Source organism: Scleropages formosus, chromosome 16 (genome assembly GCF_900964775.1).
Source record: "Scleropages formosus chromosome 16, fSclFor1.1, whole genome shotgun sequence".
Lineage (NCBI taxonomy): Eukaryota > Metazoa > Chordata > Actinopteri > Osteoglossiformes > Osteoglossidae > Scleropages > Scleropages formosus.
In genome coordinates, this window is record NC_041821.1 from 22,098,116 (window position 1) to 22,170,204 (window position 72,089).

Consider the following 72,089-nt stretch of genomic DNA (forward strand, 5'->3'; position numbering starts at 1 on the left):
GCATATCATTTTTGCATATGAACGTGCTGGGTAGGCGTACAGCCCAGCAAAGCAGACAACAGCAGCCTTGCAGCGGTCCATGTGATCGCAAGCATCACTGCCTTACAATCAGGCCCAAATAGAGGCGCTCATATGCCTCTATGCTGAGGGCTCCCTGCATAATCGTTCCAGAACTCACTGGTTAGTCACAGGACTTCAGCATTCCACAGGCTTTAAAAAGATTATAAACAAAAATTAACTTTCTCAAAACGCATTGGTGGTGTTTGGAAATTAGGCATTAGAGCACTTGTTTGCAGTGTATATCCTCCTTTTCATTGTAACTGTACTGTGCTAACGGTCACGAAGGCGGCTGCTCAACACACACACTCAGACAGCTCAGATTATTCTAATTCCCGCTTGCGCTGCATGAAACACACGTCAGCCCAGCTTGAGAAACGTAACTGTACACACTGAAAGCATTCTCCCACGGCAAGGTTTTCTCAACGTCTGCGACATACCAGCTTTCCCCATGTTTTTACATGATCGAGCAGTTAGCACCACATTAGACAACACTTCCGCGCCCCAATACCCGGTGGCGATATAACTGGTGTGTAAGAGAGTTGGAAACCTCCTTATTTCAGCAGAATTATTCACTACTCGGTCACTGCTGTGGTTTTAGCCGTTTTATTTAGGGGTTTGCAATCCAATGTAATTTGCCCTCTCAACAACATCTTCCCTCTGCAGGAAGGTGACCTTTTCCCTCATTTAGTTTAACCCAGTCAGGCTTCATTTACATGTCAAAATGTTATTAGGTACAGTTTTACCAGTTTTTATAAAGGATAGAGAAACACCACCGCACTGTACAACAGCAGATCAGCCGCAAACGCTTTAAGAAGTGATGGTGTAAATAATGAATTAAGTAAATTTTTGCCGCATTAGTTGCTTGTAGAGCCTAATAAAAGTAGACGGCCGAGCGCTTGAGGCGAAACGCTGCTAATCCGTCGTGCTGCTCGCATGGGTTCGAATACCATTGTTGCTACTGAGTGTTAAATTCAGACCTTGTGTTTCTAAAGTGCTTCAGCTGTATTGTGTTACCTTTGTCATGGCAACCAGTGTAGCGGTACAGTCTGACACAACATCTAGGGGAGCAGAGAGAGTATGGGTTTGTGCTGCTTCCTTTGGAACTGGAGGTTGTGGGTGTGAATCCCACTTTCTGTTGTAGTACCAGTATGCAAGGGTGAATTGCTCCGCCAGAAATTACCCAGGTGTATGAAAGGGTAAATCGTTGTGCGTAGATTAACAGTCTAAGACAAAAGCTTCAGCTAAATGAAAAATAAAAATATGCGAGCGAAGATGTATATGAAGCACACGTTATTCCAGCTGACTTTTCTCTCGTCTTTTCCGCTCATATTTATTCCGTCATTGAGATACTGGAACAGGTTCCGCTGAGAGAACATAGATGAAGAGCGAAATTTCATACAAGATCCGTCACAGAGTTTCCCTCCTGTTTGGAACAGAACTACCAAAGTGAAACAATAGCTTATTTTCAAAGGTATCAGCAGTGGTTGGAGAGTGAAGTCTGATTCTAGGATTTAAATATAAAATACGCGCAATAGTAATTATGTGTAAAGCTTGGTGAATGAAATTGACTTGTAAGAATTTGCAATAACAGTAGCACTTAAAATACTTGAGGTATGAAATCATTTGATGCATTTGGTGTCCCTTCAAACCATAATTAAAGTCTTCAGATTTCGCAACAGTGAAAAGTAGTTAAAAAAGTTTAGAATAGTTTATGCTGCAAAAAGTAAAAAAAAAAAAAAAAAAATCATCTACTGGGAAATTCAGCTGGCCAAACGTGAAATCCCTTCGTATCCTGCCTTTACCAACACACAAGGCAAATAGGTCTTTTTTTGTTTAAAGGATGATTTGCTGCAAAGAGACTGTATTGATCAGAGAAGCCACACAGAGACTAATGAGAACTTTAATGAGCTCCTTGTCTGAGGAAAGAACAGTGCCTGTTCATCACTTAACTGTTCAGGTAATCAGTAAATATGGCCTGAATGATAGAGAACGTCAGCCGAGTGAGTCAGTCTAATACTGAATCAGGTAGGTCAATAAATTTCACTTACTTACTTTATTTACTCACTTTATTTTACTTTTTAAATTAATTATATTATTTATTTAATTAATACACACACACACACATTTTCAGAACCGCTTGTCCCTTACGGGGTCACGGGGAACCAGAGCCCACCCGGCAACACAGGGCGTAAGGCCGGAGGGGGAAGGGGACACACCCAGGACGGGACGCCAGTCCGCCGCAAGGCACCCCAAGCGGGACTTGAACCCCAGACCCACCGGAGAGCAGGACTGTGGTCCAACCCACTGCGCCACCGCACCCCTATTTAATTAATAATATAACTTAAAAATTCTAAAATAAAAACATGATCTACTATACAATATCAGTACATTACACTGTACTATTTAACTATACAGTAAACAAAAATTGAAATAAAAATAAAATAATAACAGAATAAGAGAACAGAACATTTAAAAAAAAGTGCAATAAACACACATATCTGAATACAGTACTGTGCAAAGGTTTTGCAGGTGTGAAAAACTGCTGTAAAGTAAAAATGCTTTCAAAAATAGAAATGTTAATAGTTTATTTTTTTATCAATTAGCAAAATGTAAAGTGAATGAACAGAGGAAAAATCTACATCAAATCTATATTTGATGGTTTCACCCTTTGCCTTCAAATCAGCATCAGTTCTTCTTGGTACACTTGCACAAAGTTTGGGATTTTGTAGGCATATAGTCAGGCGTATGATTGATCAATTATACCAAACAGGAGCTAATGATCATCAATTTAATATGTAAATTGAAACACATTCAGTAACTGAAACAGCTGTGTAGGAGGGTTAAAACTGAATGAAGAACAGCCAATCCCTGCTACTGAGGTGAAGTTGCTGAAGATGGTTAAAATATCAGAAATCATACACCATGGCAAGACTGAGCACAGCAACAAGACACACGGTGGTTATACTGCATCAGCAAGGTCTCTCCCGGGCAGGAATTTTAAGGCAGACAGAGGTTTCCAGATGTGCTGTCCAAGCTCTTTTAAGAAGGAGAAAGAAATGTGCAACGCTGAGGACCGTAGACGCAATGGTTGGCCAAGGAAACCTACTGCAGCTGATGAAAGACATATCATGTTACTTTCTTTCGCAATCCAAAGATGTCCAGCAGTGCAATCATCTTAGAATTGGCAGAAACCAGTGGGACCCAGGTAGACCCAACTAGTGTCCCAAGAAGTATGGTCAGAAGTGGTCTTCATGGAAGAATTGCAGCCAAAAAGCCATACCTCCGAGATGGAAACAAGGCCAAGGGACTCAACTATGCACGAAAACACAGGAATGGTGGGGGGCAGAGAAAGTGTGGCAGGTGATCTGGCCTGATGAGTCAAAATTTGAAATATATGGCTGCAGCAGAAGACAGTTTGTTCACAGAAGGCCTGAGAATGGTGCAAGAATGAGTGTCTGCAGGCAACAGTGAAGCATGGTGGAGGTAGCTTGCAAGTTTGGGGCTGCATTTCTGCAAATGGTGTTGGGAATTTGGTTGGAATTAATGGTCTCTTCAATGCTGAGAAGTACAGGCAGATAATTATCCATCATGCAATACTATCAGGGAGGCATCTGATTGACCCCAAATTTACTCTGCTGTAGGACGACGACTCCAATCTTACAACCAAAGTCATTTAAGAACTATCTTCAGCATAAAGAACAAGGAGTTCTGGAAGTGATGTATGGCCTCCACAGAGCTCTGATCTCAACATCGAGTCTGTCTGGGATTGCATGAAGAGACAGAAGCATTTGAGGATGCCTAAATCCACAGAAGAACCGCGGTTAGTTCTCGAAAATGTTTGGAACAACCTTCCTGCTGAGTTCATACAAAAACTGTGTGCCAGTGTACCTGGAAGAACTGATGCTGTTTTGAAGGCTAAGGGTGAACTATAGATTTTTATTTTTGTTGATTCATTTTGCATTTTTATTAATTGGTTAAAAATAAACTAGCACTTCTATTTTGAAAGCATTCTTACTTTACAGAATTTTTTTCCATAGTAGCATATATCTATATACAGAGGTATGTAAATGGGGGGTGGTGCAGCAGGCTTGGGCTGTGCCTGCTTTCTTGTGGATTTAGGGTTCAAGTCCCACTTGGGGTGCCTTGGAACAGACTGGAGTCCCGTCCAGGGTGTCTCCCTTAGGCTCTGGCTTGCTGCTACCCCACTTGGGGCAAGTGGTTTGTGTGTGTGTGTGTGTACTGTATATTCTATTAAAGCAATGTTTTACAAATGAGAAAAATAAATGTAATACAAAGGTCAAAAGGTCAGCATTGTGGCAAGACACCTTTGGCAACAATTCCATCTTTGTTGTAAGCTTCTACAAACTAAGTACACCGTAACGATGCAGTTTTTTGCCTATTCTACGTGGCACAGTTGCCCAAGTAGCCAGAAGCGTTTAAGACTTTCAGCTGGATTTGAGGCAGGACTTTGCCTGGGGTCTTTGAGGACATTCACTTTGTTCTCACTAAGCCTCACTATTGACTTCATCCTGTGGGTTGAGGGCCTGCTGAAAAGTGAGCTTTTCAGTCCCAGTTTCAGGTGTTCAGCAGACTGAAGCAGGCCTTGCTGAGACGTTTGGCAGCTGCTTCCCTCACAAGTTTCCAGTTCCATGCAGAGCCTTCACACCATAAGCCAGGGCTCCGGCTTCATCTAGTCGCATTTTCCATCGTCCATTTTAGCACATCCATGCAATGGGGAGCTGGGTTGTAGTGTAGACCAAAAGATTGCAGGTTCAAATCTCCCCTCTGGCTATAACACCCTGGAGCAAGGTACTCACCCGTTCGTATAAATGAGTAGGTAGTTGTAAGTAGCCTAACATTGTAAGGTGTTTTGGAGAAATGCATCAGCTAAATGAATAAATGTAAATGTAGGCTTCCTCCTCGCTGGGTAGGAAGGAAGACTAGATCCGACATAGTAAATCTGGGGGAAACCAGCACCTTATTCCAAGAGTCCGGACTCATCGTGTTACCGTGCCCTTCCCACACAAGATAGTCCATCCTTTCGCGCTGTTACATGTTCCACGTTAGCACTGCAAAGAGGCTGTGATATTTTATGTTATACCTTGTGCAATTTTTCTTGTGTCAATAATTAAAATGTAATTAGATTGTAATTTTTTAATTAAATGATTTAAAATTATAATTTTAAATTAATTTAATATATTAAAATGTCATCTCTGAAACCAAGGAGTACGTCCAACCCTCAGGGAGAAGAATTTTGTATATCTGCATTATAGGCTTTTAAAATATTTGCTGTCATACTCTGAAGGGAAAAAAAATCTAACAAGGCCTACTGTGCACAACATTTCCAGACATTTAAAACACCTTCAACTCCATCCACAAATCTACGTGAAACTTTTCCATGGTCATGGTAAAAGACAATTAAAGACAATTAAAGTGCAAAAGGTTGTACATTACTCATTTATTTATTTATTTATTTTTTTTTACAGAGGCATAACACCTTGTCAGGTGTTGGAAGAACCAAAAATTTTAGCAATATTGAAGCAGTGCAGTTGTACACAAACTCCAGGGAGACAATCGGTACCCCCTTTTGCTATACACACACACACAATGTCTACAATTGCTTGTCCCGAGCAGGGTCACAGGGAACCGGAGCCTAACCCGGCAACACATAAGGGTGCAAGGCTGGAGGGGGAGGGGACGCAACCCGGACGGGACGCCAGTCCACCACAAGGCACCCCAAGCAGGACTCGAGTCCCAGACCCACTACATAGCGGGCCCTGGCCAAAACCGCTGCGCCCCTAGTATTTTATACATGTCATTCTGTAAAACAGGTCATGCAGCACATTACAAACTTCATATTACATTTATTCATTTAGCTGATGCTTCTCTCCAAGTATTACGGTTAGAATTATTACAATTATTCACCTGGGTAACTTCACTAGAGCACTTTTGGGGTGGGTACCTTGCTCAGGGGTGCTGCAGGCAGAGGGGAATCAAACCTACAACCTTTGAGTCCAAGGGCAGTAACTCCAACTACTACACTACTAGGTGCCCCCCCTCCCCCGTGCTAAACATAGTAAAGTCATACTGCCCCTCTTGCAGAAAATCACTTGTGGAAAGAAGGCCTTTAGACTAAAGGATTTTCTTGATCTTTAAATGGTACATAATTACAACTTACATTTACATTTATTCATTTTGCAGACGCTTTTCATCCAAAGCGACGTACATCTCAGCAAAAGTACAATTTATGCATTACATTAAGAGAAAGAGACATAGCTGCAGACATGTGACTCAAGCAAACCTAGTTTACCTACCACTACACTTGCTGCACCGAGGGTCCTCATTCAGGTAGGTGCATAAAACACAGGATAGACAAATCCGATACCTTCCTACCAATTTTTTTTTTTTTTAAACATTATAAGATACACAAGCAAGCAAATACAATGCCGGAGTAGTGGCTGATTTATAGTGATGCTCATGAGGTTACATGAACATTTGATTTACACCGTACGAGATCTTGGGAGAAATCGAAATGGGTCCGGAAAAGGTGAGTTTTCAACTTTTACATAAAAGTGTGGTCTGGCATTGTTGCAGGACAAAAGTAAACGTTTAAACGGCGTTATGAATTCGGACGCGTGGAATTCGTGTGTGTTTGTGGGTCACTGCAGGACGCAGGAGAACAAGGCTGCGCCGCTGCCCTCCGCTAATTGATTTGCGCCTCTTCCTCCGCGGATCACGCTGTCCGTCGTCACGCGACCGTCCGTTTCACACGCTGTTAGCGCGCGCGCACAGCAGCGGCAACAGCGCTGGAGCGAAGCTCGCGCTCGCGGCCCCCAAAAGCGCGGGATGTGTCAATCAAAGGGCGCCACGCCTACATCCCCACGTGCAGCTCGGTATAAAAAGAGAAAATAAAGAAACAGCCCGCTTTTTCAACGCGAGACATCTGCTTTATGCAGTGCAGTATTTATAAATGGCAGAGGAGCTGTTAGTTCTGCCCAATGGGAAACCTTCACGGGTAAGTCCTTAGTATCGCCATGTCCCTATTCCTTGGAAGTTTGTTCATTCGGATATTTTGTGTTTGTTCGTATTGAAAAGTGATTTCTCACCCGTTTAACAAATAAGAAGAAGCGAGAATGATTGACGGGCTGATCATTTATCATGCTATAAGTTGCTTCGGTACAAACTGTGTTCTTATTCTCAACGCTTCAGTTGGTTGCCAAGAGACTGTACATTTCTTTATTAATAATCATGTGCAGTCGCAAAGAGGAGTCTGAGGGTCTCAATGGTGCTGCCAAATGAAATTATTCTCTCTTACATGATCAGTTCGTCTATGGTCACCTTGTTACAATGTCCGTAATTGTGCGCAGTTGTAGCGGAACGGTCTCGTGCGCCAACGAGTGCGTCACGTGCGCCTACAGAGCGCTGTCAAATTCTCAGCGCATCGCCGCTCATAAGAGCAAAGCAGTTCCCGTTGGCTTTTCCTCCCTTTGTGTTTTTCCTGTTTAAAAGTGTACCTCTGATCAGTTCCTACCCTACTCTCACCAGGAATGATTCTACTGCACAAAGTTTATATTACATGTAATGTCATACTTCATGTTGGTCTCTTGCAGCTGTTCTTATTGTTTGTTTTTTTAAATAATGTTTTAATATTTTTTGTTTGCTTGTTAAATAATTGGTGTTCAGCATTACTCCAGTTGAGGGACTTTTTGGTTCATGACTGATTTCTTGCACTACAATCCCTGTACTTAGCTGGCTCTGTAGCACACACTACAGTACCCATTCATACAGCTTGCTATTTTTAGTGTATTACTTCAGGATAAGTACCTTGATCAAGGGCACTACAGCAGGAATGGGATTTGAACTTGGAACCTTCAGATCAGAGGGTGACCGTATTAACCACTGCACTGCCTACTAGACCCTGTGCTACTACATTTGTCAGTTTACCACTTGAGATATTACAATGCCACCATTCTTTGTCAAGTGAATAAAATCTCTTTGAAAATGTGGCATGCCACATTTCAACAATACTCTGTTGCTGATCTTTTTGTTGTCATTTTACTAACATACATGCAGCAGTATAATAAGACCAGAAACAAGGATATCAATTTTTGTTGTGATATTTTTCATTTGCAGAACTAAATGATGTACAATGTGGAACTTCCCTGTGTATTCATGAAGTTTAAAGTGCCTTTTTTTTTTCATTGACCCACTCCTGTCTTAATGGGCTTGAACATTTTCTTCCATACAGTACTGTACTGGACATCTGAAGTTATGAAAGAACTTCATACCCTTTCCAGCCTGCCCCCCTGTACTGCATCTGTCAAGTAGGCTGGAATGTTTTGTTAGAACACTGGCCAAGTCAGGGTATTAGGAGCCTGCTCCAATGCCTGAAATTTGTTCAAAAGATTCACAGAAATTAACATACTGTAGTTTTTTTCCCTGTAAAATATTTATGCAGCAACAATACAGTGTTAGAAACACAAAAGCTATTACAAATTAATTTTACAAATCGGGAAGCAAGTATGCTGCGTCTTAAGTACGTTCTTTTCATGTTATGTCACACTGGGTTTTGGACAATGTGTTCTGTTTTCTTCATGTAAATTAATATCCCAAGAAGATGAAAAGTGTGCATCAGACTTCTAAATTCGCGACCCATGTGTTAGTTATCATAGTTTAAAAAATAGAATAAAGTAGAAACTGTATGGTAAATTGTAATTCTAGACCACAGCAATAAAATGAATCTTATATTACTGTCCAAGATTTATAATTTAATAAGTATTGAATTTTGAAGAGGAGCTTGTCGATTGAAGGACATATTGGGCATAATGACCAGTTTCTGAACTTGAAGGGCTATTCTGGACTACGAAATCACAAGACTTGTTAACCTAGGAGTTGGTCAGGTCACAACATTAACTAGGAAGTGACAAACATCATACATCAGGTTGACCCTGTGGTTTGGAAGGCAATTCTGATGCATCTTTGCTTCAAGATTTCCTGGTCCTCCATGCCCTCAGCTCTCAGTGACATTTGAGTATAGTGTGGGCCATGTCTGATTCCTGTATTGTCCAATAATCTTCTTGTATTCGTGGCTCTGAACTGGCTGCAGTGTCTTTGGCATTCCTCAAGATTGCAATTTGATGGATGGATATTCTATCCATTTAGCCATTAAAAAGAGACAAAGCATGATTTCTTATGTAGGAAACAAGAATCCTGAGTGCTGTGTCTTTTTATGGTCTTTTTTATGGTCTTTTTTTTTTTTCTAACAGCACAATATTTTGGTTACACTTTGACAGTGAAACAAATTACTGTAGGGGTTTATATTTGATTTTTTTATTAAATATGACATTCAGAGGAATCTTAAAAATAACATACCAGTTTTATTTTTTAAAATAACCTAATGGTATTTATTTGACTGGAAAAAATGCCTATTATATATCCCCAAGTTGGTGTCGAAATACTAACCATTAGCCACTCACTCACTGTCCTTTACCGCTTGCCTGTTAGGGTCACGGCAGTGCGGACCTTATCCCGGAAACACAGGACACAAGGCTAAGCAGAGTTCACCCTGGATGGGATGCCAATCCATTGCACTACTGCTGTTGATGCCGCCGAGTCTAACCTGACCCATAACGACTACCCGCGTGATTTTCAAGGCAAGGGAGAAACAGAAGGGGGTTGCAAGCATTGCACTGCTAAGTGTTAATATTCATCAGAGTAAAGCCTTGTACTTTGTGGTGTCCTTTCATCAAAAAAGCTTACTTAGGCTGTGTCATTTATGATTTGGTTGTGATACTAGTGTGGTAGCAGGCCATATTTCTAGCAAAGTGAGGATGACCAATGGATGCGTATAAGGTAAGTAATGACCTCGTCATGCTCATTTTATTCATGTCTATAAAGCAAGGCATTAATGTTGAGGAAAAAGCACAATGCCTGAAGTTGAAGGAACAGGAAAAGGGGGAATGATAAATCAGTGATGGACCTCTTTAGTTTTTTCTCTATATGTAAAACTCTGGTTAACATTATTAAACATGTTTTTTATATAGCGTATGGAAAGTTTCATTCCGGTGAGAGGAGAGAGGGTGTTATGTATGGTAGCTGGTGAAAAACAAGGACAAGCTGCCTTCCCTAGTGGTACACGTTGCCAGGTGGCCAACAGAGCACATACTGGTCCCATTTCCCTTGGGTGGTCCTGGTCCGCGTTCCCTTATTGTTCACAGCAGCACTTATGGTCAGCCAGGAGCCTAGGACTACATGTGCAATCAAGTGAAGAAAATTATCATCCAATTGTGGAGAGGACAAAACGATGTGAATTTATAGAAAAGCCTAAGTGGATTAAAATGTTGAAGTGAGGGCGAGTATATGTTTTTGTCAAGTATGGTCACATTTTCATTTTTCATATCTTGTGAGCTCTATCTAAAAAAAACTGTGGTTTTCTTTGACTGGTGGGTCATTTAGCAGTTGAAAGAAATGTCTAAGCCAAAGACAATGTTTATGAAAACAAACATTTTCACTTTACCCCAATAGTAGCACACCAAAATGTGCTATTAGACAAGATTTTTACGTTAGTTTTTGCAAAATTGTGTTGTTCACCCTGGTTATTTTTGATCCAAAAACTGCTCGTTGACAAACCGCACAGTTTGAGATCTGTTGTTAACAGAGCATAGAAGACAAGGTCACACAAGGTTATAACTGAGGAAGCTTTTATTTCTAAAAGTTTTATTTTTATTGCTAATTTCATTGTGCTTGTCTAGTTAAATTAGAATACATCGTAATGCATAGTGCTGATATCCTGCAAATCCTCCAGCTCCTCTGTTATGTTAATAAAAATAATAATCACGTGATGACATTTAGCACACAAGTTTGTCCAGAGCAACATGCAATGATTACTATTCGATATCTTTATTTTAGGTACTCCCTGTAATCATTCAGCCGTTAATACACCACAGGAGTGTAACACACAAACACACCTTGGGCAATTTTAGAATCACCAGTTCACATGGAATGCTTGTCTCTGGATTGTGGAAGGAAACCAGAGTAAACCCATGTAAACACAAGAACACAGAATCACCACACAGACTTAGTGGCCAGTGAACCCACATTCAGCCACACAGCCCAGGTTCTATGAGACAGCAGCACTATTTGCTGTGTCTCTCCTTAGGAAATGAAAAATAAGTAAAAGATATTCCAAAATGACTAGTGAGGAGATGGGTCTTCAGAAGATGGTTGTCCACAAAGGCAGTTCCACACACCTGGCAGACACTATGTCACATCCCCCCACATGGCAGCTCTTCATGTAAAATTTCTGCAAACACCAAGGGGGTATCTGCTGTATGGACAGCTGTGGGGCAAAAGTGGCCATAGGGCAGGACTAAGGCCAGAGACAGTAGAACTTTAAGCAAAAGGGGTTTTGTTATGGGGGGTGTGGTGGGTCCAGGGTTTGAGTCATGCTCGGGGTGCCCTGTGATGGACTGGCATCCCATCTGGGGTGTTTCCCCTCCACCTTCAGTGTTGCGCCCTGTATTTCCGCGGTAGGTTCTGGCTTGCCGTGACCCCGCTGACGTCGGTTGGTCAGTTGGGTCTTATTATAAACCAAAACAAACAGAACCAGGCCCTTCTGGGCAACAGGCAACAACTAGACTAGGACAGAACCAAAACCCAAATTTTCTTCACCAGCCCACACTCTTGGCCTGTTTTCCCCAGACCCCATCCTCTACGACCCAAGTCCTCAGGCCAGCTGCCCTTACAGTCTCTACAATTAGTCCTTAAGAGCTAGCAGCTGGCTGTCGACATTCAATTAGGGTGGAGATCATTCCCTGGGTGCTGTCCATCCTGGTGCCCCTACTTCCTGTCCTGGGTTGGACTGCCCACTGGCTGACAGCTGTTTTGAGTGGGGTCTGAATGCAGTCAATCCACATGTATTTGTCCTGGAGGGGTTTGCCCCTCTGCCTCATGCTCATCCACTAATTTCTTCAATTAGTTCTAAATATCAGTCATATCTTTATCTGCTACAAATTCTGATCATTGTGAATCTCATCAATGCTGAGTTCTTGATTTGAAAGCTGGAGATTACACAAGATTTCGCCAGGCCTGCAGAATTTAGCCTCAGATTTACCGTCAGTGGTAAGGTGTTACACAGCTTCTGAGCTGCTGTAAGTTGTTGCACAGTTATTTTTACCTGTACTTATCTAGTGTGTCCATCATCCCTTATTGCTATGACTTCTCAAAGACTATGAATCATGAAGCTGAATTGTACTCCTGGCCATAGATGTGTGCTAACATCCCACCATTATTAGCCTCATTCAGCCTGTCAGTCTACCTGAGTACTAAGTGCTTTCAGTGCTAGTTTAACTTATTCCTTTTTCTCTGCAATCACACTTCAAATATGAATTTACACACTTTAAATACTGTCTTGGGCTGAGAGTCTTATTCTTGACCTTGACTTTATTTTAGTCATGTAGGCAGTGGACAGTGTTGCAGTGGGTAGTACTGCTGCCTAGCAGTTTCTGATGTGTTTGGGTGTCGGTTCAAATGTGGTTCCATCTGTGTGTTGGCGTGTTTGTGTGGGTTTCCTCCCTCGATCTAATGGCAGGTGTTTCAAGCTGTATGGTGACTCTGATTTGCCCGTAGTCATGTCACAATCCAGTGATGACTGCTGTCCCATCCACAGTGTGCTTCCTGGATACACTAAATATTGTGTAAGAACTATGCCTGAATCGGTACCGTTCTATTTGTGATGAGGACCCATTTATGTCCTTCTCAGTGTTGACACTGGATGATCTTCAGTACGGTTTCACTTAAACCTCTGCATCTAAGAAGAGTATGTTCCTGTACATTCATGTAAAACGCCTTTAATATTCTTCTTTGTTTGTGAGAACTGTCGCTCATTATTTCTAATACCCGTGGGGATTTCAGTACCTGAAGCTAAACTGAATGTCATCTAACAGAGTTGGCCACGAAATCCATTGTTCTTTTTGTTGGCATATCTAAAACTTTCTTCGTCTGGCTTCATTAAACATTTATTCAACGGGTCTTGGAAACCCACCGCGCTCTCTGAATCATTTCCGAGAGTGGAGGGAGGAAGCAAGAAGTACAGGATTGATACGGCTTGCGCAGAACGAACATCGATTTTTTTCAAGCCTTATTTTTGTCCTTCTTTAAGGTCCATTTACAAGCAGATGGTTTTCTAAGCCTAAAATGAAGGAAGACCAAACATGCTGCAGATTCAATCACAGCACGCTAGCTTTACTATAATTAGAGTTCTGATATATAACATATACTTTTCCAAGCATCAAAAACATAAATGCAAATGTTAAATGTATATGCTTGCTGAATATGAGTCCAGTATGTCTTTCTTTATCACAGATGTAAAGTATTACAGTTTTAAAATCATTAATCAAGCTATCAGTGTTTATGATTCATATCCATCAGTAATTTCCTCCCCTGTATCTCCATTAGTTTTTATGAGGACACTCATCTGAGCATTTGCACCCTATGCTAGTGATGATTTGCTCCTAACAATTCATTCTTTTCAGTGTGGGAACAAGATTTTTTGCATCTCGTTGATCTCGATGCAAGGTGTACAGTGAGGTCATAACGAATTCTAAAAGTAAAGCTCTGAGCACAGCCTGTGTGTAAGTGTAAAGGTGGGGGTATGTAAGGTGCCATGTTGTTTTGATACTGTTATTCTTCTCCTTTATTTCAAATTGATAATGCTAAAGCAAAAATAGGACAAATGTGTCATCTGCAGACTCTAAACATTTTTAGAGTCTGTTCTAAGCCATACACTCGGCAAAAATAGAAATATTTTCAAAACTAGAATTTTTGAAGTGCTACGGCTATGCATATTTCTGCTTCAGCCGGCAATATGAATTTTTGCGATGCAATATAATCATCATTTGGATGTTTGACAACCTTAAGGTTATTTCACCACATCCTGCTATGAAGTTTTATATTGCCATGATTTATAAAAAAAATGAAGATAATGGATTTGTGGAATTAGTAAGGTTTTTTTTAACTAAAACATAACTGGTTTTTAGAGGGGGGCGTGGCGAATTCGGCGGGTCTGGGGTTTGGGTCCTGCTTGGGGTGCCTTGCAATGGACTGGCATCCTGTCCTGGGTGTGTCCCCTCCCCTTCCAGCCTTGCACCCTGTGTTGCCAGGTTAGACTCTGGCTTGCCATGACCCCCCTCGAGACAAGCAGTTTCAGACTGTGTGTGTGTGTGTGTGTGTGTGTGTGTGTGTGTGTGTGTGTGAGAGATAATGGTTTTTTATTAGTAGTAAAAAGTTTTATGTTACTAAGTTTGTCTTTTAAAATATACAGTAACTGATCATTTAAATAACTTAGTCTCTCTACAGTTTGAACTACTCATTATTAGTTCCTAATTAGTTATCAGTTCAGTTAATCATTCATAACAATTCTGATTATCCATAGTGTTATTAAGGTGATTGATTTTAGTAATTAGATTTGCTATACTCATTATGAGAAAGTGTCAAATATTTCAAGGTCAGATAAAATGTATGAAACTTTCATCTATGGCACAAACTTTGGTAAAAAGTGTTTTTAACCGATTGCGAGGGATGTCTTGAAGATTTCTGCACTGGTTCCATGTGCAGGGCATACAGTCTTGGCATGGCAACTTTTAGATCTTCGTGGTCATCGAGACCGTTTTCTTCAAGGCTGAAACAGGGCCTTGCATTCATTCTTTTCCCCATGGGACCCTGTTCCAACCAGAAACACCAGGACAACCCTGTGGGTTCATTTACTCTAGATCATAGGTTTTGGATCATAACTAACACTGAATAATGTCTCCGTTCTTGCTACAGCACCTTACTTCATCCCTGCTGGCGGTGGCCTTCCTCTCCTCATTTGGCAGCTCCATGCTCTACGGCTATAATCTAGCTGTCGTCAACTCACCAGCAAATGTGAGTGTGTGACTGATTCATTGCTTCTCTTTACCAAAGTCGTTTTCTGTGTTTAGATGGACAATGGAACGAAATGGTATCTCATAATCATGTGAGTTACTCTTAAGTTAAAAAAAAAACAGGCTTCAGTTCTAACTCGAACTGTATTGATTTTTTTGAGGCAGTGGCCGTTTCTCATGATCGAAGCATCTTTTGCTTCTGGGATTTACTGATAGAGACAATTGATTTCTGGTTATCAGAGACACTCTGATATATGTTGTGTTAATGTAACTTCTTTTATACTGTATCTCTGTCTAGTAAGTATTTAATATAGCCCTTTTTACATTTACTCATTTACCCGAGAGTTTTCTTTGAAGAGATTAACAATGTTGAACTACTTACAATGATGTGCGCATTTACAGAGCTGGGTAATTTGTACTGGAGCAATTTTAGGTTGAGTACCGTGCTTAAGGGCATTAGAATAATGGGTGGGATTCAAAGCTCGAACCATCGGACCTCAAGGCAGCAGCCCAAACCAGTATGGTACGAGCAACCCCCCCCCCCCCCCCCCCCACTTTAGTGACTTGTACAATTACACCTTTGAACAAGGGAAGTTCTCCAAGTAATTTTCTTCAAAATAAAGTGTTGGCAAAAAATCTTCCCGATCAAAAACTGGACAGTTTACTCTGTGCTCAGAGCAGGAGGCCAGCAGTATGTAGAAACTGTTGATCTACCTTCCAAAGAAGAGGAGGATCACCCTTGGGTGGCATTTGGATTTTATCCAGTTTTTTTGCTGGAGCCTAAAGTGATCCATTATAGATGTACTGGGATATCATCTTTATTTCCATCACTGCTACATTGCTTGAGAATGCTGTAGACACAGCAATGGAATCAAAACTCAGAGGGAAGGCTCAGAGAAGCTCCAAGAAACGCTTGGCTAACCCTACTGATGTGAAGCATCATAAAGTCAGGATAGGGGCCTTCACTTGTCCAACTGCTGTGGTTATTTAGATGTTTAAAGCATCTGTTAGACCTGACCAGTTTCATTTGTTATGGTGGATCTTATTCATTCATGTGGTGAGCTGAAGGATAAACTCTCTGAACCTACCAGAACTGCGAAATTCCAGTTATTGTGGTAATTTTAATAATTTGGAGAATGTCCTGATTTCCCTTCTTGCCAATAAAACAAACAAAAGTGTTAGAAGATGTGCTCCGCAGCTGAGGATAACAGAGAAGGCTTTGTGTTCAACTCTTTAGCTGAACCATGAGAACCTGGATGGAAAACTTATTACCAATGACACGTTGAGCTCTCCTAAAGTGATTAGGAAACACAAATGTACAAAAAGGATGAAGCAGGGGGATCTAATTTGCTGTTGACCTGAAAATGCCAGAGGAAGAGTAAAAGTCACATGAGCACTGACTTGCAAATCCACTGCCTTGCTCGCTTTTTACTTTTTTTTAGTCCAAACTGAGGAAACGACACAAACTTTAAGAATGGAAAATAGTAATGCATTGAACCCTAAATTCCTTTTCCACTGTTCAAAAGTATTTACATTGTTCTGGAACTAATCAAGACAACTCTTTTCAGCTAAGAAATAAAAAATCTTGGTGTTAGGAATGCTTTAAAAAACAAGGAAGAATATGAGCAAAGTCCTCAATCCATTATAACGTCCTGTTCTTGTCTAACCTTAAACTGCCAAACTATAATTAAACTAGTCAGACGTCTTTGGCAACTGAAGTCTTTGGCTGAAGTTGTGAGAAACAACAATTCACACGCAGCCGACTTCAGAGTTTCATCCCGGAACAGACAGAGACAGTGAAACCCACAACATTACGGGACTATTGTGTGTCTGCCAGTGGGATCTTCACCTCAGAAATGGGGTCATTTGATAAACAAGCAATATTTTTAATCTCTCTAACCTTCAGTTATTCAGTGATTTAAAATTTTTTTGTGATTTCTCACGATTATAATGAGTAATTTATTTTTCAATCCTGTGAGCGCATGCATGAACATAAACAGCACACTTTATAGATGTTTATATATTGTTTTAGGTCTCATAGCTTCACGGCCTAACTTGTTCTTCCTTTACCTTTCACACTGTATTTTTGAAAGCAGTTTTGTCTTATGTCCTGATGGCCTTACAGTTGTATCGACTTTCTCCCATTTCAGTACATCAAGGCCTTCTACAACCGCACGTTTGTGAGCCGAAATGGCGGCGGTGCGAGCGAAGAAACGCTCACGCTCATGTACTCTCTCACGGTGTCCGTGTTCGCCATCGGAGGACTGCTGGGCTCCTTGATGGTTGGAATGCTGGTCACTAAATTTGGAAGGTGACGGAACCTTTTTTTCTGATGGTTTTGCCATGAACTTTTCGGGCTTGATCACATTTAATGTGTGTGGGTAATGTACACATGTTTTAATTATAAACTCATTCGACTTCAAATTATGGGCGGGGTGGCGGGTTTGACCAGGTCCTGCTCTCTGGTAGGTCTGGTGTTCGAGTACTGCTTGGGTTGCCTTGTGATGGACTAGTGTCCTGTCCTGGGTTTGGCCCCTCTCTCTCCAGTCCCACGCCCTGTGTTGCCAGGCTAGGTTCTGGCTCCCCGCGACCCTGCGTGGGACAAGTAGTTTCAGATGGGGTGTGTGTGTGTGTGTATGTGTGGACTTCAAATTGCACTTTGCCCAGGACTGCTCCAAATAACAGTACTAAATCTGAGGTGTCTTCAGTTGTTCATTTGTAAGGCTCTTAACATCTACTACAGGTGTCCTAACTAAGTTAGAAACTTTCTACAGAAAGAACAGATACATGCTTTCCACACATGAGTACTGGAAAAAAGGCTAAACAAATTAAAATGTAATTTTCTGGCAGTCGAAATAAATAAAATCAAAATTTGCGTATTTCCGGTGTACAAGTTTGTTTCACCTCAGTGTGGAGTTGGTTAAAAAAAAAAAAAAAATGACCGTAGCTCTTATACAGTGTCATAAAGATAATGATTTACTTTACTGTTTGAAAGAATAATTAGAACTCAGCAAAATGTTATTACATGTGAACTGTGTAATGCTGAACAAATCAAATGTGATAGTAAACTTTACATCCCTTCCAGATTTATTGTCGGACCAAATGGTTCATCGAGTTTTGGTAGTTATACATATTGATTTAGTCATGGAAAGTCAATCCCCAAGACTTCTACATTAATGCCCTTCTCTTTCTAACCATAAACCACCTCAGATTAATAGGCTGTGACTCTTTTATGACCGTAAACAGCGTTTGTCTTTGCAGGAAAGGGACTTTGGTGAACTCAACAGTTCTGGTCTTCGTTGCCGGAACGCTGATGGGCTTCAGCAGAACATGTGGCTCTCCGGAAATGGTGATCATTGGTCGATTCATCACTGGGATACACTCAGGTACTGTCCCATGAAGCTCAAGTAGCCTGATCTGGAAAGGCCCATGACTCACTCTCAACTATTCTGTTTCATATTTGAAAATCCATTATCATTCTCTCTGAAGCAGTGAGACAGTGTAGAAATAGATACACCAAGTGGACTCTGGGGGAAGCTCCAAAAGAAATTATTGTCATTGAAGGTGTCTCATTGTCCCTTATCACCATCTAGATATTGCTTAAATTAGTCTGAACCCTGTTGCGTATGTTATTTGTTTGTTTGTTTGTGACATAAGTCTTATAATGTAATTTATAATAACATGTCAGAAGCACAACTTGGATACCTTTCTTATTCATGGAGCACATCGCATTATTTTAGTTGCTCAGAAGACATTTTATGAAAGGCAGGTTGTCTTTTACACTTCGTACATTTGGACAGCGTTATTTGTTGTCACTCTTGAAGCCACACAGAGAAGGTGATTTTGCACCACAGTACAACAAGAACATTCTTTGTCATCCTTGATCCAGCATCTGTTTAGCCTCAAACACAACTCACTCATGTAATAACAGGACACTGGGAGGAAGGCCTGCATGACAGTACAACAACCTGTGTGTAGGTCACCTTCAGGTACACTGTCTTGGACCTTTCTGTCCCTTCTCCCACAGGAATTTCTCTCAGTGTGGTGCCCATGTACCTTGGTGAGATTGCTCCAAAGAACCTGCGTGGCTTCCTAGGGCTCATGCCCAGCATCTTTATCTGTATAGGAGTCTTCATCGCTCAGATCCTGGGCCTCCATGAAATGCTGGGAAAGGTATGGAAACGTCTACTGTTGCTAGATTCCTAGTGACCAAATATCTGGATATTTGAGTGGAGAGGTGACAGTGGCTGCCTTCCAGGGCAGCAGGTGATGTAGCGGTTAGAGCCGCTACCTTCCACTTGAAAGACCCAGTCCTGAATTCCTCCTCGTGAACAAAGTCATTTCTGGAATTGACACAGTAAAGTTACCCTGCTGTATGACTGTCAGTACCTTAGTACTATAGTAAGTTGCTTTAGAGAAAAGCATCAGCCAAATAACTTAAGGTAAACAGTTGAGGTTAATGGCTCAACTAACAGGCAAGAATAGGGGGAGAAGCGAGCTGGAGTAGATGACAGGTAAGGCTATCAGGCTTGGCTAACTGGCAGATCAATGGGGAGATGTTGAGTGTTGGGTTGAATAGACAGGCCTAACGGGAGACCGCGTGACCCTGTGCTTATGTGTGGTTTGGCTCTTTAGGAGGAGCACTGGCCCCTTTTCCTCTCCCTAGCGGTGGTGCCCACCTTCATCCAGCTGATGCTGCTACCCTGGTTCCCGGAGAGCCCACGCTATCTGCTCATAGAGAAGCACAATACTCACGCCACCATCACAGGTGAGGAAAAAAAAGACTCATCCCATTAAAACGACTGTAAGCAAAGGGACTTCTCTTCCTAGCCATGACTTGGAATTTCAGCTTTACTAGCGAAATAAGGATAGAAGACTTTAAGAACAGAAGCTACTAGAAGCAATTTGGTTTGTATGTAAAGAAAATAAGGACAAGGATGAGCAAAGCTCTCTCTTTGTATTTTTTCACTGTAACACTTCTGTTTGTCAGTAGGTGTCTATTCATGGCCATAATGATAAAACACCTTATACAGACAAATATAGCATGTACTGTAGTATTTTCTTTCTTGGGCAACATGCACCTGGTATATTATGCTATGATTTGAACTCTTTAGAACAGTAGGCAGTTAAAGCAGCATGTAAGGTCAAGTTGCAGTTTACTGTGCCATAAAACAATACTGATTCAAGCCACAGGAGTTAAATAATGAAAAATTCCCTTTTAATGTAATCACATGTATATTCTGTAGGTGGCGTGTGCTGTGAAGTGCAGAACATGGCCCGTAGTTGAGTTGATTGCGTTGATTGCAGGTGTAAGGGGTCCTCTTTCACTTCCCCTCCTGCAGCTCTAAGGTGGTACCGAGCCAAGTGCAACATCCAGTCAGAGGTCGAGGAGATGCAGGAAGAGCAGCGCTCGCTGTCCACGGTAGACACGGTGACCGTAAGGGGACTGCTGACGGACACGAGTGTGCGCTGGCAGGTCCTGTCCGTCGTGGTGGTCAACATCGGCATGCAACTCTCCGGTATCGATGCGGTGAGCGGATGGTTGCACGTAGGGTTGAGCAGTTGGAATAAAGATGTCTGTGTTGCTTCTGCATTGTGTCCAAATGACATTTACATTTTTTTCATTTAGGAGATGCTTTTCTCTAATGCAACTTACAACATTAAACTACTTACAATTATTTACCAGTTATACACCTGGGTAATTTTACTGGAACAATTTGGAGTAAGTACGTTGCTCAAGACTACTACAGCTGGAGGTGGGATTCGAGCCTGCAACCTTCAGGTCCAGAGGCAGTAGTGGAACCAGCTGACCCTTACGTGATATGGATAGCTGTTACTTTTGATCCGGAACCAATTTTACTGGAAAAGAATAACTTAACTTTTTAGGTCTTGATCAGATTTAATGTGAAAGGGTAATGTACATGTGTCTTAATTATAAACTCATTATTTCCATATTGCACTTTGCCCTCTTTTCTCCAGCCTTCTTGATTCCTTTTTCAATGAGGTCACTACTCAGCCTGTGTATTTCGTGCTGGTTTCACTCGTGCAACAGTTCAAGACTGTAAGAAGAGAAATAAAAGAGATAAACTATCATGAAATGGTCCTTTGTTCACTCGAGAAATTCAGCATCCGGGAGTCTTGAAACGAGAAAGCTTTGTCGCAGATTTCCTTGTAAAGTAAATTAAATAACAGTGATGGAGGTTTTTATAAAAGAAGGCAACATTACCCAGTGTAATTTCCCTTGGGATATGATTTTGTAATTTTCGCCACAAATTACTTGAGGGATATCGCATTCTTTGCAGAATGTCTTGCTGATTTGAAGACGGAGATGCTTGTGATTTTGACGTAATCTTTGAAGTCCTTTGGTTGGATTGGGAGGGTATTGGAGCTGTGTTCACTGATTTTCACTGATTTTTCACTGATTTTTAGTGAGCACAGCCCCAATACCCTCCCAGTCCAAGTCATGAATCGGACTTTGGAAGAATCACGTCCGCCTCTTTATAGCTGGTCTGTACCATACCTGTCCTCATCTGTTTGTGAACTTATGAGTCCCATAGGATGATAAAAATGTCAATTCATTATAATGAAGAATCCATCCATCCATCCATCCAATTTCAATAACTGCTTGTTCAGGGTCAGGGTTGTGGTGATCCAGAGCCTACATTTACATTTATTTAGCAGATGTTTTTCTCCAAAGTGACTTTCAGTGAACTCTGTGTAGTCTTATAAGCCCACATACGTTATTCACCAAGGTGATTTACACAGTTAGATACACTACAAGTGGTACCCGATTTACGATGGAGTTACGTTCCACGAAACCCATCGTTAGTCGAAAATATTGTAAGTCGAAAATGCATTTAAAACACCTAATACACACCTCTGCATGGCAGACTGGGAGATGCTAATGCCCAGCATCGCAAGAGAGTATCGCTCTGCATATCGCTTGCCCGGGAAAAAATCAAAATTCAAAATTCAACGTACAGTTTCTACTGACTGTCTATCGCCAGCTCACCATCGTTAAGCTAAAAAAATTGTAAGTTGAACCATCGTAAATCAGGGACCACCTGTACTTACAATGGGTCACTCATCCATACATTAGTGGAACACACTCCCTCTGTCACTCACACTATGGGTGAGGTGAACAGCATGTCTTTGGACTGTGGAAGGAAACCAGAGCACCTGGAGGAAACACATGCAGACATGGGGAGAACAAGCAAACTACACAAAGAGTGAGTGGGGACTTAACCCACGTCCTCTCAAACCACCCATCCATTCCATCCTATCCTGGAAGCATTTGGCACAAGGTTAAGGAGGGGGGGCACACCCTGGATGGGATGCCAGTCTATTGCAGGTAAAGAGGACATGAATTAAATAAACCTTTTTTTTTTTTTTTTTTTTTTTAGATCTGGTTCTACACCAACACCATCTTTGAAAATGCTGGAATCCCCATCCCTCAGATTCAGTACACCACAGTGGGGACTGGAGCCATTGAGGTTATTGCAGGTCTTGTTGGGGTAAGTGCCTCAAGCCCTCACATGAATGTTTACAGGAACTGCTCTGCTGCATTTTTAAACATGTGATCAGTCCTAAAGCAGTTTGCATAAAAAATCTCTCCACAGCTGGACAAGCTTTACATTTGGGCCTGGAAATAAGCATGTGCTGCGATACCTAGAACGTCCAGAGAGACTCAGACCGTGTGGAATCGGGAAGGACAGTATCACTGCAACAGTCACCCCATCACTATACCACTGAAGTATTGTGTTATGTCTCATTTAGATGGAGCTGCACACCCTATGGGCTCAACTGGAGACCATATTTTGAGGTCCACTTCCAGAATACACGATTAAACACACTCAGATTTTGTAGAATACTGGGGAGAGACTGAGAGGCAGTGCATTTTTTAAAAATTCTTTACAGCAATACTGGGTTTCCCCGCTCCTCTGTCAACTTAAGTTTGCTCCGCTTTTTGTCTTCCCTGATACCATTTTGAGGCGGAGCCCGTCTGATCTATAAGACACCCAGCACCGCTTCCAATATACCGAGTACGGCGGAAAACTATTAGGGAGAATTATGTTTCTCGTTTCACCTTCCCCTCTCCCAGAACGCATCTCTCAGACATAATGGAGGACGGGCAGCCGTCTTCCCCCTGCCGCACGCGCGGGGACGGCGCTTCTCGGCCAGGATTTAGTGTTGCACTAGAAGCGGATGGAGGCGAGAGCCCGCTGTTAGTCATAAGAGCTCATTGCTGTCAATGTCAATTGGCCCTCAGTGGGGAGGTAAATGGCACCCAAAGGAAGTCTGGAGATTATGAGGTTATGAAATTACAGTGATTGTCTGGAGGTTATAAAATTACAGCGATACATTCTGCTGTCATGCCTTTTTTTTCTCCCTCTTCTTTTAAGTCATCACATTTCATTTTTATAATTTCAAAGCCACAGCAAAGACGGAAGACGGCCTTCGTTAAGGCTCTGCTTTTTCGGGGGGTTTCCAAGGATGCCGGAGGGTGCCGGCGATCTCGGACCGGTGCCTTGCGCCAACCCCTCCTTCGCGTGCTCTGACAGCAGTGCTCTCGATTTCCATCCTCAGTGCTTCACCATTGAGCGGGTCGGCAGGCGGCCGCTGATGATTGGCGGCTTCAGCTTCATGGGGGTTTGCTGCGCGGGGATCACACTCTCTCTGATTTTACAGGTGTGTCCCCTCCACCAGCCGCTCGCGCGCATTCGTTCTTTAGGCGAAACCCACATAACGCGACTTACTTTGTACTCATTTGCTGTCGCCATTTTTCCGAACACCGTCACCGGAATGATTTTTGATGATTGTTTTCAGATGTGAAATAACAGTTCACTGTGCGTGAATAATTTCATTGTGTGGATTGATGCTTATTTTATTGTGCTTTCAATCACTTTTCAATTGCAACACAATTACTGAGAAAAAAATGTAAATGTATCCCATTGTTTTTTCATTAATATGCCACGATTCTGTTTACTAACTGCAGGCCCACGTGTCCTTCATGAGATACGTCAGCGTGGCCTGTGTTGTCGGCATCATTGCTGGGTTCTGTATAGGGCCAGGTAGGTTTGTGTTCATTGCGACCATCACGCTTCATCGTGTCTCGTCCGAAAACGTGAACGGGCAACACTTCGTTAACTGATATACGTTTAACGGTAAACACTTTGAAGCAGAGCAGATCTATTGGTCAAGACTGCAATCTCAGTACCCCGCTGAAGATTTCAACAAGAAGTAGGAAAAGCTCCAAAGTAACCACACCAGACTGCGTCCTCTGCGAGTAACCGCGTCCTTTTTCCACAACACTGACTTTTGTTCACAGCAGGGATCTCAGGGTACAACCTTTTTCCTTTGGATTTCAAGGTAAGGGGTGGCAGTAATCAATTACCATCAATTATGTTCAGTAGATGGGAGAATGCCTTTCTCCTGCTGTGCTGCTCTGAAACAAGGGAAGGGCGACCTCTGCAGGCAGACTCTGTTATGTCACCCAGAACATACTTGACAGGAGCAGTGTGCAAGTACTGCATTTTACCTTGTTGAATCAGAGTGCTGAAACGCATCATGTGAGTTGTAACAACATCTTGACAAACTGTGCTTTGCGTGAAAGAGTGCACCTGTCAAAATGCAGTCGTACCTGGGTGCGGCGGAGTCTTGCTTTACGGGCCACAGCTTTAAATCAAATCTATTACATTTCAGATCGTCTTAAGTTTCCGGGCAACAGAAATAAACCAAGGGGAGAAGTTTTTCCACACGCTGTGGTTCTTTAAGTGCTTATTGACACGAAAAGTATTTAAAGGCTATTTCCTGCGGTATGTGGCGAGAAGTAGCGCATCGCACAGCGGTGGAGACGCACGTCCCCGAGGGAATGATGAACGAGCGCCTTAGCCGTGTACACAATTGTTGCACCACCCAGCCCCTCTAACAGATCTATAATTCATTCTCAGCCGAGGATTTCTGTTGTTGTAATTATGTCTTTAATTAGGATTTTTATGGCTCATTGTTCATAAATAATGATGAATATGGCTTTTTAAGACAAAATCCTGCATGAACAATGAATTACAGGCCAGGTTCCTTATCGGTTTGACTGCGTTACACCTCCTCCTGCAATTACCATGTGCAAATAATGAAACCGTCGCTGGGCTTGCTTGTGAATTCATTAGATTTGAAAAAAGACCCAGCAAACGCTTATTTCTCACTTGTAACCAAAAGGGATTATGGAGATGTGGAGGCCTCCCATAGTTTTTACATATTAACATACCAAGATTTATAACACCATTTGTTCTTTCCTGGGCTCTACTGTACCGTGCCTTAATGCTGCACGTTTTTTTCGGGGGGGGTGTTTTCTTAATGTCTTTTTACATTATGCTGGATGTGCAATTTTGCGAAATATGTAACATATCTTGGATTATGAATGTCCTTTGAGCATTAGAATTGTATGAATAAAAACTTATGTGCAGTGTAGGTGTTAGGAAATCTGATGTCACCACTGGCATTGTTCGTTTAATTCGCAGATCCCACCACTGTTTTATCACTGACTCTTATTGCATTTGGAAGTTTTCTGAAGTAAAGGGTTTATTTACTTGCATATGGAATTCTGCGTGGCATGTTAAGCATGAAACACATTTCGAATTTATAACTGTCATTTTTTTAAGCAAGTGAGCATGGCTCAAGGGTTCAGTGGAAGCCCTCCTAAGGCTTAAAGGGGAGCAGCCTTCAGGTTTCAGGTAGACATCCTTAGCTGACATGATACCTGCTGATTTGAGAAGCTCGCGTGAAGCACTGAGCTGTAGGTGGAACTGGAGCCTCGAAGGCCACCGTACACAATAGGTACCTCTGAGTTACACTTGTACCCATCAAGTGGATGTCCAAGGAACCCAAGACTGAGGGAAGAAGTGTTCTGTCTCTGTGCAGCCGGAGTGCCTTTCCTCATGACAGCTGAGCTGTTCAAGCAGTCCCACCGGCCTGCGGCGTACACCGTGGGCGGATCGCTCAACTGGATGTCCAACTTCACCGTGGGCTTCGTTTTCCCCTTCCTACAGGTGAGGGACCTCCTCAGGAGAAATTTGGAGCTCGATACCCTACCGTCACCTGTCCGTGGTAGCCGTGGCAAAGTTGGTCGAGCAAATTATCGAGCCGTGCTCTAACTGCTTGTTTATGCGCACGAGCTTCCAGTGTTGAAGTCTTCCGAAGGTCATATTTGGAAGTTGTGACATGTTGCGGGGCATTAGCTAATTTCACCAAGTGTGGTATTTTTATCATTCGATTATAGTGCTATAGGGAATACCACAAGTAATGTTACTAAACGTCAGTGTCAGAATTGTGATGTGGGAATTTGGATGAACGCCGCATGTGGTTTTTTGGTACTTCTGTAGAACAGTGTCATCACATATATGGCTCTCTTTTGAAAGCGTGTAAGTAACTATAGGGAGGTGCAGTGGTGCAACGGGCTTGGCCTGTGCCCGCTCTCTAGTGGATCTGGGGTTTGACTCCCTCTTGGGGTGCCTTGTGATGGACTGGTGTCCCATCCTGGGTGTGTCCCCTCCCCCTCCAGCCTTACACCCCGTGTTGCCAGGTTAGGCTCTGGCTCGCTGTGGCCCCAGTCGGTACAAACGGTTTCAGTCAATATGTGTGTAACTCTCAGTTTTTGATGACATTTTTCCAAACAAATAAGATTGTTGTGACAATCAGTTGTAAGAAGCTCTCCAGCAACAGCTGACAATATTTTCTTCTTCTTTTCCTGCTTCACAGCCATTCACTGGCAAATGCTTTCTTTATAAAAGTTGATTTACAGTGTGTACAGTACATGTAGCAGGGGATGCGGTGGCGCAGTGGGTTGGTCCAGGTCCTGCTCTTCGGTGGGTCTGGGGTTCGTGTCCCGCTTGGGGTGCCTTGCGACGGACTGGCGTCCCGTCCTGGGTGTGTCCCCTCCCCCTCCGGCCTTTACGCCCTGTGTGCCGGGTTAGGCTCCGGTTCCCCATGCCCCGTATGGAGCGAGCGGTTCGGACAGATGGACAGTACATGTGAATGTACAAGGAGAGCCGGTAGCATAGTGGTTAGAGCCACTGCTCTTGGATCTGCAGGTTGCTGGTTTGATACCCCCCCCGCGGCTGTTGAACCCTTGAGCAAGGTACTTACCCTAAAAAATAAATCCAGTAAAAATACCCAGCTGTATAAAAGGGTAAATAACTGTAAATAGATTAACGCTGTATGTCACTTTGGAGAAAAGCATCAGCTAAATGAATAAATGTCATGAATAGATCTATATACACTTGCATGAGTGTACTGAGAGAAGCTTATGAGCCCAGCAGCTTTAATAATGAGCACTTGATTTTGGGTTTCCTGTTCCAGATGTCAGCGGGAGCCTTCTGCTACCTGGTGTTTTGTGGGGTCTGCATCACTGTGGCCTCCTATGTGTTCTTCATCATCCCAGAGACCAAGAACAAGACCTTCATGGAGATTAGCCAGATGTTTGCCCCTAGGAATGCCGCGCTGAAAAGCCAGCCCCTCGGCAGCCTCGACCAGCTCAAGCTGAAGGCAATGAATGGCTACGGGACCCTGGAGAGCGGAGGGGACAACAGCATGGAGGCCATGTAGGGGCTGAGGAAGGAGACGTAAGAGAGAGCGGGCAAACGTACGGGATGGTGGGATGGGCTACTGCCACGTAATAAACCCTACTGCACACCATGGCATTGCAAAGACTTGCACAGACCACACATGCATCATGGTCAGTGTGGTCTGGTGTCCACTAAGTGTTTCTTGGTCGCCTGCCATTTCCAACGGGACAGCAAATGCTGTGCTCTGAAAAAACAAACAGTTGTATGGGATGGAGTGCCATCCAGCCATTTTCTTACCAGCTTACATTCTGAGTTTTTAACCTCTCTTCCCAACAGTGCCTTAAGAAACCAGAATCACACAATGTACAGTATGTATATATATTATATATATATATATATATATATGTATGCTGTTTCATATGTTACAGTGAAAGGTATTAGCGTGTCTATTAGCATTTCCCATTTTGTATGTTTTATACTGTATGCATTACTTCCTTACAGACTGGACTCTGTAGCAGGAACAAATGTTTAATTTGATGAAAGTTACAGGAGTGGAGCAACATCATGGAAACAGAAAAACAACATGCTTATAAAGTAACTTGTAAGAGCTGGGCTGACCCTTTGCAATTCGACAGTGTTGGTCCTTCTTGGTTTGCTGTGATACAAGTCGTGCTGGGATATATGAAAAAATGGAAAAAGCATGTTTGAGGGATGAAGGAGCTGTTGGTCCTTATTGCTCCAGGTTGTGGGTTTTTGTATATTGGTCTCGGATCCATGTGATTTTTTAGTTGACAGGGCTGTCATTTGGTAGTGAAAAAGCATCTAACCACTGTCCAATTTTCCGAATTAAAGTTATGGATTTGTATTCAAAAAGCTCCAATCAACTCATTGGGCTGCTTAAAGTTACAAAGCAAGTATTTTTTCATACCTGTGATTGTACGTTTCATTATCTTTCACACCAAAAAGCTACGAAAAAATAGAAAATTGGAAAGTGGGGAAATGATTTTTTAAGACACTGCATATGACTGTCCTAGGTTTCTTCTTTGTAACTAGTATTTATTAATCTAATCCCCGGTTAGCTACTGATACTTCATTCCTGAAACCCAACTGAAAATGAGAAACTGCAATAATTATTATTCTGTTGTTTTTTTTTGAGGAAAAAATCCAATTCATTCCAGCCCCATAAGAAATTCACCCTAAAATCACCCCAAAGATTCCTAGCATGATTTAAAAAAAAAAAAAAAAAAGAAAAAAGTATGCACTTTTCCTTTTTCACAGTTTAATACCAGGAGAAAAAAAAAAAATTCTTATTCCATCGCCAACATTTTTGAATTCCATGTTGGTTTTTTAATTATGGGCACGTCATCAAAGCTTTCTTGAGTTGCATGTACGTCCGGGAAGCTCGTTCGAACCACACGTGTGTCCGGGAAGCTCTTTTGAATCACGCGTGTGGTTGTGGTAGCAAACATGGGCCTCCTTGTAAAACGCTTTCCTCATCTGCATCTGAGAATTTTTTTAAGTCTATATTTGGAAATTTGGAGTTTTCATTTCATTATATTTTAGATCTAACTTCTTTTTTGTTCTTCATAAGTAAATAGAGATTATTTAAAGATTAATTATTTTATAGTTGCTATTTTTACTTCTTCATCCGCTCGTTCTTGTTAGCAGTGATGGTGTCAGGACCCCCTACAGAGCACAAATTCTGGGTCTGTAGGACTACAGCAGGCTATTCGCAGACATTTCATTCACGAATGGCCTCGTGTGTAAAATAAATTTAAAAAAAATTGTGTTTTCATAAACTGAACCTGTCATGGGATTGCATGGACTGGCTTGCGTAAGATGAAGGCTGAGAGTGTTAGTACGTGGTCCCCGCAATTCATAGGATCTCTCAGTCTGTCTGAAATAGCCAGAGCCACTTGGCACAATTTTCGGATGTGTCTCAGCGCCAGACCAAATGTCGCGGCTCAGACCAGATGTGGCAGCCCGTATAAATGACAATCCGGACCAATTAACAATAAGTGGTATTAATTATCTGGGGCCGGATACATGTAAACCCGGATTTCGGGGCACTGAATAACGGGGGAGGAGTGCATTTCAAGTCTAAATCCCTTCATCCTTATTTTTGTTCACCCCTGTATGTGAACGGAACTTCTCTTCTGTGGCTTAGTTGTTGAAAGTACTATTTTTAACCATTTTCAACTGTAACTTGAAACACAATATTAATTGTATTAATTATGCCTGTACAGTTTGTTGCTGTACTGGATATGGTGCTCCCTACCAAATTTTCCTTATGGTTAGTTAAGGAAAAAAAAAACCTCTAGGATGGAAAGCTACCTTCGTGGAGTTTGAGGTTGTGTTTCAGGTTAGCCGTCTGTGCTTATTAGCAGCACACAAGTTCGCTAAAATGTAGTGTTTCGTGAAATTAGTTCAACATGTTGAGCTGTTAGTACAGCTGTTGAGAAAAAGGGGCTTTAGGGGCCTTCTCTTTGTCTTACGCAGGTCTCTTTTCTCAGGTGAGAGAATTGGCAGCAAACTGGTGCCTTGATCACAGCTACTTTTATGGAACATACTTTGTATTATACGTACTATGATTAGTAATTAAGTTACAACATACTTGGCTCTTTTACCATTTGAACTGATTAACTTCTTGCAGCTGCATGGTTTTGCAGCGTACCGTTTCAGTCAGTGCCTAACGGAATGTGGTGAATTTGGGAAATCATTTTCCTTAAGGCCTAGAGTTCTTCACGAATCATAGCAGATTGTTAAGGTTGCTTACTGCCAAATCCTACTGTTCTTTTCTTTTTTTTTTTTTTTTACCAGAATTAACCTTGAATATTCAGTATCTGAGTTGCTTTCTTAGCTGTACAGGTGATTTCCGACTTACGATGGTTCGACTTGCGATTTTTTTCGACTTTACGATGGTGAGCTGGCGATAGACATTCATTATAAACCGTACTTCAAATTTTGAATTTAGATTTTTTTCCCGGGCAAGTGATATGCGGTGCGATACTTTCTCGCGATGCTGGGCAGCGACAGCGATCCGCATCTCCCGGTCTGTCACGCAGATGTGTGTATTACGTGTAGTAAATGCATTTTCGACTTAACGATATTTTCAACTAGCGATGGGTTTCGCGGAACATAACCCCATCGTAAGTCGGGGACCGCCTGTATTATACTAATCATGCTATAACCCAAATCAGGAGACTGTGTATGTCTGTCCAAGACACAAACGTTAAAGGGTGTATTTAATTGTTGTTTTATATTCATGCATAGTGTATGTCACAAAAAAAAACCTAAAATATCTTATTTTACTGGATACATACAGTTCATGCAATGCTACAGTTATCTATAAAACTATTAATGAATAATAAAACATTTAAAAGTTTGATATCAGTTGTCTCCTTTGGATGAGTGAACGTTGCCATGCAGTCAAAAGCTGCTGTACATTGTTTTCACCATAATCCCAGCTCGTCTTACTCTGGTACAGTCAAGCTACAGGGTGCACATGGTGGTGCTGCTGCCTCACAATCCCTGGATGGTGCATGAGAATGTGAGTTTGATTCCTGCTCAGCTGCAGATCCCTCCTTTATATGTTTTCCCAGTGTCCGGATGGGTGCTGGAGTTTCCCCACATAAAGTTCAGAATAACAGCAACAGTAATATCAATACTTTCTATCCATAATTCCTGGTGTTTGTGGAGTCATGCTTAGGCAAAGTTCCCTCTGGCAAGTACTTCATGATAACATGAGAGAACCTGGTTGCTGTTCACATGAGCACTGAAGCAATCAGGAGGTCCTTACAGTAAACAAGAATGCTTTTGTGAAGCAGTAAAGAAGGGATTACAGCTCATTATTCAGCCCTTTCCATGGAGACACGTCAACATTGCAGCGATGTTGGGAGTGGTGGTACAGATGAAAATTTGTTCAGCCCAACGCAGCGAGGCCAGCTTTCCTTAGTAAGAAGGGAAAATTCCATAACCCAGCCTCCTTGAAGACCATGATTCATGTGGGGCTCTAGCAGAGACACACCAAAGTAGAACGGCCTCATGGGATCGGTTTCAGATTGTTCCCCTCTGCCTGGCTGCTACAACATCCACCAAGAGAAGGGGAACACATCCTGCCGTGACCATATCCAATGCCATCTGCATGTTGGCTCTCAAAAGACCGCTGTTGTATTAGTTCTGGTGGCTCTGCATGACCATGGCAAAACAAGAAGACTTAACCACTGACAAGGCCGTTAGCATCTCCTCGTTCACACTCCGCATTCGACTTTCCAGGGTAAGTCCTCTTTATTCCTCGTTTTGCTGTCAGATTCAGCTTGTGTTATCTCACACAAAAGCAGTTTTGGCAAAGTGGTTCCTTATTCTTCAGCAAACATGTCCTATACCATGCAGCATGGAGACACAGCAGGAGCAGAAAGGCTCTTCTTGTGCTAAATCTAACGGGGTTCTCACTGTTCAACCGTCCAAGTTCACTCCAGCAGACCTGAACGAGGCTAAGAAATCCAAGGTGGTCAGACACACGTATGTCGGATACACAAGCTGGTAATTTTTACTTCATGACTGGGGACAGAGCAGTCGTTTTTGACTGAAGTGGACTGGGAAAGGAATCATCGGTTCAGGTCTGAAAAGTCAAATGTTGCAAGGTTTTGGTTACACCTATTTTAAGAGGCACATGGTTTTGACCACCCAGACACATAGAGCAGTACTGAAAGAAAAGAAAAACTTCTCATAAATCAAATTGCATAACTAGGATTTAGTGAGTAGCCCATTAAAGAGGTAATCATGACATACCCAGAAATTGGCTGATGTTTTTACCACCTGTAAAAGAGTGTAAAGCTGTTACAACTTTCACCAACAGTGATGACTGATGAGCTAAATATCAGGGATCAATTCGCCACGCTGCTTCATAGGTACAATGTTCAAAAGCATTTTAGATCTCTGAACAACACAAAGACACTTCTTATTCACGCAGCCAATATCCTGTTATGAAAGAAACTGATTTTGCTCACGTTTCCATTCAGTGCAACAAAGCTCCATAAAGAACCACACACTGTAGAGGAACAAAGAAGCCTGAGTCTCTTTTAAAGTTTGAGCGAATCTTCAAAGTGCACGGACCATATATATATTTTTAATACAGCTTTTCAAGCTCAAGTCTTTTCCTCGCTGTCACATTTCATTGATCCTTCTCTCCATCATTGACACAGTCTTAATGTATTATTAATTATGTTCTCTCTGCAGATGATAACAGATCGTGAGCACAGATTCGACGCTGGCATTCATCCTAGTCTTCAACTCAGAGGGGTGTATTTTAGGGCTGGGGGTCAGGGATGCTCTCCATCCCTGGGCTGGAGGAAACGAGGGTCACTGACAACACAGCGCTGGGCACAAAGGCACGTGCGAGCGAAATTTTCCGACACAGTGGATGGTAATCTAACTGTGTTGTTCTTTGCCCCCCAGGCAGCTTGCTCCATCTGTGCCTGTCTCCCCCTCCACACAACACACGCACACACACTCCTCAATCCTCCTCCCCAACCGGGTTGAGAATAGATAAACATTGTCAACGGCCTGCCTCTCTTGACTCGAGAAGAGGGATTGCCGAGCAAATCATATCAGCCCCTTTGTTTTTGTCACCGCCAAACACGGAACTGAAGGTCACAGTGTTTGTATTATTTAAGACAAGTGTAAAATGCGGGAGGCTCACAGAGACCGTGTCATAAACACATCCTTGCTGCAGAGATTTTTGGACGCGAGGCAAAAGGTTTGCTTCCGGCAGTAGAACGCAGCGGAGATTAAAATGCCAGTAACGAGGTACCGGGTACGACCGGAAAAGGTCAGTCAAAATCCGGGCAGCAGGTGGCATAGTGGTTAAAGCTGCTGCCTTTGGACTGAAAGGACCCGGGTTGGACTCCTACCACATGCTCTAGAACCCTAGCCCTGAACTGATAGTTAAAAGTGCCCAGCTGTGTAAATGGGTCATTTATTCTAAGTACCTTAATGTTGTGTCTGCTGGATAAATAAATGTAAAATTGTTCCTTTCATAGTCTTGGGCGGGTGCAAAAGTGGGCTGTGTATTCTGGCAGGAGGAATACCTTGCAGCGCATCAGCCTTACCTCTGCACGCTTTCGCCGTGCGAAGCGCGAGTGTGCGGCGAGCACTAATCTGTCGAGCCCATGCTAATTGGGAGTCCGTGCTGATGGGAGCAGATTTTTCACGAGGAATTGCTGCTCATTGGGGAGTTGCTGTCATTCAGCGGGTCAGGGACGGCCAGCCTTTCCCACCTCATCAGCGGTCGTCTCTTCCCTCCCGCAGGTCCACCGCGACGCCGATACACACATGACTTTCATATGATCGCACGGTTTATATGGATTTTTGTCACCTCCGACCTTTGCTGTTTCGAGGACACCGGAAAGGACGGTTCTCCCGTCCCGGGAGGCAAGCGGCTGCGTTTCGTGACTCGTAGAGGAGACGGTCCAGCGTTTTCTGTTTAAGTCTCTCGTGAACGCACGGGCGCAGACGCACGCTTCCGGTTGCGCGGTTACCTTGAAATGGACAGCGGCTCTTGGCTGGTGACAGCGCTAATACAAGAAGCGTTTCGTTCCCAAAGGCATTCCGGAATGACTTCATCGTAATTAGCTGATGCTATTACCGCTTGTTCATATTCAAAGCTACATCATACTTTCCAAGCCTAACGAATGCAATTTCCAAGCAATATTTATGCAGAGAACCGTGAGATGCTATCAATAAATTATGCATAATGGTTACACAGCCTTACAAATGGCCTTGTTGAGTCGATGTAGCATTAATATATTTGAAAAATCTTATTTGAGGTTTTATCAACTTTTGCTTTGCTCTCTCTGCTGTTAATCAGGTTTTGCCTGGCATGATGCATGGAGGACAATATATATTTTCCCTGTGCTCAAGGGTACACTTAGTCCAATGGAAAGGAAAGAAAAAAAAGCGAAACAAAGTGCATTACGCCCCCTCCGAGCAAACATACCGACAGACACAACGCTCTCGCACAAAACAGACCCGCCGTACGCACACTAACATTTTAATTAATGACAACAGATTTTCCCCTCATAAGTGCTTTAATGTGCACTTATTGCTGTACCAGTCCCCTTGGTCGCGGAAATATTATGTTGACGGATGTGCTCTGTCGCGGGCACTCCCTGGATGGAGCCAGCTGTCAGCCCGAGATGATAACATTAACACGGAGGGAAAGTGATGACAAATGCCCGTTATCAGCGAACGAGGCTGGTGACAAATCGAATCTCGCCTCCCAAGCAGCCCCATTACACTGTAATAAAAAATGATGGATGGCTTTTTCTGGCTGGACCTCTGTTAATGCGATTTCGACTGGTCTCTCTAGCTTCCAATTAAGGCGGGAGAGAGAGAGAGAGGCAGAGAAAGAGGGAGCGAGAGAGGGAGGGAGGGAGCGAGGGAGGGAGGGAGGACGCAGGATGCTGGGAAACAGCCACGGAGCTGTGCTAATTGTGTCTGGAGAGCCGAGGGCACTTTGCGTCTTCTGTCTCCCCGAGTCTTTGTGTGGGTCTGGTGAAGTGGCTGTCTGGAACGGGGCCTGCTCGCCCCGCTTTTAGGTGACTTAAGGACCGATGCCGGACGTGCAGATTGCGCCGACGGTGATGAGCGCACATGCACAGATGGAGGATGCAAAACATCCGACAGAAATACCCCAGCATCCCTGGAATGCCACCCTCTGACGGGCACATAAAGAGAGGGGAGGATTTGCGCGCTGAAGGAAAAATGCACGGTCGCGCGTGCCGAGACGCATCCTGCGAAGAAACGATACGTTTAAGCCGACATCCGTCGGTGATGCAGGGCTTGTCTATTTTTTGCGCTAGTCTGAATTCGGCTGCCAGCTTGTTCTCCTCCAGTCCCTTGACCCTCATCACAGAATTGTCATATACTAACCCCATTCACTGGCCCTCTCTTCCACCCCCGAAGGGCTCAGAAGGCAGAATCCCAGAGATGGTTGGAATCACGCTTCAGGAACCGGCGTCGGTCCGGCTCGATGCGTTCCGGAAAGGCGGGCCCCCGGGTGGGCTTGTGTGGTCGCGTGCTTTGGAGATGAGCTGCGAGAGATTAAGGGATCGTACCTTGCGGATGAGGGCTACCATCCCCAGAGGGGGTGGCTTATGTCATTGTGACATCATCTTCAAATCTAGCTGTTGCAAAGGTGATGACTGACCTATATATCTTTGTCCATTACATCCATACAAGTACAAAAAAAAACTGGAACAAGAGGTCGGAACATAAAAATCAGTAAATGTTTGCGGCAAAAAATATATCTGCACGTGCAGCAAAATATGAAGTATAGATATATAAAATACAGCTTTAACTGTTTACATTAACATATTATAGTCATATACCTATAAAAATATTTTTTTCCGGAGGTATCGCCAGTAAATGGGGCACTTCTACGTGCTGAAACTGTAAGCCGTAGTCGGCGTTCTGCGAAACAAAAGGAAAAAGTTGGTTACAAATACGCTGCACGTTTTCACTGCGGAAAGGACTCGGGAACTCACTTGTCAAGACGAGGCACCAGTTAGCAGGAAAAAAGAAATGCGTTAGCCACGCAGCGTAGCATATATCCTGCCTTTGTCCCCCCGGTTTCGTGACGCACCTTGTGAGGGAATGAGGGAAAAAAAGGAATTGACCCCCTGAAGAAGATGGGGGGGGAGAAAAGGCCGTCCACATAGCCGGAGTGATAACAGCTGCAAGGTCATGAACCGCATCATTAAGTTGTCAAGTGGATTGAAGTCTAAAAAATGGGCCGGCTTTATTGCAAAACATCAAATGATATAGGGATTACAGTTCATGGATCTCCGGCAATCGATTCACGGACAAGGTAATTATCTGAGAGGCGGAGTGCAAGTGCCACCCAGCGTCCCCAGCAGCGCGAGGTGGAGGGACCGTCGACAACAGCAGACGGTACGAACAAAACGGCCGCGCTTTTGCGACATGACAGAACGAACCCGCGTCTTTAAGCATGTATTTAGTCACGCGGTTACATGGGCGCATTGCCTTGCGTAACATGTACACGTCAATGAGTAGTCAAACCCTTGTCCGTGTGTCAAGCGTGACCAGGGATCCGCTCGAGACGAGCGCCGTACACGTATTGACGTCGTACGTGATGAGGGATTCACTCTAGATATATAGTCATAATCCGCGTCATAATCCCATCTCTGTGCGTGCGTCACCTAAAGGCGAGCTCTGACACTGCAAGGACCGGTTAGCGGCGGCAGCTCGTCCATCACTCGCGGCCACTTGTTAATACAGATCCGACGGGTAGGCGGCTTATTTGCCACGTCTCGACTTTATTTCGTAGAGCGGAAATACAGTCGGGCCGCAAACACGAGCGCGACCGTTGGGGTGAGAGAGGTGGCGAATTGTACCCTTTCCTAGAAGAGAAGCGTGGCCTTGACACAGGTGCGAAGGATCGAGAGAGGGGGGCAGGACCCTGTATTTTCTGATTTTTTTTTTTTTGAGCACGGGGAGAAATTAGGCATGAAATTAAATCTTGCGTCAGTGACTGGCTCTGATCCCCGGCTGTTCGTTCCTCGAGACCTCTCCGCAACAGCGGCGGTGAACGCGGGCGGAGAGGTGGTGCCGGCGGAGAAAGGTGGGGGCGGCATCCCGACGCCACGGCAACAGCCGCCCCTCCCCAGGCGTCGGCCGACCATGAGCGCCGGTGACCCGCCATTACTTATACTGCTTGAGACCAAGTGCAAGGTCGGTGCAAAGCGGCCCGGCCATAAATCAGCGCACTCCTGGAGACGAGGAGGGCGGCCGCCGCTGAGGAGAGGGTATTTATAGATTACGGGGGAAACATTGGCGAAAAAAAAAAAAGAACTGCAGTGCCGAGACATATTTCAGCAAGGAGTAAAGCCTCCTTTAACGGGTGGAGCTGCGTTTTCCTGCTCGTTCATATGTGCCTCTTACCGCCGTCTCGCATCCGCCTCTTCGTATGCGGATAAATCCACGACGGGCACCTTCCGTCACTCATCCGTGAGGTCGAATGCGTCACGTATCGTTCGGTTAAACGAGTCCTTTAATTCAAATTCACGCAAACGAACCATTTTTGGGAAATGATCGTTTTAATTCGCACGCGTTTAACGGAAGCGAAAATCCGGCACGCTCACCGTTTCGCTCTTACGTCACCCGTCTGCTCGCCTCATCTTCTCTCAGGCTCCACGTTGTTAATCTTGTAGCAAATTATTGGGCCCAAAGAGATTTTTCTCACCTCCGAAACACGAACGCTTAGACGTGGCTGGTGAGGGACGCAAACGGTACATAAATGCTCAGCAAAATTATACTTCTGCATGACACGGGAGGAGGTTTCTCTCCGTGCCGCGGTGTAATCGGGAGACAAAACTGTCAGGTCTGAGTGTTTATGGATGGCGCTGCTGCGCCGGATCCTCTGGCGCTGGATGGTCTGGTGCGAGAGCCGTGTCCCCCCTCAGCTCGCTTGTTAATTTGGCAGCTGTGTGCCTTCAACGACACGCAACCCAGGGGTTAATGATCATCACAATTACCTATTATTTCTGCGCCTGGATTTCCCAGCAACTTTATTTCTACACCACACAACACCATCCCCCTCCACCTCCCACCCCACTCCCCCCCATCTACCACTATCAATTCCATTTATAACAAGCCTTTCATTAGTTCTATCCAGTAAACCACAAAGGGAGTAAACAGCCCCTTGGTTTTTTTTCTTTTTTTTTTGTCTTTTTTTTTTCACTTCAAAAGGCTGTTGTGTGGATGCATTGGCCTGCGCTGGGAACTAAATTGGGCTCAATAAAATGAACATGCAATGAATTGCTTTGCCCTTTTCGCAAGTGTTGCCATCAGAGCTCCTTTCATTTGCATGCAGCGGTAAGTACCTGTCGCATCTCACGTGTCCTTGTTACTCGATCACGTGGAGCATCCGAGCAGCAGCATCTCCGTTCTCCCAGCTTTCCAAGAGCAGGATCGGAGTCGGCTTCCTGGTGAGTCGGCCCTTTGCCTTTCATAAAGTCACGTGGATGCAACGGATGCAAAGGGCGTTTTCTTCGGCGAAGGTCGAGGCGCCTGTAGCCTACGGCCGCGCGATGAAGCTGATTCAAAGCAGAAAAAGTTCTCACCTCAGTTCTTAAACTACACTGAAACTCCACTGCGTTGAACGAGAAGCTCAACCTGAAGGTAGTGATGTCTGTTTGAAACGCGTCGCAAAACACTTGGCAGCTTGGAGGCCCAAGGAGGAGGGATGCGGGAGAGCCGCGGGAGCGCAGTGTCTCGGGTTGGACGGTAGAGGGCGCTCGTGACAAACACGTGGAGCGGAAGGCCTCGCGTATGTTGCATTTTCTCTCGCGTCCGACTGTCCTCGTGCAGAAATGTCACGTCACTGACCTCTGACCTCTGTGCTGTAGCTACATTATGTCCCTAAGAGCTTAGAACAGGAGTAGTAACGCTACGTACTGCACCGCACTCCAGTCAGTCGGCGACAAAAGGGAGTCGCCGCACCAACCCTGATTCCATACTGAAAGAAAGCAACAAATAATGTACTCGCGAGTCGATAAAGTGAAAGGCAGGCGCCGTCGCCTGTCCGCGGCAAGAATACGCACGTTTTTCTCTTTTTTTCCCTATTTTTTTTTAAACTCGTACTTGAATAAAGAGTGTTTATCTGCGACAATCTTTGAAGTCATTGTTTCCCAAAAGCGATTGTGTAGTAGCCGCAATTCCCAGCAAACGGCCTCAATTCGCAAGTAGCTGCCGCTCCGGCAATCTATTGAGTTGTAAAGGAGAATTGAAAGAAGGCGTTCCGCGAGTAACAGCAAGCGCCCGTGTGGCCGGGAGCCTCTCTGCAGCGCGTTTACCGCGTCTGCAACTGGCTGCGCGCGACTCCGGCCCCGGTCTTCGGCTGGACTGCCCCACGTTTCTATCTCGTGCTGGACCACGTGTCAAGATTCAGTGAAACGTTGGAGCAGGATTTCTCACCCTGGGACCCAAACCTCACTTCTCCACAAATATGTCCTCCTAAGACCCAACCATTCATTTTTGTCCACTCCTGAGAGCACATGTTTTTAAGTGCACTCCCAAACTGCCCGTGCTATATGAGTCCTAGTATACCTAACAGAGTACATTCCACTTTTTGCTAGGTTACATCACGGCACAAGCAGTAAATTCTAACGGTCTACAGACAAAGTAGGAAAACTCACTCACTTCGGTTGCCGCTTGTCCAAGTGGGGGTCGCAGCAGTCGAAAGCACAGCATTTAAGGTTCACTAAGGTACACCCTGGACAGGACACCAGTCCATCACAGGGTAACCCCACCATGGCTAATTTAGAGTCATCAGTTCACCTAAACTGCATGTATTTGCACTTGCCCCAGGTCCACCGTGCCACCCGAGAAGAAAAGTAGTATCGTCTAATGTTTCTTTGCTGTAGTTCCACAGGCGCCCATGGAGTGTAGCACTTTGGCTGTACTTGGTTTAGATCTATTAGGCGCCAAGGTGAAAAATGCTGGACACGCACCAGGATCCGGGCGGACATATGCTTCACGGATAACAGCTTTCAACACTAAAAGGAACCTCGACGCTGCTTGCCACCCTGTAAGGCCTTGAAGAAAACTCCTTTTTCTATGTGACGCCTGTTTCCTCGGCCTGTTTGTTCGTTCGTTCCTGCGATTCCCCGCTTCCGAGCGCTCGGATCCCGAGCCGTTAACGCCATTAAGGCCGGCGCCCCCCAGCAGCACGCGGCAAGAAAGGGCAATATATTTTTCGTTCGCATTTAAATGTTGCTCTCAAAAGACAATGCCGAACATAAGAAGCAGTATAACATCTTAGTCGATGTGCGGAGAGCCACTGTTTCTTGAGAATAGCCTATCATTTGCCTGCTAGGTTGACTTTGTCCAGACTCAATGGTTTTCCCATTTTGCGAGAATCAAAGAAATCTCACAACAATTTGTCAGGATCATCTCCTTGCAATACTGCTACTTCAAAGCCACAAAACCAATTTTATGACACCGGTGGCATCGGCTCGCGCCGTACTATAATGACAACTGTCTTGCAGCTGGAACCAGAAAGAGCTGTTAGAACTCATTAAAGAACACCACAGAATTGTCAGTTGGTCCTCTCTCCTCTCCTTGAATTACTGTTATTTTGCGTTAGACCCAAAATTGCCTCTTCTTTAAAAATAGACTCCAGCACAGTCAAGTGTTTATATGTTTCATCAACCGTATTTCCCTTCGTAGGCACATAGCTGAGATGTGCGCTAACTTATACGAACATATATTTTTATGTTTATGCAGCTGCTTCCCTTTGCATATTTCACTCCCATGGCGCCACGTGATTCATAGCAGGTCACAATGTGTAAATCTTCCCTCCGCTTTGTGTTTCGCATAATCAAAACACACACAGGCAATGCTTCTTATGGAGGAAGGGACGTAGGTGCTTTAGGTGTGTCGGACCCCGAAGGAGCTCTGACACAGTCGGCCGGAGGCAGGACAACCGAGGTTCGTCATACAAGAGTGCTGCCGCTTCTTTGGCTGCATCGCTCCAGCCTTTCTTCCCCCGAGTCCCTCCCTTGCGGATTGTGTTTTGTTTGTCTTGGCAGTTGTCGTCAGCTGCCATCTTCATTTTGAGCAATCTATCATTGGCGAACGTCTCCTTGTCTCCCCAAACTGGAAACCGAAACAGTAATGAAATTATTAGCGTTCCGCATTTTCAAATGGTTCTTTTTTTTTTTTTTATCTGCTTTCCCATTGCTCTCTTTCACCATCTTCTGTCTTTTCTGAATCATTGCGCTTTACTCTCTTCATTTATCTTCATCTTGCCATCTTTGTGTTCATCCTTTTTGTCTTATCCTTATTTACTGCATGTATCATTTTGTCTGCTTTATCCCAAATCTCAGCTTTTTTCTCTTGTATTACTGTCTTTATCCATAGTTTCTTTATGTTCTTTCCAACATTTAGTCATTTAACTGATGCGTTTCTCCAAAGTGACTTACAGTGTTAGGCTACCTACAATTATTTACCTATTTATACAGCTGGGTAATGCTACTGGAGCACTTTTAGAGTAAGCACCTCACTCAAGGATACTACAGCCAGACAGGGGAATCAAACCTGCAATTTTTGGGTCCGAAGGCAGCAGCTCTAACCACTACAGTACCAGTTCTCCTATTCTTCTGTCAACAGTCAAGACTAACATCACGTACAATATTTATCTGTTACCAGTGCTGGACGTTGCAAATTCTGGCTTTGTCTAGAACATGGCTTCATAGCACCAGCAGGTATATCCGCACACACCCAGGACACTAAAGGGCAACAAAGGAATTATTTCAAAACTGCGTGTACTTTCATTAATGGAAAAATTCAGACTTGAAATCTGCAATTGCAGAAAGCTGCCAGGTTTCCACCTGGGTCCTCAGCAACATTTGTCTCCGATAAAATACAGTTTGTGTCATAAGAGCGCAGGGTCACGGCGCTGTCGTTCCCTCGCTGAGAGCTCCGTTATTGCAGTGCTGTGTTCTCCGCGGATGATTCATTTAGTGCGGTCGCAGAAGCCGCCCCTAAAACCAAACAAAACCATACACCCCCGCTCTCCCCGAATCCCAGGTCAACAAACAAACACCCCTCCACCACTGCAATCACACTAGGGAAGGCAATTAGCATGTTTTAGGGTAGCTCGAGGGGCGATGATGCAGAAGACGGCAAATAACCTCCTGTTAGTGTAAAGTCATAAAGAGAGGGCCGGTCATGATGAGGAATTCAAATCATTTTAGTGTTCTTGGACATCATTTTGGGGTTGAAGACAGAGAGGCTGGCCATCGGCATACGTTTCTTTGAGAGGTACGTCATTCCACATTGCCAAAGGAGAGGAGCGTGTGCAGAAGCGTAGGCAGAGGTGCGTGTCCCCGCGAACCAGCAACAAACGTGGCGACCCGTCTCTCGGCACTTCCGCCGCTAGGAGACCGGGGCCTGACCGGGGCCGGTGAGCTTGGTGTGAAATAACAACCTGGCACTGACAGAAGGGCTCATCTGCTCTTTAATGCCGCATCAACATCTGGTACGGCGGTGGCGGCGGCCGCGGTGGGGCTGCTATGCGTTTTCGCGCCACTCTGCCGCAGCCTCAACCCAAACATGGCGTCGTCGGTTTCTCGAGACGGCCCGGCTGTTTAGGATCGGGTGCGGCTTGAGCTGGAGGGGGGGCGGGAGTGATAAAGAGCCCCCCTCCCACCGCCCCAGCGACAGCTCTTGTCAATGATCCAGCGGGCCCAGGTATCGGTTGTATGGACCGCTCCGAGAAACGTGTCTGTCCACAGCTGGGAGTCCCTTTCTCCTTATCAGAGCAGCGTGGGAGGTCAGATGAGCGCGTAGAAAGTGCGACTGCGCTTCAGCGGACGGACGCATACCGCGCAGTTTCCCCAGACCGCCGCAAAACTTTCATTGCCGCAGATGAACTCACTTTGGCGCTGTAGTCATCCTTTTAAAATACGTATCGTCGCTTGGACATTTTTCCGCGTATAAGGCTAAACCGCTGCCCTCAACGTGATGATTTGCAGTAAAGTCTTATTTATAAAACGTCTACGTCCCTTTCTCGTTTTGATGGACAGTTTACCGGCTGAGCATTGCTCTCGTGCTTTTGACAAATTAAATGGATGTCCAGCAATGCTAGGTATTACTCCAGTGTTATCACGAGCTTGTTTTGTTATTTGAAGGTATGATAAAAGCAGCACGGAGATAGGAGAGGAGCGCTGCGACACTGTATCCCGACTGGGAAAAGCTAAAGCAACACAGTGGAATCCTGGCACATTTATCAGGAAATTAAAATGTCTGGATCCCCCTGTCAGCGCCCCGAAGTGATTAGCACGCTGACAGTACCAAACTGGAACCCAGGCCGGGGAAGGCGAGCTCCAGCGCTGGGAGATAACGCGGATGACTGACAGCCGATGACTGAAAAAAGTGTCCATGGAGTACGTCAATCTCCCCACCTCTCCTTCTCATGTGTCCAGCTGAAAATTCTTAAAAGCATTCCAGGCAGTCTTGGCCCAAAAAAAGAATTCTGTGTTTGTTTAGGGTGACCATTACTTCACAAAAATATTGCGCATGTCTATCAGCATATCAGACACGTTCGCAGATCACAGATGCAGTTAACGGTGTTTGCTAACAATATTTCCAGTGCGGTACTGCGCTTCAAGTGCGACCAGTTGCGCGGTTCTCGTTACTAATAATAATACAGATCTTTATTCCCAGCAATGATTTTTTTGATCATGTTGTTGTTACCGCAGTTAATAAGCCAATCAGATATGTTTTTCCAGTGCGATTACACTGAAATCACTTTCCTTATACCTATAGGATGTACTCACAGCTGGTATTTTACATATCCCCTTTTAACAATGGAAAAATAGAATCAGGACACTGAAATGTGCGTGGGAAGCTGTCTTGGAAAGCGCACGGTCCAAACGAGGGTGTGAGAATCGAGGACGGATTTTTTTTGCATGGGGTTTCGAGGAGAGCGACTAGTGGGGAATACGGTGGAGCAGCGTCCACGGCCCTTCCTGTGTGGGCAGACCCTCGATTCACACTCAACCGGACAGAGAGGGCGATAAGGGCCACAATTTTGCTGCCATCTCATGTCCCGATCTAATAAATTTCTGCAGACTTTGTGTCTCTTTTGATGGTAACGGTGAGAGCAGCACGAAACACCTTCCTTATGCAGACGCATACCTTAATTTAATATAGTCACTTAAACAACAAGGCTGTGCAGCTCTTGAGAGGGACAGCAGTATCTGTAACACTCTAGAACCACCGTGGCCAGCTGTTTTTCTGTACAACAGGACAGCTCTTGTCACAGCATTGCGCTAAGACAAACTGCGGAACTATTTTGACTGTTATTTTGCAGTGTGGAGACCTGTGATTTACTGTGGCAGAGAATACATTTTCATTTATTCATTCAGCAGATGTTTTTCTCAAAGTGATGCCAGGTAATACAAAAGTACACTTCACAACTGATGAAGAGCTTTAGAAATGGACACCAGATTAACGAGACACGGTTTGTCTGGTACCGCTGTCTTGGAGGCAACGCATTATACGAGCAGGTGCCTATATAGCTGATATGAAATACAAGATCATAGCACACGGTGTGAAGCAAATCTATGGAGCTGTTAGGACACCAGGAGAATAGTGGATCTGAAAGAGATGTGTTTTGAGACTCTTCTTGAGTGCTAGAAGGGATTCAGCAGTTCTCCAGCGCAGAGGGACTACATTCCACCATTTAGGAGGGAAAATGGAGAACCTGTGGATTTTGATTTTGGACTCTTGCATGTGGGACCACCAAGTAGCCAGAGGTGGTGAAGCGCAGCATTTTTGCTGGGGTGTATGGACTGATCAAGTCCGGTAGGTATCGTGATGCAGACCCTATAACCGTCTTCCAGGCCATAGCCAAAGCGTTGAACTTGATACGTGCAGCTACAGGAAGCCAGTGGAGAAAGACAAGGAGGGGAGAAGCATGGGATTGCTTTGGCAGGTCAAGCACAACTCATGCAGCAGCATTCTGTATCAGTTGGACAGGCTTGATGGTGAAGGCTAGAAGACCAGACAGGAGGGAGTTGCAGTAGTCCAGTTGATATATCACCAGGAGCTCCACAGACTGAGGTATGAGACACAAGTGGTTCCTGCAAATGTCATAGAGGAGGTATCTACAGGATACGGTCATGGCTTCTGTGTGCTGGGGAAGCAGAGACCTGAGCCTATTGTTTCTCCCGATCTCTTGAATGATTTACTAGATGAGACAGCGAATTGTCCAGTAAGACCGAGAGTTCCAGACATGTGGATGGACCTACTGGGAGACAGAGGACTACTTACTCCACAGTGTAGAGCTACCTACACTTCAGTAGTTACTCATCCCTGTAAGTCACTTTGAACAGAGACGTCTGCTAAACGAAGAGAGTAATGATTGAAGTGAAGCTTGGAGCATTCTTAAAAATAACTAGTTTCACAGATGGAGATGTTAGACGTGACAGTTTTAGGGCATTAGCCAGTAGTTCCTTCAGAACATTTTCAGCAACCAGAGAGATGTGAAAAGTCAAAATGGATGTGCCACAGTGTCAGCTGCAATTCATGACAACCATATGTGAGGTTTCTAAGGCAAGGGAGGAATGGAGGTGTTGTGGCAGTGCCTTCTTCCATGGGATGTCTTGGGGGGGTGCAAACGCAGGGAGGGACATGCATACCCTCATACCCCATACCCACCAGCTCAGGGCCTGTAAGGCACTGACAACCCACTATGCCACCATATCACTGGGAGTAGCACTACTACATAATTCAGTCCCATCAACAATCACTAGATTAAGATACTTTACATAAAGGTAAATCTAGTAACAAGTGAAGGAACGAGACCTGCCAGAGCACAAAATCAGTGAGCTTGTCTGTCTGGCATCAAGGTCATTACATCACCAGGCAGCTAAAGATGAGAAGCAGCAGGACCATCTCAGTGCTTCATCTCTAAAATTAGCAACAGCAGATACACAAAATAGAGTAAAAGGGATCAGTGCTGCATGTGTGGTGTCCTGTCCAGGGTGTACAACCTCCAGCCTTGTGGCCAATAGTTCCAGGATAGGCTCCGGTTCACCGCATCCCTAGACCCTAAGGACAAGTGGTTACAGAATATGGATGGATGGATGGAATTAGAACTCTTGAGGACAGAAGCTTGGTGTACATTATGAGAGGTGGACAGGTGGGTGTTGGGTCTCATACGAGTGTGCTATCAGATGCAAAATAATGAAGATCAGAAAAATGCGTGGAACAAGAAAACCGTGACCAGCAAAATGCTGTCTTGCCTTACCTCACCTGGAATGATCTGCCAGTGCTCCCAGAGAGTTTTAAGACAAGAGAAGAAAGCAATAATCAAGTCAGGACTACGCCCTGGTCTGAGAAGGCTTGGAGCTGAGCAGGTGTTGAGGGAAAGAGATTTTTCTGGTCTTTGGTCTCTGGTCTAACCTGTCATATGATCCAAGCAGGAGGAACTGGTGTTAATAGCAACAACTAAGAACTTCGGTGGGCTGTTTTGCCAGATTTTGGAGAGATCCAGCGGCACAAATGAAAAGACAGGTAGGTACGGGAGTTCTAAAGTACGTTACTGAAGATTGGACAGGCATAGTTTTGCATGGCCTGTGAATCATTCCAGTGTCATATTCCACAATAAAAGAGACCAAGCAGATATCGTATTTCAAATATTTTAATTTTATTATCACCACTAACGCATAGTATAATAATAACGCATATATGCTCAACTGTCAGTTAGGGGTTTTTATGATATTTGACTAATTATTGTGATTACAACAATTATTTCTGTATTGATCATCTTGCATAAGAGATGGAACAACATCTTTCCGTCAGAATGAAGAAGCCATTCGTAAAATGCCAAAGACACTGGACAAAAAAGTGGACCGCCAGTTCCCTTAAAGAGGTGTATGAGTGAATAATTATTTCATGAAGTTTTGTTTTTGTTGAAATAATCATGCATTCATATGCAAATGGACAATTTAACCATGCTGCCACCTGGATAAAGCTTTCCAGTTATTTTGTTCTGTACACGTTCTGCGCCAAAATTGTCTGTTATCACTAATAACTTTTTCAGTCTCTTTCTGGTACCATTTTCCAAGACTGATACATATGACCACCAGGAAGCAATGAGAAGGAATGCAGTAACTCCCTTTCAATGAAGCCCATGTTGCACCTGCACTTGCTTTTCAGTGTATTCAGACTCTGCATCAGGACCTTCTTAAAGCCTCACAATAAGGGAACAATAAAGAAACCTGGTACCAATACAGTAAAATATGCTAAACTGATTACTAATACTGAAACAAAAGCCACCACACCTCTGCTAGACAACTGCAATAACTCAAGGAGTTTTATTTAGACTGAAGGTCTAAGTTTTTCATCTCAGAAGGGGCACTGCTGACCAGTAAATACCTAAGCTTAGAGTTTTAACTTCTAGATTTTGCAGTGAAACTTTGCAATAGAAAGAATCAAAGGTGTCTTGGCTGGAGTGAGGTAGATGGATCAATCTCAGTTCCTGGTGGGTCACTGTTATGTTAATTTTTCCAGATTTGTTCCTATTTAATTTGCATTACTTTATTGTTAATGCAGAACAAGAATAACCTTAAATTAATCATAGTAATGTTTATGTTGTTCAGATTTTCAATGTATATAAGACAATTTATTGTTGAATAAATTTGATTATTCTTTCATTGCTTAGACGTTATTATGCCTCCAAAAATTGAGAAGGATATATTTTAAATGGGCTAAATGATTAGTCTAAATGAGGGGGTGCGGTGATGCAGTGGGTTGGACCGGGTCCTGCTCTCCAGTGGGTCTGGGGTTCGAGTCCCGCTTGGGGTGCCTTGCGACGGACTGGCGTCCCGTCCTGGGTGTGTCCCCTCCCCCTCCGGCCTTACGCCCTGTGTTGCCGGGTAGGCTCCGGTTCCCCGTGACCCCGTATGGGACAAGCGGTTCTGAATGTGTGTTTGTGTGATTAGTCTAAACTTCAGAACGTGAATGTATCATCAGTAAGTGCTCTTCCACTCTCTGGTAACAATAGAGCTCATCCCAGAAGCACAGGGCATGAGGCAGGGTATAGCCTGGACAGGACACCAGTCCGCCACAGGGGATGAACAAAACAGTGACCATTAAATAGTAAAACAAGTGAAATTATAACTGTGACTGACACATTTGCCAAGTAACAATTTGAAGAAACCAGATTTTAAAAAAGCGTAGTTTTTTTTAATTTGTTCAGTTCAATGTGATTTAAATTCTGTGATTCGCTCAACAAATAATTCAGTTTAACAAAATATTTCATAATTCGGTGTGAGATGAGACAAAAACCAGTATACCCTGGGGAACACCAGGACACAAGTTTTTAAACCCCTGGCATGTGAATTGCATGACACACCCTGTTAACGAAGAATGTGGCATTATGATGTGTGTGTGTGTGTGTTTTGGTGTAGCATTAACACATAAGAACAGCTGTGAAAATGTACATCCGTAGAGCACAGCGCTATTTCTCCGCTGCCACTCACCTGAGGCTGCACGCCACATACGAGGAGTGGTGCAGTGCGGCGGGGAGGTACGGGGTTAAGCACATCGAAGCTTCCACCAGAATTCGAAGCCCGCAGCCTACAGTGCTGCACACGGCATGGAAAAATAATTACGCTTTCCTTTGAAGGGGACTACATAAACACAACAGCTCTCGCTTGCTCTCGCTCTCTTTCTCTGTTTCTGTGCTGTTTTTCTCCTTTCGGCCCTCCCTTTGCTCTGAATTCCAGCTAGACCTGCTCCTTATCTGCTTTTCCACTTTATTCCAATTCTCACTCCCTCTCTGGGTCTATATCTCTCTGTCTTTGCTCTCTTTGAGCTCCATCTCAAGCAGCGTGCTCAGGGCAGGGAGTGGGGGGCAGGTGAGTCACAGGTCATTTTTTATAGTTTTTTTTTTTTTTTTTTTTTTGCAATGTGTGCTTTCAGCCGAAGGAATGGCTGTGGGAACACTTTAATTGAGATCAATAATGTCATTGTGCCGATAGGTAGTGCCCCCAATCCTCGCAGCACCTACTCCCACCCCCAGGCTTCTAAACCAAACTCCAGTTTTTTTTTTTTTTTTCTTGTGCTTTAACGATCAATTTTAAGTTGCGATTTTCTCACCCTTCTTAAAAGTTATTGCCTGTGAGAAACTGGGGAGAGATCAGTGTTTGGTTCACCAGGTGAAAATGTCATAAATGTACAGTGACACATGCTATTGCAATTATTTTCGTGCTATACTGCCACAACCCAATTGGAAAACCGCCAGTTATAAATGTAAAGGCCATAACGGTCTGACCATAATATTTAACATCTTTGTTTTGATATTCTAAAATAAAGACTACAAGGAACGACTAATGCCTACTGGTTCTGATTGTTATTATCAGCATCTTTCATTTTTATTAGTCATTTTAATGAAGCATTTAAATGGAAGACCCCATTGTTTGATATCATCAGATTCTGTGGGATTGAGCTTTTACAGTTCTGTATTTATACTTGGTTAGATGGACAGATGATGCAGTCACAAGTGCATTCAGATTCTTTTAAATATGTAGCTTTAATGTCTTTTTTTCATATTTTTAAAGTGCCATTGAATTTGATTTATACACAGGACAAAAAGTTACTATACGATGCTTAAAAGGTGCCTTGGTACCATAACAAAGATCGTCCTGAGACTAGAACCTGTAACCATTTGGCCGCAAGTAGTGAATTCTGTAGCCATCCGTTTTATTTAAATTAAAAAAAAAAAAAAAAAGAAAAAAAGAAATGACTGAATTTAGATATTTTAATACACACACATTTTCAGAACCGCTTGTCCCATACGGGGTCGCAGGGAACCGGAGCCTACCCGGCAACTCAGGGCATAAGGCCGGAGGGGGAGGGGACACACCCAGGACGGGATGCCAGTCCGTCACAAGGCACCCCAAGCGGGACTCGAACCCCAGACCCAGCGGAGAGCAGGACCGTGGTCCAACCCACTGTGCCCCTGTCGATATTTTAATAGAAACCAAGTTATGAACTTGACAAACGCATACTTTCTCATTTCTCGCTGAAAATTTTAGTTGAGCCTGAAACAAACTGGGTTAAATACTTCAGAAAAATGAGAGTGAAACTGCAGGACCAGCAGATCAGCATATTAAATGTTATTATACAGTCATCCTCTGTAAATATGTTCAATCACAATATGGTTTTTTGCTCAGCAGGGCTTGAAATATTACGCAATTGCTTGAAATGGGATTGAAAATAAAATACTCTGGAATTCACACCAAAGATCATGCCGACAGCTGCTGCAGGGAGTGAGAGCTGCTGAGATGTAACCCCTCTGGGCACTGATGATGCCCAACTGGTACTTGAGTGATGTCAGCTTAAAATTCGCATCCTAGGTTTATTTCCTTCTCCTTTTTTAAGGAATTTCCACTTGGGTTTCAATGCTTCTACTGAAGACCAGGCCTGATAAAGTGACATGGAGGTAATTTAAACTGTATGAATCTGTGATTTTTTTTAAAAAAAAAAAAAAAAACCTCCTGTAAAATGTGCCGTGCAGCCTTTTGCGACAATCCCCTCCCAAATATGCGTCTCCGTGTAAAATTGCGTTCGCTCACGGTAGAGGGTCGGTACTTAAGATGAAGCCCACCCGGCAGTACCGGTCAAAGAGCACCAGCTTGTTTCATGAAGCGCATCTGTCGAAGGTATTCATTTTTTTCTGCTTGTCATTGCGAAGCAATGGGTGGGCGATGCACGCAAATCCAAAGGAGGTGAGTTCAGACTGTAACGTGATATCCGGAGAGCAGGGGTGGTGGGGCGGCTCTCTCCCGGTTCAGTGCGGCCCGCTCCGCCGCGCACTGCTGAAGACAGAGAGAAGGTACATCTCCCCCACCCCCCAGAGGACCTCTGAAAGCCCTGCTCTTTCTTCTTCCCTTTTTCATGGTCCTCTCCCCCAGTCAACACAGCTGCCTGCGCACCGGGGGGCCGCTGGGTCCCGGAGCGTTGCGAGGACGGGACGAAGCAGAATCGAATGGGCCAGCGGGCAGAACTGCAAAAGGCATCGGCCTGCGTGTCACTCGGCGCTGAGGGGTGGCGTGTGTCTGTGTGCGTGCGTGCGTGCGTGCGGGGAGGGCACGAACGCTCCGGTACCAGGAATGATGTCTGCTTTTATTGACTTTGTTAAAGCCTTTCCAATGCTGCTTGCTATGTGTTTACAAGACTGTAAATCACGCTGCATTCAAGGGACAAGTGCAATAAAGTCAAGGGATACACTGAAGTCAGATGGGAGAGAATTCAGCAGATTGGGCCAATAACCATTTCGGCCTATTTTCTTGACTAATACGGATAGAGAAAAAATACACACACACACACACACATTGACTGAAACCGCTTGTCCCGAGCAGGGTCGCGGCGATCCGGAGCCTAACCCAGCAACTCAGGGTGCAGGGCTGGGGACACACCCAGGACAGGACGCCAGTCTACCGCAAGGCACCCCAAACGGGGACTCGAACCCCAGACCCACCACTACAGAGCTGTGAGATGCAATCGAACAGTTACTCCTAACAGTCACTTTTGTTACAGAAAAAAAAACTTCATACCTTTTCAGCTTCCATGACTAGCAGAACAAGCAGGTCTTTACTTAGTTAACTGACTTAGATGTTGTTAACTAGATGTGGTGGGGATGATGGGATGAATTATCAGATGAGTGAGTGAAATGCACAATGACACATTTTTGGCAACTTCTACGAGTGAGACACATATTCTGCAACCTTCTCTAAGCGGCCTTTATGTAAAACATTCTTAAAGGGTATAAGACACTATTAATGTCACATTGTATGATATACTATGATATACACTATGGAACACTTTCATGTATGGGGGTCTCTATGAGCCATACAGTCCCCTGGCTTCCACTATCACTTCCTCTACAAGGATTTTTGAGCCCGTTAGGATTACAGATTGGGGAGATTGGGGAGAAAGCAGGACTCAGCGTAACAAGGTGAACTCCGCTGAGCCCGTTGTACCTGCACCGTGCCAAGAGCCTGTCAAATTTTGACTGACCACCTTTTGACTTGGCTTGGCCACCTACATGTCATGGCATGTCATTTTTCATCCACAGCAGCCTTGGTCAATGGCTCCTCTTACCTTACCTTACCCTACCTTACCTTTCCACCAAGCAAGATCCGGGGCCCGGCATCCCCGGCTGATGCAACGCGAAACACCATATTCGTACTTTTGAAAAATGGCCGTTTGTAACGACAGAAAGCGTACGTCTCCTCGGTATGACGTGCGAGAAGGCAAAATCGGGAACATATTCTCACGTTCGTGTTTTTCCACATTACGAACACACCCTCCGCCGCTTTCGCCGCACTCTCTACCTTTCCGCCGTCCCTCCTACGGCAATGGTTTTTTAATGTCCCGCGTTAGACCGAGGGAAACCTACCTCTGTAAATGCAGTCTGTTCCTCGCTGTTTCAGACATTCAGTCACTGCTCTTCTATGAATAACTGGCACTCGCTTGCCAAGAGTTTTACAGCCCCTACCGATGCTGCCTTTGCGCCGTGCTGATATCATGCATTGTATTCGCGGAGCGAAATGTGAAAAGCAGTCGCGGCCGTGGGGAAACGGGAATAGGCGCGCTGCGAGCGGGGCAGCACTTGGCGTGGCTCCAGCCCTGAGTTCCACAACTGGACACCAGATCCTGGGCTTTCGGCGTGAGAAGAAATGGAACACGTTGGCATGCGAAACACCGGCGCTTAAGTGGGGTGCCTGAAATGACGCTCGATTATTACAGACTCCAAGCTCACGGCGGACCCGGGCCCGAAATACCACCGTCCTGTCTCGAATCTGCTCGCTGGCTGCTGCCATGCTGCAGTCCCCAGGTGGAGAACAACCAGTAGGGACCAGGCACTGAGCAGTCACAGGTGGCTCAATCACCTGATCATCGTTCCTGGTACTAATATATCTGGGTACATTTTCACTCTCTAAATCCCAGCATCAGCTAAAATAGCTGATTTATTATGGGACACACTTGACTCAATAAATACTGATGGCAATCGTGATCGTATATTGGGCCTTAAAGTGTGGAGAAAACAGTTACGGTTCGTTTGGATTCTTATATGTTTTACCGCAGAGGCTGTTTCTCTTGTCGAGTCTGAGTGATAAAATGAGGGGAAAGTATTTGGCAAAAAACAAACAAATTACATCGCCAGTTTTAATTAAAATAGTTGGGATTGTTGAGTCTTTTCTATCACGTTGGCTGGTAAACTAATGGTACTTTGCACGGCATCAGAAGAAAATTTGTCTTTTATCAATAAAAATAAACAGCGATCATTAATATTTAGAAACCACTACAAAAATTTCAGGTTGGGCGAAACGTTCAAAAATGAAACGGTGCTGTTTCAAATGAATTTTATTCTATTTATTAATAGAGATTTAAAAAAAAACAAAACAGGCATTTCTTGGTCAAACTATGCAAGTTGACTAATTTCAAATAGGAAATCTTTCAAAAGGTTGGGAAATATACTGTATGAACACAGGAAAAGGCAGTAAGTGATCTTGAAAAGCCAAGACAAGTTTGAACAATGGCAGATGTCTATAGGGTGGATGCTAAAACCATATTGTGTTCACATGGAATACATATTACTTACATGTGTTCATCGAAAGAAGCTAAAATTACAGCACGGTTAACCCAACGGGGCTATGAAACAGCCACTAGCCTACAGTATGGGAATACGCGATGCTGGAGATTTTTATTAATAGATACCAAAGAGCGACATTTTTTCCATCTGGATCATTAATGGTCACTATTGAAACCCTGTAATGAATGAAGAAGTTGTGAAAAGTTTGTTTTTTTTTTTTTTTTATGTTAACACTGACCTAGCGAAGAGGATAGAGAAACCCAGGGAAGATTAAAATTCCTGCAGCAACACGGAAGCTGTCAGTATCGTGACTTCAGAATATTATTTCCGGGTTCATTTCACTGAGCAACAATTTGAAAGGGTCAGTAAGTAGCGAGCGCAGTCCTATCATGCTGCCATATCCCCCCCTGCCAAATATTCAGCGTATGACAAACATCACAAGGTAAATTACAAGGTTTTTGCATTAAAAAAGGGTGCAACAGTTAAATCACAGCAAGCACCTCATAATGAGGACGTCGCAAATTTGACAAATTCTTATTTAAAACACTGATAGTCCAGACACAACAGATTTCTCATGGGCAAAAAAGAGTGTTTTTTCTGTGCCTCTTTCATAATTCTTCTCGACACAAAAAGCTCCACTAAATCAAAGATACCTTTTCTCAATATTTACTGTTGATTTTTTTTTTTTTAAATATTAAACTATTTATGCAGGTCGTTATTGATGTTAAAGTCCAGTTCAATGCTTTTCAACTGCTGTCTGTAAACTGGAGACCTACAACCAAATTACTACAATACTTACCCACTGTGTTGCATAACCCTATTAAATGTGCACACACACACACACACACACACACACATTGTCTGAACCGCTTATCCCACACGGGGTCGCAGGGAGCCGGAGCCTAACCTGGCAACGCAGGGCGAGGGGCTGGAGGGGGAGGGGACACACCCAGGATGGGACACCACTCCATTGCAAGGCACCCCAAGTGGGACTTGAACCCCAGACCCACCGGAGAGCAGGACCCAGTTCAACCCACTGCGCCACCATGCGTCCCCCCCAATAAATGTAGTGAATCAATATTCATAATGTGCACATATTTGACTCATTTTGGTACTTCCACGTTTCAGCTGTGCTGAATAACATTTATACAGTAACAGCATGAACTGGTGTCCTGAAGATAAACGGATAGGTGATGGTGCCTGCACTTGGTTATCTCTACGGATGTAAACTAAGCGGCGCGGGGAACACCAGCGCCGGTAAACCACCGAAAGCCCAAAGAGCAGATCACGGCAGAGAATTCAAGCGAAGCTTCTCCTTCTCGAAAACGTAACGCGTCAAGAGCCGCGTTCGAAAGCGCTGCGCACAGCGTCGTCTTCATCTACCATTCATCCCACATGCATTCTTACAGTGTCACTTTACAAATTACATGTTAATTATTCCGGTGACCCGGGCAGCCCGTGGGCCTTGCAGCCTCCTGGGGAGAGCCGCTCTGAAAGGGGACCCGTTCTCCCCTTCTCCGTCCTTAGCCTCCAACCACTTAGTGGACCATATTAATTCCACTTCTTTCATTAAATATTCCCAAAAAGAAAAGTAATTGTTTTGCAGGCCTGGAATATATACTACTATGTCTTACTTGGGAACTTTTCTGACATAAATACACGTATTTTTATTTTTAATACCGCCACACAATTCTCACATCATCAGAAATACATATGAAAGGCATACGCTGTGCAGCGATACTTTTAATAAAGGCTTTTCATTATTTTGCTATTCTTTCTAAATGTTTGCAGATTTTTATTTGCTGGCCGAAAAGACGTCGTTTCCAGAAAACATTCGACAGTCGCCGTTTCCTGTATTTTAAAAAAAAAAAATGAAATCAGAGAAGTTCGGTATCGGTTTTGAAAATTTTAATAGAACTTTTCTGCAGGAGCAGCGAGGATTTAACTCTAAATCTAGCATTTTAAAGGGAGAGGAATAATCCACGTGGCTCTTAAATTGAGTGTGGTACGTTTCAAATTACCATAATGTATTTTGCTGTTGTTCCAGAAGGTTCCAGGTACACATCCCAGGAGGGGCACTGCTGCGGCACCCTTGAGAAAGGCACTTAACCTGAATTTATTCAGTAAATATCCAGCTGTATAAATGAGTAAACCTGTAAACTCGGCAAATCTCTGAGGAGCGGAGCATCTGGTAAGCGTATTAATTATTAAACACATGCTTCGTGGCCTTCAGCATCATTTTTCGGCTGGGCTGGAAAGCTCCCCGCTAGCTTTGCTCTGGCCAAAGAGAGGGTCTTGTTCTCCTCCACTTCATGCCCTTGTCGTGAGAGTGACCGGGCCCTAGAGGCCACCAGCAGGTGTCTAACACCCCGCTGCCTGGCACACGGCCGCACCGGGTTCTTCTTGACCCCTGACACGGTACCATCCATCACGGCTTCCGCGCGGCCCCCCGGCCCGGCCCCAGGGGTCAGCAGGGGCTGCACTTGTGACACACAATTTAGAGGAAATGCAATTTTCACCCCGGGCACAGTTACCTTTCACTATACCTACCCCACCCCCTCGGACAAAACACTTCTTCGGCCCGTATTTTTGGACAATTTGCATAATTGTTGTTTGGGGGTTTCGAGAATCTGGAGTGACTGCGCGAGGCCTTGTTCAGCGAGGCCGATCTCGACGTATACTTTCCCATTAGGACGTACAATTACGCCGCTGACACGCGTACGTTCCGCCCACTTCCCATCCCCCGCCTCCGTCTCTCCTTTCCTCTTTTCCACGCGGATACGACAGAGGTCTCCGAGCACCGCTGCGGCAAGACGCAAATACAAACACAGGCCTGCTCTATGCCAGCAGCTACTCTTTCAAAACCCTGACCCCAAAATCGCTCCAGAAAAGGTTTCCCGACTGTATAAACTGGTAGGTCATTGCAAGTAAGCCTAAGGTTTCACACCACATTGGAAAAAAGCATCAGTTGACTGTCAATATGTAGACTGTTCTGTATTATCTGGGTGCGGTAATAAAGAAATGTTTTAATATTTTCCTATAACTCGTCCATTTTTTCACGTTGCTGCACGGCGCATTAAAATCGTGCTTATATCCAAACCTCTCGTTTGAAAATGTCCTCGGTTTCAGGACCATCTGAAGCATGAGGCGTGGAGGAGCTACCTCTCTCACGTGGCGAAAAGAGAGAGTCGAGTCTGGAGATGGAGATGCACGTCCGCAGCATCTCGGGCGCGTGCCGCCGTGTTTCACTCATACGCATGCGTCGCGAGGCCGAACACGCGCTGCGTTAGATGTGGTCGGTTAGCTTCGAAGCGTGGCACGTAGCTGATGCGTTATGCGGAGGAGAAAGTGACCACTAAAGGCTGCAAACCGTGTCAAACAAATGGAGAACTAATCGGGGCATTCTGAGTGCGGAAGAAATATAAACCCCCCTAACAACAGGGTAAAATAAGCATCGGGGTGCGTTAATAAATGCGAAAGGACAAACGACAGCAAACGGATGCGTACTTAGACCGGTTTTATTCGGGTTATGAGTTCATCGTACGACAATGAAGACGCAAACAATCTCAGACGAAATTCGGTGCAAGAGGAAGCCGGTCGTTGCTTTTCTTCGTAAGAAATACTTTTTGTTGAATTTAAATGTTACTAAGGAGACACCGCAAAAGGTGGAGCGGCGCTCATGACGGATTGTGAATTTGCGGTCGTTAAGTCGTCAGTTCCGACGCCAAGCGGAACGGCGCGGTACCTTAACAGCTTCAGGAAACACAGCCCATATGTACCGCGGTGCACTCCGAACAGCACCGCTCTCTCTCTCTCTCTCTCTCTGAGAAATTCTCGGTCGTCGGCTTGGCTGAGGGGGGAGATTTTCTCAATTTGCACTGCAACGGATCCCAGAGTTTTCCCACCTCGGTGGTATTCCCACGCTAGTGAGCACCTGAGGTTAGGCGCAAATGCGCAGAGAGCAGCGCTGATGAGGTCAATGAGAAGCCCAGCTCGCCCTGGGGCTACGCTGAGCCGCTCAGCCGTACAGCTTCACTTGGATGTTAATGGCCCATTTATATGGCCTGACCCTCGCGCAAAGGGTAAAGTTATTAATAATAATATATGAAAATTAATTCACTATTTATACTGAATAAGCTACCTGTAATCTCCTGGTTCTGAACTACTGCTTTAGTGTTTGTGAAAACAGAGCAGTTGCACTGAAGCTTGGCCTTCTTGCCTTGTGCGAGCTGCTAATTACCCGGACGTGTGCTTTACGTTCCTGTAGGGGGCGCTGTCAACAGTTTCTCCCTTATTATCGATTGCTTCTTTTCAAGGCTGTTTTTTCGGGCCCAGGACATGTCGCACTGATCGTTTCAGTGGCAGGCGAAAGCACTGCTCCAACATGTACCCTTTACTTCGCATTTTACTTTGTTATTAAGTGAGATACTTGCCTAAGCAAGCCTGTTATTTGATAACCCATATTATTATTATTATTATTATTATTATTATTGCTGTTGCTATATTTCAGTTTGTGAATGACACCAGTCGAAATGATGAAGACACTGGTGATACTTTAACAGTGCGCTTTCTTTTCCTGTCTTTTGCACTTTTTTCATCCGTGTGCCATTTCTGGGCACGTGTTTTCCTTTCCAATTAAATTCGGCCATTATCCAAAATGTATTTGAACAAAAATAAAACTGCGTACGCGTAACGTCGAGAGCATTACCGCTTTTGTTGTAGAAATGATCGTTTATTTGCCAAATTTGTGCTTTAGCTAATGGTTTGGCTATCGTTTAATTATTCGCACATGTCCAGTGGGCCTGCATCTTTTCAGATTGATTTTACAGTTGCAGAATGTGGAGTTCTTGCAAGAAAATTATGGAACTGTAATTATAGATGGAATTTTAATGATGTTCAAAGGAAAAAATGGAAAAATTTAAATAGCGGCCCAAATAAAGATAGCTTTCTAAGTGAAAAACCATTTCACAAATAAAGCCTGGAAAAAGTAAATGGAAAAAGTAAATGAAATCAATTTCAAAAAGTTATATTCATGTTTAATTGGGATTGTTTCCTGTTCTGGAGATCACATGATTACTGTCAACACTGTAATTGTTATGTTCTTTCACCGGATTAAACATTAATTAAGTTAAGAAGTAAAAAGATCATCATACTGCAGTAAACAGGAGATTGTCTGATGTTACTGGATTATGGAAAGAGGTTTGTATGCTGGGCGGCAGGGGGGGGAGTTAATCTCCTGTAATCCTTTTAATGTCTAACACTTTTCATTGTCAAAGTCAGCCCAATACACAACTCTTCCTCATTAAACAGCCCTGCAACTTCACAATTCAGCACTGAGCAAATCACTGCAATCACTGGTCTATTTCTTTATCCTAAAGCACAGCATTGTTGAATCTGCATATTCCTCATCATTGTATTTAATTTAATACAATAGGCTACAGTGTAAATATAACGTATTTGATTAGTTGTTTGTGCTCATCCGGTCCGAAGGGGATTACTTTTTCCAATAAACTACTTTTGTCTTAATATTATTAATTATTCATGGAAATAAAGTAGCATTAATTAATTACTTCACGAATTAACGTACTTAGTCAAAATGATATGGGTGGGAAATAAAAAGTGGAGGGAAATATGCTGGAATTTATGTGTTTTTGGTTTATGGTAAATTGAACAGTAACAGGCCTCTTTTTCTGGCATGTGAACTGGAACATGTACTCATTATTATTATTATTATTATTATTATTATTATTACTACCCTTTATTTTTCTGATGCTTTTTTCCAAAATGACTGACAAATAACTTAATGATCTACCCATTTACATGGCAGGGTATCATTTTAGGGAAATACCCTGTTCAAGGGATACTACAGTACGAGAAAGATATATACAGTGATTTCACTATACCCCGTTTTCTACCTGCATCCTGGATGACTCGTTCCATTGAAGCTGATGTGGTTTAACTTGTGAGCTGCTGTAATATTTATTCAGCCCTCTTGCTATTATCTGGGCCCCTGACAAGTGATTTTTTTTTTAGATGAAGGTGTATTTTAAATTACGTGCAAGGGAGGGGGGGGGTGGTCTCCTTTGTTCTGGAGGGGCTTGGTCCTCCTGGATGTCCCTGCCATTTTAAGATGGGGGTGCAAAGTGTGAACAAGGGGGTTGACATTGGAGCCTGGCGATGGGTGTAGAGGAGGGAGCAGGACAGGGGGATGCAGTCAGTCTTGTACCACAGCTCCGCGGAGGAACATCACTGATGACCACTGTCACAACCAGGGATGTGTGTCTATGTGTGTGTGTGTGCGTGTGTGTGTGTGTGTGTGTGTGTGTGTGTGTGTGTGACTCCCTCAGCCACTTCTGACTGACTTCAAGACACCCAGCACAGGATCCTCAAGGCTGTAAGAAGGACAAGAAGAAGTGTGTCTCTACCCAACGGAGCCGCGATCAGGGATAAATACACACGCCTGGGTTCCAATACAACACCAAACACACACGCATGTTGTGTCACATGTGTGTTGCAGCAGCCGACTGCGGACATCGCAGGGAATCACATTTTCACGCGCTCACTTTTTCCGCCGAAGCGCACGTTGAATCCAAGAGAAGATGCGAGTCCTGCTGCTAATTTTCGTCTCCCGCGTTCGCGTTTTTTTAGCCCACAATAAGTGAGGAAGGATGAAATGACACTTGTTATGAAGGATTATGGTCACCGCTTTCCGTCACCGGCTCACGACACGGTTTCACTCGCAGTGATATCAGATGATCCCGGGCTTTTTGAAAAGGAACAAGAAAGCGATGCGGACTTTCTAGAACTTGTGTTTCGACGCAGTCGCCCGGTTATTCCAGCTTCCACACACAGCGGTCTGCGCGCCGCGCTTTTCCCCGACGTCGTGCGGCGTCGCTTGTTCGCTTCGCCTCTTTCGCCTCTCGCTGCATCCCCTCGCGAGCTGCGAACAAAGTGTCCTTTCCGGCAGCGCGCTGTCACTCGTCGTCCCCCGCGGAATTGATGAGGAGAACATTTCGCGAGAAAGCAGACGATTCGACTGCGATCGCGCGACTTCGACATGGTCCCGTCCAGACTGAGCTCTCTGTAAGTACAAATGCGGAGTGAGAAACTTTCAGCTCCCGCCAGTAATCCGCATGCATGATCGCTGAATAATAATAATAATAATAATAATAATAGTAATGATGATTATGATGATACGTTCTGCTGTTGTTTTGCAGGCTCGCGCACTTCTTCGTACTTTGCGCCTACGTGCAGGTAGGTGCCCCGCGAGCTCCGCGCTCCGTTTGCGCACGAACCGCTTTCGCTGCTCAATTCACGCACCACATACATACAGACCGCGGTCGTACGGCGCCCTTCGCTCGCGTGTCAGAGCGTCGCCCAAGTGGCCGCGCGCACATTGCGAGCGCGTACCGACCGGCCTCTTCCACGCAGACTGAGCGCGAGTGGGAGCAGGCAGGGGGAGAGAGAGGAGGGCGGCTGAAGGATCGGCGCGTCTGCACTGTCACAGCCTACGAGACCGGTGTCATAGGAGGACAGTCATGTCCCCTCAACTTTAGGGACACGGCATCACCGGCGAGCTCCCAAACAACACACCTCCTGGACGTCTCCTTCAGCACTTTGCGCGTCGCCTTCCCCTCGCGGCGCGTGGCGTCTCCTGAAAGACCAGTTCCTTCTAATTATAGACACACGGCGCGCACATTATTGCCGTTAACCGAGCCAGTGCCGCTGCTGTTCCCCTCCGTTCCTCCTCTAATTCACACGATTTATTCCACTCACTCAGTGACTGCCTGTGCATTTTGACCACGATGTGTCAGCACGGTTGACCTGCTGGTCTTAACTGCGGACTGGCGGCGCTGTCACAGACAAGAAGAGTCGCTTTCGCACTTCGGATTAATTTAATCATTAATGTCAATCTTCGCTGCGACGGCAGTCCGCTGCGCTGAGGAGCAAAAAGCACCTTTTCGAATCACTTCTTTTCACTTTCGGGGTTTTTTGCAGCGGGCAGCGCCGTGTGCGAAAGGCTCTTTACACGTGTGAATGTGTCGTGTATTGCAGGTAACCGTTCAATCCTCACCAAATTTTACGCAGCATGTGAGTGAGCAAAGCAGGGTGACGGACCGGGTGAGTCGCCGCCTCATCCGCACCTACCAGCTTTACAGCCGGACGAGCGGCAAGCACGTGCAGGTCCTGGGGGACAGGAACATCAACGCCATGGCCGAGGACGGGGACGCGCACGGTGAGCGGCGCGACCGCGCGTTTCATTCATTCATTCATTCATTCATTCATTCATTTATTCATTCATTCATGTGGAAAAGGCGTGGAGACCTGCAGCACAATGACACGTGGGCTGCTTTCGTGAAGGCACGTAAAATAATTAAAAAGCAGTAAAAAATTTGTAAAAGTGTAACATAGGTCATATATAACATAATAATAATAATAATAATAATAATAATGACATATACACCATTAAGTGCGCATCTGTCCATATTCACTGGATTAGCAATAGGGCACTTAGTAAAAGTGAGACAACAACCAAATTCAGTTCTTAATTCTTTTAAATTACTGCAATGCAACATTTTGTTGTTTTTTTTTTTCTTCTTTTCCCTCTGAAATTTAATGTCAGAGTAAATGAAGAGATCCAATATGTAATCGTGCCCTACTGATGAAAAGCAGTGGAGCACATGGGTTTGTTGACGTTAGCCGGGAAGTACACCTGTTATACATTACCTGTTACTATTACCTGGGTTTGGCCTGCGACAAAATTGCTGAATGCAGAGACTCGGGGGATAAAGGAGGGAAAAAACGTGAAAGTATTTTAGATTGTTCTTAATGCTATTCTCCAGAGATGCACATATGTCTGGTATAACCATTAAAACTCATCTTACTTTAACCTCCTGAACATTTCCTGAATAGCTTTCCCCCAAACCATAGCCAGTTGTACAGTAATAGCATGTCTAGAAAGTTCTAAACTCTGCACGAAAACCTAGACTTCAAACACCTTGTGTTAAAGGTGTAATACTAGGTAATACTTGTAACTGAAAATGAAAAATCGTGGGACGTATGATTACTCATTTTAATTTGTTAATAAATTGTTTGTAGAGACTTGCAGGTAATTGCTTTACATTTATTTATTTAAATAAGTAATGTTTTGCTTATTAACTGAAAAGGCTTGAATGTATTACTGAACGACAAGCTTATGAAATGTCTTCAGCAGATTATTATTGTATTTATTCAATATGTGTATTATTTGTAGTTATTTTATTCTTTGTAACATTAGCATACTTCTGTCTACAATACAATCTGCAATAAGATGTGCAAAAAGATTTTCATAGCAATATGCATATCTTATGTAACGTTCAAAGTATTCAGTTATTTAAGAAAAAGAAGCAATTATTACATTATCAGTTTTTTTTTAATAAATAAATTCCTTGCACCTGGTGGCAGTTTTAGGTGAAATTAAAGATTTTTTAATACATTTTTATAACGGTAAAGTGCAGTAATGAGTGAAATTGTAGTGAAATGGTGAAATTATACATAGGAATGGCCATGCGTTGATGTTGCCTTTAGAGGTTAATGTAGAATCAGAATAATCCCTGGTACAGTGAGTAAATACTTGTCAGCAGTGTTTTTTTGGCATTTTTGCCCACAAGTGTGAGGTTGCCAACTATCTTGTTGGCTGTCAGCATCCGAGGCACCTTCTTACTAGACTCTTGCTTATTTCGCAATTGTGTGTATGTCTTCATGAAGTCAAAATCTGCTTAACCTCTTCCACCACAGACATGCACACACACACACACACGTGCGCACGCACGCGGGCACACAAACACACTCACATTCCCATTTCGCTCCACAGCCACGCTTTAACATCCATGTCATCCGTGGGTGTCGGAGGCACAGCAGGCCAAAGCCTGTCTGCTGCTCTCTTCTCATAGCAGCTTTTTCCACCAGCAAGTCATCGCTCATCCATCCAACCCTTCTGTCTTCCTGGAAGTGCTGCCCTCTTCTTACTGATCCCAGTCCAGCCACCGGCCCCACCATTCACATTCCTTGACATGCATTTATGTCCATATATTTTTCATGAAGACGTGTGGAAATATATAGTGTTTCGCATAGTCTGAACCTATGAAATATTTCATTTAAGACGAACGTACTGTTTTTTGTGTTTTGAGTTTAGAAACGGAGGACAGCTAAATGTCTCCTGCAGATCGTAGCAGATCCTTTTAGTCTGCGTGTTCTATCATTGTGCTTTGCCTTAAACGGATAACAGCTTTCAATGTCAAATTCTGCATTGCCGTTTTCTTTAGTTTAATCTAGAGAGTTAGTGCAGAATAAATTTATTCATAACTCCTACGTGTGAAGTGAGTAAAGAATTATAAAGAAGTTTATGAGCCAGGATGTCTTCTTTCATTTCAAAGAATAGAAGTACATGTGTTTTTATCATCCTGCAAGAATTTAAGCTTGCATAAATCCTCAGAAATAGTCCCTGTGGGTTTCATGTATGTGTGCCCTGTCTGTATGAGAGTGTGTGTGAGAGAAAGTCAGAGAGAAAAAGGATACTAACATCTAGAAAAACCATACTTATATTTATAAATACAGACCTGACAGCTGCATTAACAGAATTAAATACAATCCCTATTCTTACACTGAAACTAAAAAGCTGTGGTTGTAGTTTCTGTTCATGAGACATATAAAAAAATATATATTTTTTCTCAGCCAAACTCATAGTGGAGACGGACACGTTTGGAAGTCGGGTTCGTATTAAAGGAGCCGAAACTGGATACTACATCTGCATGAATAAACGAGGGAAACTGATTGGCAAGGTGAGTAAGAAAAGCATTTTCTATATTACCCACCTTTGTTGAAATCTCTACTTTTTAAATCGGTTTTTTTAGTGCTCAACCTTTGCATTCTGTAAAATAATCTGACTGGAAGAAGTATAATGTGAAATTAAATAAATATTTTGGTTTGTGTTGACTATTATGCAATGTAAAATGGGACTTAAAAGGGACATATTTGAAGGCTGAAGCTCGATGTTAAACCAAGGATTTTTGCTGTAATAGTTTTGTAGAGCATTATACTAGTACAAATAAGTAAAAAAAAAGAAAAAATGAATATTAAATAAGTTAAATGGTTCATGTGACAAGATCTTATCTTCACTTCTGGGTTAAGAATTTATGCTCAATTTTGTTCGAGTCAGTTTCCCTCTGCAAGGGCTTGTGGCACTGGATGTGTTGTTGAAAGAGGCATTTTCACAAGTTTCCAGTCAAAGTATTTGGCTGAACTTGGCTGAAGCTCTCAAATACTCTTTTACGTCAGTACTTTCCAGTATATATGTGTTATTGTAAATTTATATATAGCTTAGTGAGGTAAATAAGAGTAAAATAAATTGGTCAAGTAGCCATAATAAGACATATAGTTAATCAGAAAGAATCACACAAAACCCTTTTATACAGTGTCAGAGTTTAAATTTTGGGAGAATATGGTTATTATTTTCTGCTACTGCAAATATTGAACATTTGTTTATCAAGTGTTAGGGGTGGGCATCTGTTATTATGAGCTGCTGTTTCAAAGTTTTTGACAGTTTCAACTTATACTGTACCCTTAGAGTTAGGGTTAGACATTAGTCCAAGACATTTTTTATGTCAACCACAGATGGACTCATATATCTTTGCAATAGGCAATTTTACATTGAAATGATGGCAAGCTACCAAAACAACCTCATGGCTGGAACTGATGAACCATATCTGTCCACCTAATGTCTGATTTTTACTGTTATCCTTTAGGTGAGACTAAAGCAATTTCTGGAAGACTATTAGTTTTGCATAAACAGTCCTAATGACACAACTGAATGACCGTTTTTTTTTTTTTTTTTTTTTTTTTTAAATAAACAAAAGTGAAAAACGTTAAAATATGAAATGATCATGTTTTTGAATAATTGAGCATCTGAGCCTTTCTGGTATTCTTGTGTCTACCTTGGTATAACCTGCATCCTGTGAATTCCGTATTGAAGCCCATCACCTTTTATAGCTTTTTTAAGGTTGATGGAGTGTAAAAAATTAGATCCTTCCTCACTTTTTTGAGCCAGCCGTTCTTGTTCCAAGGGTAGATTTGCGCTTCCTTCTTGCTGTGCTGGGTAATAAACTGGGACACAAATATTGCCAGCACCTACTCAGCTTCCTGCCATGTGGACCATCTGTCCAGGACCCTGATCTTACTTCATGTGACATCTCTGATGCTCAGTACCGCGTGTGTGTGTGTGTGTGTGTGTGTGTGCGCGCGCATGTGTGCACGTTCACGCGTGTGTTTATTTTCAAGATGTGTGTTTTGCCCCAGTGTCGATGTGGTTTATTTTTGACAGTCCAATTTGTTAAGTGGTTAGAAATATGTTTGCGCTCTTGGTTTGGCTTGTTAAGACCATGACGTGTCACAGAGTTGGCAGAGACTGGTGACAGGAATCAGATGTTCTGTATTATATGGCTGTAGTGCAGGCAAGGATTAAAAATCTCGATGCTAATGACGGTATTTAATTGTTTCGCGTATTTGTGAGCAACAAAAAATGATAACCATCAAACAGTGAATACATAATAAATGCATACTATTCGGTACAGCGGTATCAAGTGTAGGTTCATCTTTCAACAGTCATATATAGCTTTTAAGGCTGATTTAAATACAAAGTAAGTGGATGCACATGTAAGAATGGACAGTTGGTGCAAGAGCTTTTTCAGCAAAGTTCTGTGTGGCAGCATTGGGTTTTGCACAGTATGAACACACCTGGTGCAAACACCATGTTGAAACTGACACCTTGTTCTTTGGCCATCCGTCAACTCGGCTGGATGGAGAAATGGAAGGCAAAGCTTTGAATGATCCGCACGAGTGAAACTGCTCCAACTGAACCAATCTGAGGTATCTGCCATAATTAGCGGAGGTTAACAAGGTCTTCAAAGTGATGAAAAAAGTGATGAAATGGCCAAATTGTTATGTCGATAAGGTCCAAGACAATGAGTATGGCAGATGATGCAAGTCAACCAAATTTCTTATAGTGCAGTATGAATTGTGCCATTCGGTGATTACCAGCACCAGAAAATGCTTTTTCCACAGGCTGCAGGATTTCAGGAATTTGTCCTCAACAAATCCAGAAAAGTCTGATACACTACCTTCTGTTGGGGCAGTTGCACACTCCAGCCTTAATGATGATGCTTTCTACCTTATACTGTAACTATAAAACACCGAATGTAGTTCGATGTAATTTCAGCTCAGCAAATGTTATCAAACTTTTGAAGGAATTAAAAAACCTTTCTTTTCCATGACAGACGAACGGCCAGGGGAAAGACTGTGTCTTCACAGAAATAGTTTTGGAGAACAACTACACAGCACTGCAGAATGCCAAATATGAAGGATGGTACATGGCCTTCACGCGGAAGGGCCGGCCCAGAAAGGGTTCCAAGACACGTCAGCACCAGCGAGAGGTTCACTTCATGAAGCGACCGCCCAAGGGGCACCACTTGCCCGAGCATCGACCATTTGACTTCATCAACTACCCCTTCAACAGAAGGACTAAACGCACCCATCGCTCGGGCCGACAGTGAACAAGTGTTATGGTGGATGAAAACGGGACCACAGCTAAAAAAAAAAACAGTGGTCTTTCTTCTCTTGTAGACCTCTTGTAACATTTTGTACTGGAAGCTAGTATGGTTATCCTTTAGATGTTTATAATTTTTCAGCAAAGCAAACTGTAAAATCAAGAATCTATTTTTGTACTTGAGACTGTAAAGACTGACTTTTTTTAAAACTTCAAAGTCACTCACAGTACGTGGGAGTGTCGACGTTGCGTCATGCGTTCACCTCTTGTCACATTTCCGTTTTACCGTGTTTCTACGGTTTAGTGCGTTTCCTGCACCTCCTCTGCTGCTCAAGGAGACTTGGAGAACCTTAGAGACTGCAATGACAAATGGACCATTTTAACTGCGTACGGACCCACGTTCTGATAGGCAACGGTCCTAGTTTTTCGACAGATCCCTTGATAGTGATACAAACACAACTATGATCACATATAAACATGGCAGCTACTTTTATTTGGTAATCATGGGTTGGGTTCCTAGTGTTGTTTTAACTGTAAAATTGAGGTGAAAGTGCATTGTCTGACAATTAGGAAACCCGGTTTTGTGTTTTGTTTTGTTTGTTTTTATGCCTATATAAATATATATTTTTATGCCAGATGTGTAAAATAATTTTAATGATGGAAATATTTATTAAAAAGGAGCATTACATTTACATTACAATATTAAAAATATCTATTGCTTTCATTAACTGGTTGTTTTGTATAAGTCTGAACTAATCCTGAAGAATTGAGAATGCATTGCTGCATACACAGGGCTTAGCAAAATAAAATACTCACAACTTATTTTGGATATTCCAGCATTTACAACGTGGAATGTAAGGGAAGTTTTTAGTTTTACTTGTTAGTGTAAAAATGGTAATGTCATATGATTCTATAAATTGGAGAATTAGTTAGAAACACTAATAATGGTGGCAGGAGTAGTATTTCTGGTGTTTTTTTTTTTTTTTTTGTTTTTTAGTTTTTTTTTTGTTTGTTTTTAAATCTGAACAAAATAAATACACCTCCTCAGTAAAGCAATGGTAAATCTGAGTAGTCACTGAACTCCTCAGTGAAGCCATCTCTGCCTAAGAGAGCTGGGGGGACGCAATTGACCCATGTTCCTTTGAGCAGAGATGTCTGTCATTCGGATCAAAATCTATGGTCAGCCAGGTTCAGATAAGGCTGTCGACATCATCCAAACGTCACTGTCTGTATGTATTACATCACCTGATGAAGCCTGCGGTCTGTAGAGTGAAAATAAGCTTCTTGCTCACAGCATACACGTTGGAGAAGGCATGGATGTTGGCATGGGTGTCGGAACTGGTGCTGTCATTCATGTTGTGCTTTGAGGAGGAGACAAAAGAATTGCGTATTTGGCCTCCCTGAACGGACAAAAAATATTTAAAAAACATACAGTATATGAAACATGAAACATACGTTCTAAAAGACTTTTTTGTAAACTGTTACCTCTGTTTTCTGGGAATGTATTTGTCAAGTCACATGAAATAAAGAATGAACTGTGCTCTTGTCACTGCATCGCATATCCCGATGAACCAGCACCTATTTGCCGCCAGACAGCTGAACCGTTAATATGTAATGCAAATGCTTTTCTGCTCACTGTGCTGGCTGAGTGTATAAATTCAATGCTTTTTTTTGAACTGAATATTGCTGCTAAAAAGACAGATCAGTCGGCTACTGAGCCTGTTTGCTGTGAACAAGAAAGGGTCCCAGGCTAACCCCTGATCAATCCCTGATCAATCCCCAATCAATCCCCGCTCAATCCCTGATCAAAGAGGTGCAAATGTTAAAGCCAGTGAGCCGATGGTACATCAACACTGAATTTCGTTGGCTTTCTGGAAAATAATAACATATTTACATGCTGGGATATTTTCATATGTACGTAGGGGGAACCACAGCAATTTTAGAACAAATTGCTGTAAGAAGCTTTTTTTGGCCCTTTGTCAAATGTATTCCTCATCTGAGGAAAAATCTGCTGACCTCTGCCTAGACCCACACAGAACCATTTCTATTGGAAACAGACAGAAATTGTCTTTCGGTCCTATGCAGTATTTGTCTGTCCTTGATTCTGAAAGTCGCAATAAACAAGTTTTGTTTTTTTACTCTTGGTCTTCGAGTTATGTTTCACCGGGTTGTTGGCTCTTTAAATAAAAATAAATTATGGAGTGATGTAAGCAAAACGCACTCATGCTTTATTCGTTAAAACAGATTGAACAAGTCAGAACACAACCAAATACAACGTTACACAGCACACCGCTATGGCAGATATTGGAATACAATATCAATCAATAAACAATACCAATGAGCCCTTATGGGTTTTATATTTTCCCTGAAATTATACTACAGTAAGGGAATTATGACAATATGGTGACATTAAATGGGAGTATTAAATTAATTTCTCAATACTTGTATTTTTTTGACAGACCCTATATGTTTATACCTGAAGACTGAAATTAGTATGAATGGTGAAGGAAAAGCGGCTTATACAGTGGGAAATTTCAAAACCGGAAAAATTCATGAGGTGATCTTTTCATTTCCAGTATAGCAAGACAGGGAGAGCTCAGTTAATATAATTCACTAATCTTTGAAAAAAAATACATATTTCCCTCATTATATATGACAGTCTGTAAATTCTTTCCATGTGATTCTAGGAAAATACAATATATAATATATAGGTTTCCCAGTTGTGGCTTTGTACACAGAAGAATATCTAATTGGTTGAGATTAATACATTGAACACCATAATTTTTGCTGGCAATATGCTGCATTTTTAAAACATCCAGCAATCAGTGTAAATACTTTAAAGGTGTTTTTATATTTTCTTTTTTTCAGCTATGTAAGCAGCCCCCTGCCGTGCTGCTTGTCAACCCAGGGTCAGTTTTAGGGAAAAGCTGGTCACTCAGCAGGGCTTTATGATACCAGCCCTGTGTGTCAACCTGGCTTACGACAGCCCAGAATTTGGCATCTGCCTTGTATATCATCTGATTCATTAGACCTTAGAGATTTAACTCATTCCTCACCACCTTTTGGTCTTAGGAACTGTTATTTCTTCAATTTCTATCTCAGGTTTTGTTTTCACGCAATCTAGAGAAAAGACAGTTAAAAAAAAGAGAAGCATTAATTTTTAAAAACTTAAATTCATGATGTAAAAAAAATAATTCATGTTTGACATCATATTTTCCAGTCTATTCTATCGCTTTTAATTCATTTATCAACATGTTGAAAATGAGCATTAAAATTGTATTAAATTCTTCATTACATTTCTTGTATTTTATCATTTTTCCTATTACTTGAGCACAAAATAAACTAAAATGACATGGCCTTTATCTAGATATATGAAGTATATGCCAACTGGCAGAATATTTGAAAAAGTTCTTTGTCTTTTTGTCTACAGAAGAAAGAAAGTGGAGTTTGATGGCAATGTCACACCTCCTGTGTTTTCTGTCATTCCACATAAATGCAGTACACGTGCAAACAGGGACACGCATCACTTTCTCCATTTTATTAACTTACAGCCACAACAATTAAAAAATAAATAAGATTACCTTCTGCTTTAGCTGTGGAATTTTCTTTAACATGGGAATTTTACCAGGATTTAAGGGAATTAAGTGTAGTACAAGCCCTCGAGGCAAAAGTGGCCAGAAAATAACAATGAATAGCTTCAGAAACAGGGGGGCAACCGCAGGACTTGTGAAGGTAGTAACTTGTAGTGGAGGTAGGATAAAATGGTCCTCTTTAAGAAAGAGCACAGTTTTAATCCTCATCTTATTCCCAGTGTTGTGTGCATAGATATAATACATGTCTGTAAAATGCTTTAGTCGGAGAATTCAAGAAATTCGGATTCTGAACAAATTAGCAAGTGTGAATATTGTTATTGCTATTATTTTATCGAGTACAAATACTGAACAGTGGCTTATTTTTTGGAAATAACATAAGAGGAACAAAAATCTTCCACTGGGGGCACAAAAGCATCAGAATTCTATATTCGAGGCTACATTTATACATCAAATACACTTTTGAAATAGAATAAATTCAAATTCAGAAGTGACATTCTTGCATTTTTGACATATATTTGCAATATACAGGTATGTCATTACTTGTCCTGTATTGATGCTAGTTTTATTTCTTTTTACCTTCTCCTGCAGCAAGAGGCTCATTATATTTGACTAATCAAAAATTACTTAAATAATGTATTACGAGGAGAATGTAAACACCCTATTTTGGTCCTTACCCATTATCTGAAAAAAAAACTTTTTGCACTTCTTCATGTTTATTTTTACCCTCTTTTCTCACCAGTTCAGTCATGGGTAATCAGATATTTCTTGTTTCCCTCTTGAAGAACTGAACACCCCCAATGGCCACATGCCTCTTTTCACTCTACAAGCTGCAGGCTCCATCTGACAATGTTACACACATGTGTTCAGATATTGATTTTAAGGAGGGATGCAAGGTCATTTCAATAAAGCAGTGACAGAAGGTAGCTGATTGAGTTAAAATGAACAACAAAAGATGCTGTAAGGCCATAATTTGCATAATCACCATAAGAATTAATTATTTATTTCCATCCTCAGATAAATGACTTTGGGTATTAGATTTGTAGATAGCAGTGAATGGATCCTTGGATGTTAAAAGAGTGACCGAAAAAGGACATACCGTTGAAACTCTTGCCAGGGGGAAGATCAAAACCGACAGTTTCATTGTTGTGCGGACATGTTCGGAAGGACCTGGTGACATTT

At 43.3% G+C, this 72,089-nt stretch overlaps 2 protein-coding genes across 2 annotated transcripts; both read left to right on the forward strand.

Moving 5' to 3' along the window:
* Window positions 1–6,962: 6,962 nt before the first annotated feature.
* LOC108933675 (solute carrier family 2, facilitated glucose transporter member 9-like) lies at window positions 6,963–27,890 on the forward strand. The gene is made up of 12 exons (XM_018750874.2): window positions 6,963–7,075; window positions 14,884–14,982; window positions 17,132–17,292; window positions 18,243–18,367; window positions 19,009–19,154; window positions 19,617–19,749; window positions 20,324–20,511; window positions 22,385–22,495; window positions 23,568–23,669; window positions 23,977–24,052; window positions 25,899–26,026; window positions 27,336–27,890. Exons 1-12 carry the CDS (start codon window positions 7,031–7,033, stop codon window positions 27,579–27,581), a joined length of 1,560 nt encoding a protein of 519 aa, XP_018606390.1. The 5' UTR covers window positions 6,963–7,030; the 3' UTR covers window positions 27,582–27,890.
* Window positions 27,891–59,659: 31,769 nt separating this feature from the next.
* LOC108933565 (fibroblast growth factor 8) lies at window positions 59,660–67,381 on the forward strand. Its single transcript, XM_018750731.2, has 5 exons — window positions 59,660–60,821; window positions 60,956–60,992; window positions 61,794–61,974; window positions 64,452–64,558; window positions 67,049–67,381. The coding sequence occupies exons 1-5, from the start codon at window positions 60,796–60,798 to the stop codon at window positions 67,322–67,324; spliced, it is 627 nt and encodes a 208-aa protein (XP_018606247.1). The 5' UTR covers window positions 59,660–60,795; the 3' UTR covers window positions 67,325–67,381.
* The last annotated feature ends 4,708 nt before the right edge of the window (window positions 67,382–72,089 follow it).

Bases quoted from the DNA above. Each gene is read 5' to 3' on its own strand.
- LOC108933675 (XM_018750874.2), top strand. From the start codon at position 7,031: ATGGCAGAGGAGCTGTTAGTTCTGCCCAATGGGAAACCTTCACGG. The intron at 7,076-14,883 runs GTAAGTCCTTAG...TTCTTGCTACAG, and splicing joins CCAATGGGAAACCTTCACGG to CACCTTACTTCATCCCTGCT. The intron at 23,670-23,976 runs GTGTGTCCCCTC...TACTAACTGCAG, and splicing joins CACTCTCTCTGATTTTACAG to GCCCACGTGTCCTTCATGAG.
- LOC108933565 (XM_018750731.2), top strand. From the start codon at position 60,796: ATGGTCCCGTCCAGACTGAGCTCTCT. The intron at 60,822-60,955 runs GTAAGTACAAAT...GTTGTTTTGCAG, and splicing joins CCGTCCAGACTGAGCTCTCT to GCTCGCGCACTTCTTCGTAC. The intron at 64,559-67,048 runs GTGAGTAAGAAA...TTTCCATGACAG, and splicing joins GAGGGAAACTGATTGGCAAG to ACGAACGGCCAGGGGAAAGA.